Source organism: Mchenga conophoros, linkage group LG11 (assembly GCF_057382185.1).
Source record: "Mchenga conophoros isolate Kocher_MC1m ecotype Shallow Benthic linkage group LG11, M_conophoros_male_GT1.1, whole genome shotgun sequence".
Lineage (NCBI taxonomy): Eukaryota > Metazoa > Chordata > Actinopteri > Cichliformes > Cichlidae > Mchenga > Mchenga conophoros.
Window position 1 is genome coordinate 19654297 of NC_140536.1, and position 54006 is coordinate 19708302.

The following is a 54006-nucleotide window of genomic DNA, read 5'->3' on the forward strand; positions in this document are numbered from 1 at the left end:
GAGATGAGGAAGTGAAACCTGAGATTAAAAAGTCAGCAGAGATCATTGTGCAGAGAAGACTGATAAACAGCAAATACACTGAGGTAAAAAATGTGTAAAATATATTCAAAATATATTTAAAACTCTTAATGAACACTGTTTCCAATTGTCTTTCACTGTTGATAAAAGTAGGAGCTGACTCAGTGCTGGGAAATGAAAAAAAAAGGCTGGATGATTAAAGATCGTTATGCATTCATTATGCACTGTGAAATAAGTGAGCATGTGACATCCTTTAGAGACATTTCTGGACATTTACTTCATATGCTGCATGTTTGTCTGTGCAGGGAGAAACTGAATGTGCCAAGGATCAAATCAAGATGTTGGTTCTGATCTGGTCAGCTGTACTTTTCTCTGTGACGGGCAGTGATGCTGACACAGGTTTGTATCCTCTTTACAATTTTATAATTCTGCATATAATAAATAATCTTCCAACATTTGAATGTAACACTGTTTTTTTGGACATACGTCCAGGTTATAAATATTTCTTCTTATCTGTTGACTCGTGGTGTCATTTAAAAAAAAGTTGTGCACACACAGCAAATGCTAATGCATATACTATTATATATTGTACATATGTTTATTAGTCTCAGATTTAGCCATTCTTATATTTTGCTTGTTTTACGTCATTGTATTTTTGCACAACTCTGCTGCTTGTGAAGGTCGCACACAAGAATTTCACTCGCATGTACTGTACCAGTGTACCTGCACATGTGATGTGACAATAAAAGTGATGTGATGTGATGTAATGTAAAAAACAAACAAACTTGCAAAGAGATTGCAAACAAAACATAAAGAAACAGCAAAGGCCAATGCAGTCTCAAGAAACAAATTCATCTTTGCTTGCCTAAAACTAAAGTCTGTTTATTTTATCTCCTCCTTTACATTTGCAGGTGATTCAGAAATGAGAAATCCACAGTGTGACAGAGAATACTGCATCACTCTTAATGTGAGAAAGCTGACAGCAGAGGCTGGACTCTATGTTGTGATCCCGTGTTCTTTCAAGACTGCTGAAGGCTTTGAAACCCAACATATAGTGTGGTATAAATGTGAAGCATCAGAAGCAGGATGTGATCGTCCTGTCATGATATTTCACACCAACAAAAGCACTGATGTTCAACCTGAGTTTGAAGGACGAGTGTCACTTATCGAGCATGTCATTCAGAACAACTGCAGCATCATCATCAATAATCTCAAAGAGTCTGATTCTGGATCATATCACCTCAGAGTTATTGGTGAAGTGAATAGGAAGACAGATGCATTTACATTTATTCCTAAAGTTAATGTCTCTGTTAAAGGTATGAAAAGCTAGATCAAAAACAATCATGTAGGAAATTGAAATGTAGTTCAACATGCTTGTGTTTTATTGTATCTGTGAAACATTTTGCACATTTGCTGACCCTTGTATGCAGCTTATAAGAAGTGCAACAATTCCCGATAAACATCTACTTAAATTTCTGGAGTTTTTTTCCTCTTTTAATTCAAGTTCATTTGATTCCACTAATGTACTGTGTTCCCACCAGGTCTTAAACAAAAACCCACAGTAATGATTCCCACACTGACAGAGGGACAGCAGGCCACTCTGACCTGCACTGCTCCTGGTCTCTGCTCTGGATCTGTTCCTGAAATCACCTGGACATGGAGAGGAGCAGGAGGGACTGAATCTTACATTGCAAGGAACAGTACTGATTACAAGACAGAGAATCTGACAGCTTTCACACAGAGTCATGTCTCAACTTTGACCTTTAATGCTTTGGCTAAACACCACAACACCAGTATCACTTGCAAGATCAGCTTTACAGATAAAACAACTACAGAAGGGAGTTCAACTTTGACTGTGAACTGTGAGTATTTCTAAATCTAAATATTTCTATCTAAAATATTCAGAATGCTATTGAATGTTATAGTGCTTTTGAAGAAAAGTCAGGAAGTTATATGGAATGTGTCCTTTGTCACATAGACGTGAAGAAAATTAAAATCACTAAGGATACAAGTGTGAAGGAGGGTGAAGCTCTGAATCTGACCTGCAGTGTAGAAAGTTTTCCCCCATCTCTGATCATCTGGTCTAAACATAGTTCCAACACGAGCCTGCACAATGACACTGGATCAGCAACTCTCTCCATGCTGAATATGACAACGAAAGATTCTGGCCAGTACATCTGTACAGCTAAATATATGAACAATATAGTCAACAATACAGACACCAAAGTCAATGTAACAGTCATATGTAAGTACAAACCTTGTTTTTAATGTATTCATTATTATTATTATTGTTATTATTATTATTATAAATGTTATTATTAATATTAATGACAACTGAAAGATGAGTTTAGCATTAGAGCCCCAAGAAGGGTCCTTTTTTTTGTTGGGTCTGTGTTTCCACAGGCCCTGCTAGTTTAGAGACTTATTCATCATGAAGAACACAAGACAAAACAGAACATCTTCAACCGGTCTTTAACTTGCTAACAAGGGAAGCCTTGGTCTCATCACCTGTCTCTAGCCCAAATCCTTCAAAGAGCAGCTCTCCTCGCAGCTATTTATTGACATGACAGTTACAATACACATCACAGCACAAGCACCTCCCACCGTAACCCCCCCCAATGGTTCTAAGACAAGGCACTATGTGTGTGTGTGTGTGTGTATGTTTGTGTGCGTGTGTGTGTGACTTCCTGATCACAACATCCTTGGTCATAAGGAGAGTAATCTCCCCCACACCCAATATATGGTTCACTTCCTGTATTGGTTCACCATGCACAACACAGTAAATTACTTTAGTAAATAAATTACTAAAATGTGTTTTACAGATAAAAGGAAGCCTCAGATCATTGGAAATACAACCGTTAAACTGGGAGATGTTCTGAATCTGACCTGCAGTGTCGAAAGCTTCCCTCCAGCTCTTATAGTCTGGAGAAGTACCAACACAAACCTTCTGACTAAAACTGATCTGCACAATGACACTGGATCAGCTACACTTGTCATTCAGAATGTGACAGCAGAACATTCTGGACAGTACATCTGTGCAACCAAACATCTGCACACAACTGTGACTTCATATGTCAACGTGACTGTGACATGTAAGTAGACGGCACTGATCTTAAATCTGAATGTCATCCTTACGCTAAAATCAATGCTTCACTTGTTTAATGATCCTAAACATGCGCTTACAGGGTTTTCAAAAATAGTGAATGGCTCTGGATGTGTGCTTCAGTCAGAGGTTTTGACCTGTGTGTGTATCAGTGAAGGGTTTCCTTTACCTACTGTCAAATGGCCATTTCTGAAGAACAGCACTGATTACTCTGTCTTTACCACTGTGTCAAACCACACAGTAAACAGCACAGTCAGTTTAACTGTGAAAAACAATGGCAGCACTACTTTAGAATGTGTCAGCAACAATGGAATGGGGGAAGCAGAAGAAAGTCTCACAATCCAAAAAAACTTGCCAGACAATAATAGTAAGTATTTCCAACCAAACATTTTTGAACACCAATTTAACCTCTTAGGACCACACTTGTTAATGCAATCTTTGTAAAAAGACAATCTTCAAACACACATTTGCAGTATGCATTTTAAGCAACATGGAACCAACTTTATTCCTTTTTAAATTCACTTCAATTCACAGTTTTTAGGCTGGAATACCTGAACGTCATCATTGTCTTGTTCACTGGGACAGTTCTTGCAACAATCATTTGCTTTTTAGCTAAAAATTGCTACAGGTAAGGCTACAGGTGTCTAATTATTATTAGGTTTTCTCTGTAGAGGAATTTGAACATGAATTTGTCTCTCTATCTTTTTCTTCAGAAAAAAACAGAACATTCAAAAATTGAGAACTTCAGATGAGATTTTGGAGATGGAGACACATCAAAATAAACTGGTATTAATTCATCAGACATTTTTTGATTTACTTGTCAAAATAGGAGTTTCTGCACAAATTTTGATGTCTTTGAAGCATCCATAGTTTACTTGTTTACATTTTACTGAAAGTTCCCACATAAAGGTTCTGCAAGAAAGTGGTTCAGATTAAGATTAGCCTTAATAACAAGATTATTTTGATTTTGTATACAGTGGTGTGAAAAAGTGGTTGCCCCAGTTTCCTATTTTATTTGTATGTTTGTCAGAGTTAAACATTTCAGATCATAAAATAACTTTAGATATTAGACAAAGAAAAAAAGTCAACACAAAAGGCAGTTTAGTTAGGCCGCTCCTAAGTCTTCAGTTTGTTTTTCCTAAGCCATTCAGAGGTGGACTTGCTGGTGTGTTTTGGATCACTGGCAAAATAGTTTTTTCCCCCCTTTATGCTCATTTACTCAACACTGGTTTTCACCTTGGAACTCTCTCATGGATGCCATTTTTGCCCAGTCTCTTGTTTATGGTTGCATCACTGAACTTAACTGAGGCAAGTGAGGCCTGCAGTTCTTTGGATATTGTTCTGGGGTCTTTAATGACCTCTTGGATGAGTTTTCACAATTTAGTTTTTAGGGCAATTTGTCATGGTCCTGGGTCGTGCGACCCGGTGTTTTGTGTTTAGTCTATTTTGATGTTTATTGATTGTTTAGGTTCATTAAGGTAGTCCAGCCATTTGTATATATCACCCTTGCATTACGTCTCCCTTGCCCTTCGTGTGTTTATGTCTGTGCGTCTTGTACTGTCAAGTTCATGCTGTCAGTATTGTCACCTCCCCCTGTACTACGTCTCCCCGGTTCATGTCTCATGTTTCCTGTTTTACTTTGAAGGCCTGCATTCACTGTCAGTGTATTCAGTTTCACTCCTCCTGTCCTGTCGTTAAGTTCATGTGTGTCAGCTGCGTTTCCATGTGTGGCCACTTCCCCTGATCATCCCTCATGTGTATTTAGTCTCTGTGTTTCTTACAGTCTGTGTCGCGTCGTCTGTGTTCCCACCCTCCGTGTTTCCATGCCCGGTCTGTTGTATTCTAAGTCATAGCCTTACCTTAGTTCATTCCCAGTTTAGGTTTCTGTTTAGTTATTGCTTTTGTGCTGCCCTTATTCTTGTTTGTTTCTCTTGTGTTACCAGCCACAATAAAAGGCTCGCCTTCTGTTAAAGCTCACTTCCGTCTGCTCACTTGTGTACGCACCTGGGTCCATTACACGCATTCTCCACTCGGTCCGTCACAGCGGACCGTGACACAATTTTGGTCAGCCGGCCACTCCAGATCACCACTATTCCATGTTTTTGCCATTTGTGGATAATGCCTCTCACTGAGGTTTGCATGGATTCCCACAGATTTAGAAATGTCTTTATAACCTTTTCCAGACTGACACATCTCAATTACATTGTTTCTTAACTGTTGCTGAATTTCCCTGTATTGCAATATAAGGCCTACTCAACTTTGCCATGCAGGTCCTATTTACAGTAAGTAATTTCTTGATTGAAAATGGGTGTGGCAGTAATCAGGCCAGAAATTGAACTCAAAAGATGAGATACACCACCATAACTTTTTCATAAATGGCCATGTAGCTTTGGATTTTTTCCCTCTTAATAATGTATACTGTCATTTAGAAAATACATTTTGTGTTCAGTTGTGTTATCTTTGTCTAATATTTAAATTTGTTTGATTATCTGAAACATTTAATTGTAACAAACACTTTTTCACACCACTGTGTGCACTTTAAAGTGGATATGAAACACCACATGTATAAAGGTTAATTTAAATCATGGAATCCTGCTCTCAAAAACTGACATAGATGTGACACTGTCTTCGAAGCTGGACTTTTTTAAAAGTTAAAGATAATAGAACTTGTTTAGCACAATCTTGTGTTTTGGTCAGTAGCCTTACATTAGTTTATGTTAACTAACTAATAACAAAAGAATAACATTGTGGAAAGTAATGACTCTAAAACTAAAAAGTTGTTTAAGGGGGTCATCTTTATACTGTCCCTGGCTGCAACAATGAATTTTATCATAAGAAACCAAGGATCCAATGTCCACTTTCACTGTCTCTCTTTAGCAGTAATTGGAATTGAAGTGTAAATCTATGCAATATTAATTTCATGCATAAAGGGACACCATGAGTTTTAGCTGAGAGCATGTAGTGTTTCAAATCCTTGTCATGTCTTCTTTAACAGTTTTTTTTTAAGTACATTGTAAGCGATTGCAATAAATTAAGCTTCAGTTCTTTCATCAAGCTGATTGTCAGGGCATAAAAAGAAAAATAACCTAGAATGAAAGAATGTAAATGTACAAGACAAGATGAGTCTCTTTTCCTTTGTCTTTAACAGGTATATAATGGTCAAGCATTACAAGACAATCAGACCCTGAGCTCAAACAGTGGGCCAAAGGAAGTGGAGTATGCCAATATTAATTTTTCCCTGCTGAAAAGAAACAGTGACTGGGAGGCAGCAAGGAAGCAAGAGAGCACAAAGACAGACTATGCTGAAATTAAGAAAGTGGTCGAAGAACAATGGGGAGATGATGCTGGGGAGGAAGGAGACATATTGGAGGGACAAGAGAAGAATGTGATAATGGAGCTGAAACAATGTGAACCAGAAAGGGTAGAAGGGCGAGATGAGACAGTGAATGAAATGTGAAGGATATAACCAATAGAATTTGAGTAATGTTTTGTTATGGAGTTAATTAAAAACATTATTAAGCTATCAGAGTGTCCATTTAGGAGCCCAAGACCACCTCAGTGATTAATGCTCTCAGACTGGTTTTTGATGCTTTGATTGAGAAGGATAAATATATTGGCATATCGGTCATCAAAAATATAGTTCTTAAAGCCAATTGTAGTTCCCATTTTGAGCAAATATTAATCAACTGAATTTTTAAGGAAAGGGACAGGTCAGCCTCTCGCTCTCTCAACTGTTTATCACATTCTAATAATATTAACTATTTGAATTGAGCAAAAAAGAGACAGTATAGATTAAAAGGCATTTAGAATAATGAGTGGGAAGACAAAGACAATATGTTAAAGCTAATATATATTAAAGCTAAGTTTAAATGTCTTTCTTGAAACAATCAAAACTTACCAGAAAAATATAAGCTACCTATTGCATTTTTAATGATATATGCTTAACTTCATTGTTTTTACTCTTTGAGGGGAAATTCTTTTTTCCCCTCTGGCCATTTTTTACACACACTAGTTGCAGACAGAGTAAGCCACATGGCCACCAAGTAAACATCAAAAGTAGTAATATACCTGTAGCTTTTTTTGCCCCCCCCCCACCCCGAGGGCATTCCCCCCCCCCCCCCCCCCCCCCACCCCTCACCCCCTCAGTGCTGATTATTCAAACCCTGTTTAAAATGTGACACATATGTTGTCCGAAAACATTTCCTCTAAATTTGCAAAGTTACTGATTTAGAAAATATATATTTTCGAATTTTTAGTTGCATGTCAAACATATGATAGACTCTTGAGCATATTTGTATAGCTAAATTCACAATGGTATAACCGTGCTAAATAAAAGAGGCCCAAGCACCAATGCACTCTAATCCACTCCGCTAAACTGTATGTTGATAAGTACATGAAGCGTACCTCTACCTCTACAGCTGAAAACAGTTTGTATCCGCACTCTGAGGGTCTGCTGAATTGTTTTTAATATGGCACTTTTTGACGAACAGCAGATGATGAAATCCTCTTTATTGTAGAAACTGTCCCTAAGCTATTGTTGCTCATACTTACTGAGGTCCCTAGCTACTTCCTTACTATGTCAGTAAACTTTTTTGAAAAGGAAGCTGTTATAGATTTAAAGAAACATCTTAATTGAAGCAAAGGCAAAAAAAAAAACTGGAATGAATTTTATGTGACTGTTCATATTAAAGCCAACAAGTGAAAATCCAAAAACGGCTCCAATCCTTTGTATTAATGATCTCCCCCTCTCTCTCTCTCTCTCTCTCTCTCTCTGTGTGTGTGTGTGTGTGTGTGTGTGTGTGTGTGTGTTGTGTCTATGCATTGTATGTGTGTGAGAGGTGCTGACGTGTTGGGGTAGGGTGAGTGTGTGTGTGTTCTGTAGTGTGGTCGCGAAACAGTTTGCTAGTCTGCTAGTCCTGATTTGGATGCACCTGTCGTGTCTACCTGAGGGCAGCAAGTACAACAGGTGGGCTGCAGGATGGGTGGAGTCTCTTGTGATCTCCTCAGCTCTGAGGCAGTGGGATGTATAGATGTGAAACAGGGGAGGGGGCAGTCGATCTTCTACGCTGTGTTGACCACTGTGGAGTCTCTTCTGTTGAGTCTGGGTACAGCGTGTTTGTGAACCATGCCTAAGTAAATTAATCAATGGTATTTTATCAGCTTTATCAGCTCCCTTTTATCTCAGGGCACACTAAAGCAGATTGATCAGTATATTTGGTGCAGCCTCCTCCATATATATGAGCTCAGAACAGGCTGTGCAGGTGATCTGGGAAACTTTTGCATACAAAGATGTATTAATAAGTTTTCCTGAAAAGGCTTGGTATAAAATGTTTACATTTACATTTTTGAAGTATATGCTTCTGAACAGCAGTTGAGCAATGTGATAAAACTACTTGAAGCTGACCACAAAGACAGAGGAAGTACATTAGAGGTACTTAAGAAAGAGGAAGTGTTAGTTGAAAGCAGAGACACTCTATAACAAGACACAAGGATGCCCACACAAACATGCATCAACACGGAAACACTGAGAGAGAAGCAGAGGACAGAGACACTAGGGAACCTAATAAACAAGAATCTAAACAGGGAATAGAAGAAACTCAAAACCGACTAACTTCGAACTACTAATGAACCTAGGTATGAAAAGCTATTCCAAGGACAATCATGTCGAAAAAAAGATATTCAGTCATGTACAATAACATATTTAGTATTTTTATGGTCTTAATGGAGTATTCATTCTATAAGGGGATTGTTGACTCCTAGAAGTCGGTCATCTTGGATACTTTTGTTTTTTCAATAGGAAGAGGGCCATGTGACACATCAAACTCATTGGTAATGTCACAAGAAAAACAATGGTGTGCTTGAAGAAAAAGACTAAATTTTTTATGACATATATAATGTTGGTGATCACAATCCTCTGGGTACAGCTATGTAGACTCACACATACAACAAACTGCTGCACTGATCTTATTTTAAATGGTTAAAAATAATTTTCACAAATACAAGTGCAGAGCAGTGCATTGCTAAAACAATATTAAAATGAGCTACGTGGCAATACTAAGAGCAGCAGAGATGGTGCAGAATATAAATAAATACATAAGAAGCCTAAATATGCAGAAGTGTTTGCAGAGAGGCAGCAAACACTGAGAATGAGAGAGGGGACGTTTATTTTAAATTCTTAAGTTCTTTAATGCACTCAATCTGTCTCAAGGAACTTTTTTTTAACTGAGTACATAAGAAAGCACTTATATAGCAATAAAATGATGTTGTATCGGTGGTATGATGTTGAAGTAATGTAAATGCTGCCAAAATCTTCATCTTGGACTCCATCCACAAACATCTGGAGCTCCCTGACTCCTCCGCCAGACTTCTGTTTGCTGATTTCTCATCAGCGTTCAACACTCTGCAGCCTCATATCCTGGCCACTAAACTTTCCACCCGATTTCACCTGGATGATCAGCTATTCCTGTGGATACTGGACTTTTTCACCAACAGGACTCAGAAAGTTGGGGTCAACAAGTCTCTTTCCGGTCTCTTTTCCACCTCCACTGGCTCCCCCCAGGGCTGTGTGCTCTCCCCCCTGCTCTTCATCCTCTACACCGATGACTGCAGATCCACACAGCCCAACTGTCACCTGGTTGAATATGCTGACAAAACATTTCTCCTGTCACTGCTGTCAGGCCCCTCACAACACCACAGGCCCACTCTTCAGGAGTTTGTAAAGTGTTGTGACAGCTCCAGACTTGAATTGAACATAGGCAAAACCAAAGAGATGGTGGTGACCTTCTCCAGTAGGCCGAGGGATCTGGCTGCTTCAGTCACCGCCACCATCCACGGGAAGCCAGTGGAGGTATTGAGGAGTACAAATACCTGGGAGCCATCTTCAACAACCTCCTGAAATTCTCTGCCAACAGGCTATACCTCCTTAGGAAACTCAACTCCTTTGGAGTCAGCACACCCATCATGATGACTTTTTACTATGCCTTCCTGGAAAGCATCATGACCTTCTCCATCACCTGCTGGTTCCACTCCCTCAGCCTTCAGAACAGGAACAGACTGCAGCACACTCCATCAGTGTGCTCTAAAATCATTGGACTGCCTGTCAGAACTCTGGCACAGGTTTTCAGCCAACAGGCCCTTAGACAGGCAGCCAAAATCATCAACGACCCCTCTCACATTCTTCACCCAGGATCTCAATGGCTCCCCTCTGCAGGAAATGCGGCTGTTACACCCCGGCCTAGGCAACCGGAGTGCAACACGAAAAAAAGTAATGCGGCTGCATTTCCTGCAGGACTGAGAGAGGGAGAGCCACCTTTGTCCTCAAAGCCACTCTGCTTTTTAACTCCAGCCGATAAAAACATTTCCCACACCAGAAACATAAACTACATTCTTCTTACACTACTGACACTTTATTCACTTTTAGTCACTTGCGGTTATTTATTCACCTTCAGTCACTTTAATTTTAAAACTGTGTAATTTTAAAACTGTATATTCTGTATATTCTGTGTATTTATTATTTCACTTCTATTGCTTGTTCTTATTGTCCTTATCTTCCACGTATGCTGCTCGGCTGTTTGTTAATTGCCCCTTGGAGATAAATAAAGTCTTCTGATCCCGATTCTGATTCTGATATGAAAATATAAAACTTGTTGGAGCATCATTATTGGAATGTTAAAATAAGATAACATTATGTTTTAATAAACAATGTTATAATTATATATAGCATACAGAGGAACTTGAACGTCAGTCTGTAAAGTTGAGTGGTTTACTGAGAAACTTCCTGAAATCATTTTGCAAGAAGGAGGAAGAAAAAGAAAAGAGCGATGAGGATGAAAAACTTCAGTTTAGAGAGTCACCAGTCATCAGTGAGAAGAGAAGTTTTGAAGAACAAAGTAAAACAGGTAAAAATAAAATTGAATGTGGCTCAAAAAATCTTTTTAAAAGAAGAAATGTAAAGACTTTTTCACATCTGTAGCAGTGATGGTGAGTAAGACCATTATTTATTAATCAAATATTATAAGGCTGTCCTCTTATTTGGCAGTTAATATACATTTATATAATATTATATATATTATACATCTTTCTTTTGATGTGTGATGTGAACTGTTGGCTTTTTCTTTATTGCATTTTTTGTTTTGGTTTCTTTTTTGCTTCATCTGCTGGATAAGTTATTCTGTGGAGGGAGAGACTGAACGTCTCGAGCAACGAACATGTTTGTTCTCATCTGGTCGGCTCTGTTTGTCTCTGTGAAAGGAAGCATTGCTGACACAGGTTTGTATCTTGTCCTTTACTGTAATTCTGCTATATTTGTATTTGATATTTGCATGTAACACTCTTTTTCTGAAATGTATCCAGATGATAAGAATTTTTTATTATCAACAGTTCATCATAAATTTGTGCCTTTACTATGATCTATTGGCTCGTGTGCCATTTTAATTTAATGTTTTGTTAAACATGTCCTGAGATATTGTTGATGCACATCCAGGGAGATTCCATAGCCTGGATATAATAAGCTGTGAAATGAGAACATTATAGTAGTTGTGGAGTACAGCACAAACAAGCAGCCCGTGTAAAAGATAAAAGTTACTTCAATATCTTTAATTAGACATCATGTTTATTGTTGTAAAGTAAATATTCTTTATCACTATATTTATCTTTCCCTTTGCATTAACAGGTGCCTCTGCCTTGGTGCAAGAACACTGTGCCAAAGGATACTGTATTAATCTCACTGAGCGAGATCTAACGGCAGAGGCTGGACTCTGTGTTGTGGTCCCGTGTTCTTTTACTACTGGTGTTGGCTTTACACCCAAACATATAGTTTGGTACAAATGTGAAGCATCTCAACACAGGTGCAGTGAACCTGACATAATATTTCACAGCAACAACAACACTGAGAAAAAAGCTCAGGCTGAGTTTGAAGGACGAGTCTCACGTTTGGAGCCTGATGTGACTCAAAAAAACTGCAGCATCATCATTAATAATCTGAAAGAGTCTGATTCTGGATCATATCAGTTCAGAGTTACTGGTGTACTGAATGGAAAACAAGATGGATTCACATTCATTCCAAGAGTAACTGTCTCAGTTAAAGGTGAAAAAAGCTATTTCAAGGACAATCACGTTGAAAAAGAAGATATTTGTTCATGTACAATAACATATTTAGTATTTTTAAGGCCTTAATGAAGTATTCATTATTTTGGGGAATTGTTGACCTCTATGGTAGCTGGTAGGAACTGCAGCAGTTCCTGTTAAAACTTATGATTGCCATTAACCATTTTCATTAAATATCTTATTTGAAAAAACAGATTGATTTACTAGATGAACTTCAGATAGTTGATGTGTTTCTATAAATGCAATTTATTTTCATTAGGTCTTAATCTGAAGCCCACAGTAATGATTCCCACACTGACAGAGGGACAGCAGGCCACACTCACCTGCACTGCTCCTGGTCTCTGCTCTGGATCTGTTCCTGAAATCACCTGGACATGGAGAGGAGCAGGAGGGACTGAATCTTACATTACAGGAAACAGCACTAATTTCAAGACTGAGAATCTGGTGGATTTCACACAAAGACACATCTCAACTTTGACCTTTATCTGAACACCACAACACCAGTATCACTTGCAAGATCAACTTCACATGTGGAAAAACTACAGAGGAGACTTTGACTGTAAATGTGAACTGTGGGTACTTCATAACCTATTGTTATTGTTTATATCTATTTATTTATTTGAAATCTATTGGATGATCAGTAGAGTCTGAAAAGGAAACAACATGATTGTAAAATGTATATTTTTATCTAACAGATAAGAAAGAAATTACAATCAGTGGCGTTACAACCGTTAAGGAGGGAGATGTTCTTAATCTGACCTGCAGTGTTGAAAGTTTCCCTCCATCCGTGATTGTGTGGTCTAAACTCGGTTCTGACACAAACCTGCACAATGACACTGGATCAGCTACACTTGTCATCTCTAATGCAACAGCAGAACATTCTGGACAGTACATCTGTGCAGTTACATATATGAACAATTCCCTGAAGAAGGATATCAGTGTCACAGTGATATGTAAGTACACAATTTTTTTGCTTTTAAGCAGAACATTTTTAGCAGTGGCCACATCTTTTATATATTGATGTAGAGTAAAACTTTATTCAGAAAGAGGAACACTGTAGACTGCACTATACGGGGGAAGTGAGAGGAAATGTATTAAGAGCCTTTTGAAACCTATTATGATAATGTACGGTGACCAAATTGTAATTTGCATTTTAATGACATTTGTGGCATTTTACACTTTGCATTTATTAAACTCGCGTTGTTATCATTCTTATCTTTCTTTTTTTTTGTGTTGAATTATTACATGTCGGTGTAACTTGCCCTCTCCTTAAATATACCACTGAAATCACTGAAATGTATTTTACAGATAACAGGGCTGCTCAGATCATTGGGAATACAACTGTTAGGGAGGGAGATGTTCTGAATCTGACCTGCAGTGTTGACAGTTTTCCTCCATCTGTGATTGTGTGGTCTAAACTTGGTTCTGACACAAAGCTGCACAATGGCACTGGATCAGCTACACTTGTCGTCCATAATGTAACATCAGAACATTCAGGGCAGTACATCTGTACAGTAAAACATCTGGACACAACTCCAACTTCATATGTTGATGTAACTGTGACTTGTAAGTAGATGGCATGTATTTTTAACCTGAAGTTCATTAACATTATAGCTTGCAGCGTGTCCTGTTTTATGATTCTGACTACATGTTTACAGGGCATACAAAGATACAGAATGGCTCAGGATGTGTGCTTCAGTCTGAGGGTTTGACCTGTGTGTGCGTCAGTGAAGGCTTTCCTTTACCTAACATCACATGGCCTCTGTTGAATCACCACACTGAGTACTCTGTCATTACTAGTGTATCAAACCACACAGTCAACAGCACTGTCAGTCTCACAGTAAAAAACCATGGCAACAGCACTGTTGAATGTGTGAGTAACAATGGAAATGGAGAAGTAAGAGAGAACCTGCTGGTCAATAACAACTTGTCCAAAAAAGATGGTAAGTTTTGTTTGGTTGTTGCTGTTGTTTTAAATTAAAACCCTTACTGTAACATTTTTAACCACTTGACATTTTTACTACCATTTTTGGACCCATGTAATCTATGACCTATGTAATTAAGACAATCATTAGACTAGCCATTAGGTGTGCTGTATATAATTCAATGGCAAATGTGAGTTAACAGGTTTTATCATGTTGGTTTCTTTGATTGCAGAGCCGTCATCGGGTCTTAGGTGGCGATTTCTGGAAATTATCATTGCATTTTTGATTGGTGCAGTTCTTTCATCAGGTGTTTGCTTTTTGGCCAAAAAGTGTTACAGGTACAGAATTATTTTTGTAGTTATTACTAAGGTTTCTCTGTAGATTCAATTTAACATTAATTTCAACATTGTTTCTGTAAATATGCCCTTTTCTACAGGAAAGAAATGACGAGTTCTGGACATTTGAATGACACTTTTGTGATGCTGACACGTCCAGATGATCCACTGGTATTTATGTTGATTCATCTTTTTTGATATAACTCTTCAAATAGTTTAAATGAGTTTCAGCACAAATATCTCACATACATATGGTGGAAGTCTCATTGCTGCTGGTAATCCAGTGTCGCCACCTTTATTCTGCTAGGCGGTGTTTAACACAGCCTGGCAATTCTCAGGTGTACTCCAGCGCAATGCAGTAAGGGACAGATGGAGAGAGAAACCATGCAAATAGGATGGTTTGATTTAAAATATGAGACATCTCAACTTTCTGTCACAGTAAAACTTTGATCTTTAATATTCATGATAAAACAAACATATAATAAAATAAATACACAAATACACAAATGGAAACCAGAATTAAAGTAATGCAAAGTTCCTTTCTTGTGTAAAGCAAATTTTCAGGCCACCCAATGAGAACTCAAACCCTTTGAAGAATGAAAGACTATATACAAGATAAATCGATAGTATTCACAATGTTTGGCTGCCTGTAGCTGATAAATGACTGAAACTATTTACTTTGTGCCTAACAGATATATGATGCTCAAGCATTACAAAACAACCAGACCCTGAACTCAAACAGTGGGACAAACGAAGTGAAATATGCCACCATTGATCTTTCCCTGTTAAAAACACACAGCGGCAGAAAGGCTGCAAGGATGCGAGAAAGCACAAAGACGGAGTACGCTGAAATCAAGAGGATAATAAAAAAAGAACAAGAAGATGATGGTGGAGACGACGGTAAAATGTTGGAGGGGGAGATGAAACGTTGTGAAACAGAAAAGAAGGACGAGGATGATGAGGCAGTGTACTCCACTGTGAATGACATAACAGATGATATTTGAGGAATTCTTTTGTATAGTTGCTAAGGATAAATATTGATCTCTTCAGATGTAATGGATGGATGGATGGATGGATGGATGGATGGATTTCCATTTTGTGTTGGAATAACTAAGTGTAGGACAATTTTCTCTATACTGTAAACTTCACAAATATTAACAAATCAAATCTTACAGAATGTTAGCTTTGAATATCGTGCTCTGCAGTAGTTTAAGGATTACAAATATTAGAAAAATGTTATGGTTTAGCAAATTTTAGATACCTATACTGCTTTACTATAAAATCTTGGCCAGTGACATTTAGTAGTAGCAGTAAATATAGTGGCTTATCTTTTTCTTGACTCTATTCTTGATGTATTTTGCAGATTTTTAACGGTTTAAGTTTCCATTTGGCAGATGGCCAACACTGCCATTGTCTGGTTAAATATATTTGAAAGTGTGTAGCCAAAGTGTGCCAAATGACCTTTGGAATTTTCTTTTTGTGCTTTCACAAAATGCTCTTTTACACGATGTATTGTGTTTTGTATTCCTCCAGAGTAAATGCATTTCTTTCCTCTTTTGCATAAGATCATTTATTTTCTTTTTCAGTTTTTATCCGGCACCATCATCAGGTTGACCGAATCATTTGTTCTATACCAATAATCCATTTAAACTTTTGATATAACTAGCTTCAGTAGTTCTAATGCTAGTGACAAAAGTCCCCAAACAATCCCAGAATATTGATCAATAAAAATGACATTTTTTTCTATTATTTACTTGGCTTAAAACCTCTTGAGAACAATAGAGTTCAACACTAAATATGTTTTATTGCCACCCCCCACAGGGCGCCTGGGACCCTGATAAGGATTAGTGTAAGAGAATGGATGGATGAATGAATATGTGTATTTTAAGCTTTTTTATGAACATTTTGAAAAATAATGACTAGCTGCTTTTAATAAATCCATTAAGTTGATAAAATGTTATATTTAGGAAGTATCATTCATTTCTAATAAATATGACTCAGTCAAAACAGTCTGGCTCAGCTTAAATCTTAGACTGCTTGAGCTCCACAGCTGTTTCACCTTGTCAATATTCAGTTTTTCACAAATGATATAATTTAATATTCAGATTACTGCTATGTATATGTATGCATATATGTATATAGAGTATCCCATAAAAATGGGTTCCTGTTCAGTTATTGCATGCTCTTGTTTTCGTTTATGTTTGTGTAAGATATCAGCTGCACACATGTGGGAAGGAGAATTCAGTCTAGTTCAGCTGCCAACTATTTGGAGTTGAGAGTAGTTGACTGGTGTAGATTTTGGCCCTTCTCTGTTAAAGGGAGAGAAAGGATGAATTTGGAAGAGAAAGCAGGAAAGTGAGCGGCTGCATGACACGGTTGCAGCTGGTCGCAACAGCTGACTCCAGTGACAGATAGGGATATTTTAAAGGAAAATGGATATAACATGGCCCGAATGGTTTTGCTTTTATAATAATTCAATTTGACCAAAAGAAGGATTCAGTTTAATTAGGATTATTGTGGATTTGTTTTGATACAACAGGATAGGAACCTGTTAGTTTGCTGGACCTGTATATTATGGAAGTTTAAGGAGGAAAGCTTACTCTGTAATTAGGAGTTGGCCAACCAGATAACATTCTTCAAGACCTAGAGAGGAAGAGCTTGAGAGTTAAATTCCAAGGATCTGATGTAGAAACACAATCCCTACTAATGCAAGACCTATTAACGTGGGGGGAAAGTCTTTCTCTGGAAGATGCAAGAACTACACCTTTAGGCATTTGTCTGCTTCGAAAGAAAAATAAACCTTGTGATGGAATAAACGTGATGAATTTCTATTGGTTCTCTATTGGTCACTGTTAGAACTTCTTCCTTTCTTGTACTGTGGCCGTTTTGTTCTGAGACCCACTTCTTAACACCATATTTGCAGTTTCAGCATGCAAGTTTATAGTACTGATGAGTAAAACATCAATTTGAACCATCAAGTTCTTCAGGATTGTTACAAACAAGAAATCACTTCCAAAAAAAAAAAAACCAAACAAGAAATGCTCTACTAAATAGATACTTAAGTACCTGATGGACACAGATACACAGATCAATTGGTGTTTGAACTGATCCACACTTCAGACATATGCCAGCTGTTAGTTTTTGTACAGCACTGCGGGTCTGATCCAGAAAGCCTTCAGTCTCTTAATAACTGTTACTAGATATTAACAGTAACCAGTATTGATGATGATGATGATGATGATGCTTTTTTCTATTACATACTTAGTTTAAACTAACTTAATAACTAAACACAGAGACAGATAAGCTGCTATCACCTTTTAAGGAAGAAAACAACAAAACTCAGGTGTTGGTCAGTAAACTGAAAAGTAAGTACAAAAGGATTAGTCATGAAAGACACACTCCTCTCCACAGAGCAGGAGCAATCAATCACCATACACACAGCTCACTAGCTACAAACCACCAAGGCTCTCTGGCACTAGAGCTCACCTTTCTCTGGCCTTAAAAGTACTTCTAACTGCTGATGGGAGTCAGCTGTACAAAAAAGATGGGACCTAAGGCAGGAGAGATGGCAGGACACACCCACACAAGGGCAATCTGGATGCCCTGCTAGGGCCATAACAAGAACAATAACGCTCAAGACTAAATGTTTTATTGCTCCCGCCCAAGTAAGGGGTATGAGAATGGATTGATGGATGAATGAATGTGTGGTATTTATGAACATTTTGAAAAATAATAACTACCTGCTTTTAACAAATGTCAATGGAAAATCGTATTTAGTAGTCAGTATAATCTTTTAGTGATATAAGTTTGCATATGGTAGAATACTGCATGTAGTCATTTGTATTAGGAAATATTTAACCATAGATGCTTAGAGGTGTATAATCAATTGTGTAGTGATAGGTTGTGTGATCTTTAACAGGCTGCAAAGGCTTGGTGTGTATTCCACACTAGAATGCACACCCACATCCTGGGAGCACGAGAGAGGTCGTACCGTGTCTTATTGTTTTATGGTAGGATTAACGTAGCTACTGTACGTCTGTTCTAGTCTAAGTGCTTTAACTGCTTGACTTCCTCACCGTGTTATCTAGGGTGAACCATCTAGGGTGAGGGGGGGGTCTACCCTCTTCCTGACCAAGGATGTTTGCCTTTGTGCTTTTATGTATATGACCCTTTGATCAGCAGTACCACACACACACACACACACACACACACACACACACCCAATGAAGTATAAAATAAAGACCGGGGCAGTTTCTCAGCGCGAGTCTCTGAGACTGCCCTTGCTAGCAAGAACTTCTGTGTGTTTCTTTTCTCTGAGTCTTTACTGAAGAAGTGTTTTAGAATATTTTCCTTAACAACAAATCAATTAAGTTGTTGAAATTTGATATCTGGGAAGTATCATTCATTTCTAATACATATGACTCAGTGTTTAAGCTCAAAACAGTCTGTCTCAGCTCAAATCATAGAATTTTGTGAAGGCAGGCATCAAATTCAGAAGAAAGTCAGTAAGCCAATCTTAATGTGAAAAAGACTGAAAAAATTTTTTTTATGACATATATAATGTTGGTGATCACAATCCTCTGGGTACAGCTATGTAGACTCACACATACAACAAACTGCTGCACTGATCTTATTTTAAATGGTTAAAAATAATTTTCACAAATACATGTGCAGAGCAGTGCATTGCTATAACAATATTAAAATGAGTTACATAGCAATACTAAGACCAGCTGAGATGGTGCGAAAATATAAATGGATACATAAGAAGCTTAAATATGCAGAAGTGTTTGCAGAGAGGCAGCAAACACTTCTGCATATTTGTACATGAAATATGACTAAATATGCAGAAATAGGGGGAATGAGAGAGGGGAAGTTTATTTTAAATTCTTAAGTTCTTTAATGCACTCAATCTGTCTCAAGGAACTTTTTTTAATGAGTACATAAGAAAACATTTAAATAGCAATAAAATGATGTTGTATTGGTGGTATGATGTTGAAGTAATGTAATGATAAGCTCAATGTCATATACAAGTTATGTTTTCACTCTAATCTTGTGCGGACTTTAGCTCACAGAGATAAGGGCCATGTGGTGAATGATGATGATTTGATGCTATATGAATATATAGAACTTGTTGGAGCACCATTACTGCAATCTTAAAATCTCAAGATAGCATTATGTTTTAAAAAGGTAAATTATTTAATATACAATGTTATAATTATATATAGCATACAGAGGAACTTGAATGTCAGTCTGTAAAGTTGAGTGGTTTACTGAGAAACTTCCTGAAATCATTTTGCAAGAAGGAGGAAGAAAAAGAAGAGCGATGAGGATGAAAAACTTCAGTTTAGAGAGTCACCAGTCATCAGTGAGAAGAGAAGTTTTGAAGAACAAAGCAAAACAGGTAAAAATAAATTTTAATGAGTTAAAAAAAAGTCTTTTTAAAAGAAGAATTGTAAAGACTTTTTCACACCTGTAGCAGTGATGGTGAATAAGACCATTATTTATTAATCAAATATTATGAGTGACCTAATGCTGTAAATGGTAAATGGCCTGTATTTGTATAGCGCTTTACTAGTCCCTAAGGACCCCAAAGCGCTTTACACATCCAGTCATCCACCCATTCACATACTGGTGATGCTGTCCTCTTATTTGGCAGTTAATATACATTTATATAATATTATATATATATTACATCTTTTATTGAGCTGTGTGATGTGAACTGTTGGCTTTTTCTTTATTTTATTTTTTGTTTTGATTTCTTTTTTGCTTCATCTGCTGGATAAGTTATTCTGTGGAGGGAGAGACTGAACGTCTCGAGCATCGAACATGTTTGTTCTCATCTGGTCGGCTCTGTTTGTCTCTGTAAAAGGAAGCATTGCTGACACAGGTTTGTATCTTCTCCTTTACAGTAATTCTGCTATATTTCTATTTGATTTTTTTTATATATTTGTATGTAACACTCTTTTTCTGAAATTTGTCCAGATAATAAGAATTTATCATAAATTTGTGCCTTTGCTATCATCTGTTGGCTTGTGTGCCATTTTAATTTAATGTTTTGTTAAACGTGTCCTGAGATATTGTTAATCAACATCCAGGAATATATTATTGCCTGGATATAATAGCCTATTAAATGTGAAAAAGTAGTTGTGTAGGCTACAGCACAAACAAGAAGATTGTGAAAACATAAAAGTTCCTGTGGTATCTTTAATTATTGTTGTAAACTAAATATTCTTTATCACTATATGTATCTTTCCCTTTGCATTAACAGGTGCTTCAGCCTGGGGACGACAACACTGTGATAGAGATTACTGTGTTACTCTGAGTGAGCGAGAACTAACAGCAGAGGCTGGACTCTGTGTTGTGATCCCGTGTTCTTTCACTACTGCTGATGAGTTTACACCCAAACATACAGTTTGGTACAAATGTGAAACATCTCAACACAGTTGCAGTGATGATGAAATAATATTTCACAGCAACAAAAACACAGACAAAAAAGCTCAGTCTGGGTTTGAAGGACGAGTCTCACGTTTGGAGCCTGATGTGACTCAAAAGAACTGCAGCATCATCATTAATGAGCTGAAAGAGTCTGATTCTGGATCATATCAGCTCAGAGTTACTGGTGTACTGAATGGAAAACAAGATGGATTCACATTCATTCCAAGAGTAACTGTCTCTGTTAAAGGTGAAAAAAGCTATTTCAAGGACAATCATGTTGAAAAAGAAGATATTTGTTCATGTACAATAACATATTTAGTATTTTTAAGGCCTTAATGAAGTATTCATTATTTTGGGGAATTGTTGACCTCTATGGTAGCTGGTAGGAACTGCAGCAGTTTCTGTTAAGACTTGTGATTGCCATTAACCATTTTCATTAAATATCTTATTTGAAAAAACAGATTGACGTACTTGATGAACTTCAGGTAGTTGATGTGTTTCTATAAATGCAATTTATTTCCATTAGGTATTAAGCTGAAGCCCAGAGTAATGATTCCCACACTGACAGAGGGACAGCAGGCCACACTGACCTGCACTGCTCCTGGTCTCTGCTCTGGATCTGTTCCTGAAATCACCTGGACATGGAGAGGAGCAGGAGGGACTGAATCTTACATTAAAGGAAACAGCACTAATTTCAAGACTGAGAATCTGGCGGCTTTCACACAAAGACACATCTCAACTTTGACCTTTAACGCTTCATCTGAACACCACAACACCAGTATCACTTGCAAGATCAACTTCACATGTGGAAAAACTACAGAGGAGACTTTGACAGTAAATGTGAAATGTGAGTACTTCGTAACTTATTGTCATTGTTTATATACAGTGTTGGGGAGTAACGGAATACATGTACCGCCGTTACGTATTTAAAATACAAAATATGAGTAACTGTATTCCGTTACAGTTACCATTTAAAAAGGTGGTATTCAGAATACAGTTACTTTGTTGAAATAAATGGATTACACTGCGGTACTTTCCTGTTTCATTTTGTCGCGGGTCAGGACTGTTTGGGTTTTGTTTGACAGCTACGTTCTGTTGTTCCAGGCGGCAGCGTTACGGTTGCCATGGTTACAGGGCAACGCTCTCTCACTCTCTCTCTGCGACTGTGTGTTTCCTGGGTGAGAGAGCGCCTTTCCGTTGTTGTTGTTGTTGTGCTAAGCTAACAGGCAGAATGCTACAAGCATAGCTCTAAAGAATGTAGCATCATGGGCAGTGTAGTCCGTGTTGCAGGGAGAATGGACTGCCATACACGTTATGTGTCTGTGAGCGCGAGGAGGGAGAAAAAGGGGAGTGGAAAGGTACGAGTTGTCATCGAGGAAAAACGGGAGCTGGAAGCATGTAAATATAATAATAACCACTTCAGCCAAGAAGAGTGCCTGACGAGCCCAGTTGTAAGTAAGCTATTAAGACTCGACTGTACACCGTGTTCGTGTTTTCCTCCGAAAACAATAAGTTCCGTTGGAGCAGCCTTTCAACGCGTCTCTCTGTCTCTCGCAAGAAAAGTTGACCCACACAACAAAGTAAAGCTATTTTTCGGCTACGAGCCGACAGGGACCCCGCCGTATTAGTCAGAGGTTCCTTTACTACAGTTCGGAGTCGCGGACCTTCAGTAATAGTAATAAATCACACAGCAATAGTACATTCACGTTGTTGTAAAAAGCATGATAATATATTAGGTAATCCAAAGTATTCAGAATACATTACTGTCATTGAGTAACGTAACGGAATACGTTACAGAATACATTTTGGGGCATGTATTCTGTATTCTGTAATGGAATACATTTTAAAAGTAACCTTCCCAACACTGTTTATATATATATTTTTTTAAATCTATTGGATGATCAGTAGAGTCTGAAAAGGAAACAACATGATTGTAAAATGTATATTTTTATCTTACAGACATGAAAGAAATTATAATCATTGGGAATTCAACTCTTAGGGAGGGAGATGTTCTGAATTTGACCTGCAGTGTTGAAAGTTTCCCTCCATCTGTGATTGTGTGGTCCAATCTTGGTTCTAACACAAAGCTGCACAAAGACACTGGATCAGCTACACTTGTCTTCCATAATGTGACACCAGAACATTCAGGGCAGTACATCTGTACAGTAAAACATCTGGACACAACTCCAACTTCATATGTTGATGTAACTGTGACTTGTAAGTAGATGGCATTTTAACCTGAAATTCATATTAACATTATAGCTTGCAGCATCTCCTGTTTTATGATTCTGACTACATGTTTACAGGGCATACAAAGATACAGAATGGCTCAGGATGTGTGCTTAAGTCTGATGGTTTGACCTGTGTGTGCATCAGTGAAGGCTTTCCTTTACCTAACATCAAATGTTGAATCACCACACTGAGTACTCTGTCATTACCAACGTATTAAATCACACAGACAACAGTACTATCAGTGTAACTGTAAAAAACCATGGCAAGAGCGCTGTTAAATGTGTTAGCAACAATGGAAATGGAGAAGAAAGAGAAAACCTGCTAGTCCATAAAAACCTGTCTAAAAAACATGGTTTGTGCTTTTCATCTAAACACTTTCCACTTTAACATTTTCAGATTTTTTTAGTCCTGTATTTTTAACACAACCTCTGTATTTGCATGTACTACTTATAATTCAGAAACCACGGAAACTTTTTTATTTTTCCTTTCTATTTTATTTCTCTCGAGTGCAGAGCAACTGTCTAGTTTCAGGCTGGAATTCCTGAAAGTCATTAAAAGTCATCATCACAGTCATCATTGGTCAGAAATTGCTATAGGTGCAGCATTAACTTTAGTAATTATTATCAGGTTTTCTCTGTAGATAAATTTTAATATATATTTGTAAACATGTTCTGTAAAAATTACCTTTTCTCCAGAAAAAAAAGAGCTCCAGAAATTTGAATTAGAGTTTGGAAATAGATTTTTGTTTGTTTGCATTTCTTGTTGACTCTTTTTTTTTTTCAATAGAATTGATCGTTTTTAATATCGATTTTTACCAAATGGTTTAAATATAACTTAATGGTTTACTTGTATGTTATGTAAATAGAACTACAGTAGATAATACAGCTGCAATTAAAAAAAAACAACCTGGTTTTTATTCCAGAAAAGGAAAATATTGTATCAAACAACAAAAAAAGTGCATTTCAGATTTTTTTTTTTATCTTGACTGCATCTGCACTTTAACTGCAGCAGCAGAAAAGTCTCACATTCAGGACAATGGTGATTGTATCACGCGTTGCAAAATCATTTGTACTTTCAAAATCAAAAAACAAAAAATAGCCCAAACAAAGGAAATATTTGCAATAAACATTTCTGAATCAGCATTTCTCAACAACATTCTACAGACTATGTATCAGTCAACGTGACGAAATATGTGCAGTATGTTCACAACTGTATACATGTAGAGCAGAGGTTGGCAACCAGCAACTCACTGGACACATGTGGCTGTTTAGCCTCTCAGCTGTGGCTCCTGGAAGCGCTAAAATTACAAAAAAAAGCTAAAGTTACATCTGTCATCTGTCTGTGCCCCCACAGCATTTTAGCCCCCACATGTGTGTGTGTGTGTACATATATAAGATACATAAAATATGTGTGTGCATGTGCTCTCTTCTGTCTTACAGCAGCTTGTGTGAAACACTGTGGTTCTTACAGTACAGTTCTTCCCTGGATTGTTGCTGGTGTATCTCTCACTTTGAATGTCTTCTGCATAACCTACATATGGTTCCTTTGGTATGTTTCTCCACATGTATTTTTATGTTTTTTTGACTCTTTGAATGCAGTCAAGACTTTTAGATGATAATGGGCTTCTGTTTCTTCTTATTAAAGGAATTCAAGAAAAAAAGTGAACCTACATCAGGAGGAAAGAACCTACATGTCACTGCAAAAAGCAGATGTATCATCAGATTATGATGTTATTGCACACCATATAAACTGAAAAGTCAGGTTTCAGATAGCTGTGTGATTGTAATGGCAGCCTGTAGTCAATACTTTGGTGATGTACTTAATTTAGTTTCATTGTCTTTATTAAAGCAGATACTTTGGTATTACAAATTTTAATTTAAATTAGCTATTAAATTAAAGCTTAATATTTGTTAATTTTTTACATTGCATTGTAAATAAATGAGATTGTTTTATATGTAACAAATTACACTTTCTATTTCAATTTATACATAGAGTTTAATGAAATTGTTCACCTGTCTACAGCTGCAAATTGAGTGGTTTTTTTTGTTCTTTTCTTTTATCTTTGTAAGTTCAGCAGGTTGTAGCTAACAAGGCTACAATTATTCTACCTCTTTATGGATCAGATCAATTCATTGGCTCTCTGGGGTCAGTCAGTTATAGCACAGTTTTTCTACTGTTCCTCTTTGCCATTGTTGTGGAGGAAGTGTTAGTTGAAAGCAGAGACACTCTATCAAGACACAAGGATGCCCACACAAACACGCATCAACACGGACACACTGAGAGTGAAGCAGAAGACAGAGACACAAGGACATATAATAAACAAGAAACTAAACAAGGAATAGAAGAAACTCAAAACGGACTAACTTTAAAGTAATTAATAACCTAAAACCTAAACCATTATTCAAAATATCAGTAAAACACATGAAACTCAAAAAAAGTTGGATCAAAAGGATCCAGAGCCACGGCACATATCATCACCCATGAACTAACTTCACAGCTGGTCAGAGGTTTCTGTGCTGATTTTTGAGTCAGAATAAGTTGTTTGGCCTTGGTAGAGAAGGTTTGGCAAGTTATTCATAGACACAATCTATACACTCAACTCTGCTGCTTAGCCTACAAATGTTTGGGGAAATATAGTCAGAAAGCCTGTTTATAAGATTTACTGCCAAGGATTGTTGCAACAAAGAAAACATCAACCAAACACAAATTTCCTCATTTTTTGTGCAACGTACCCAAATTTATGTGGCTGATAAACACAAATACACAGCTCAGTTAACAGTTACCATAACCCAGTACCTGTCATGGTCCTGGGTCGTTGACCCAGCGTTTTGTGATCATTTTCCTCTGTTCTAGTTATTCTGTGCCCTCCCCCTTGTGTCCGGTTGGGTTCTAGATTTCCTGTTTTGTTCTGAAAGTCTGTGTCTGTTGTCATTGTGTTCAGCTTGTCTCCTCCGGTCCTCATGTGTATTGGATTCAGCTGTTCTTCCCTCCTGTGTGTGATTACCCGATTACCTTAATGTGTGTATATTTAGTGGGTGTCGGTCTGTGTTCATTGTCGGCTCGTCTGCGTTCATCTGCGTCCTATGGTGTTCCTGTTCCTTAGTCTGCGTCTCTCTGCTCTGCTCTCCGTTTCGTTAAGATTTACAGGTTTGCTCTTTAGTTTCTCCCAGTTTAGGTTTCCGTTTGTAATTACTCACGCTTCGTTGCCTGTTTCTGCCACTGCCACCTTGCAAATAAACATCACTCGAAACATCAGTCACTGCCGCATTTTGGGTCCTCCTTTTCCTCCACACCACACGGCTCAACCTGCCAGCCGTGACAGTACCACCTGTAAAATTAGCTTAACTTGTGAAACAAATGAAGAAAAAATGTATGTGAACTGTGACTGCTTTTACTATTTAATATTTTTTTCTATCTTGATTAGAGATGGCACGATACCACTTTTTTATGTCCGATACCGATATCATAAATTTGGATATCTGCCGATATGAATCCGATATAGTGTTTTTTAATCAACAAAACTGTTTTTTAAAATATCTTGCTGCATTTTGCAAGTCTGCAAGTTCATACTCAAGTTTAAAACAACAACTACACTAAAGCTATTCTGTTATACCTGTATACAAAAAAAATATTTCATAGTTCAGCAATACTGATCAATCTAATAAACTTAGACCTACACCATCCTCCCTATTCTGGTATTTTAAAGAGTACTTAGCGTAAATATTAAGCAACCTAACTAATAGGGTTCCAACTCCCAGCAACAACAAAATTAAATAAATAAAAAATAGGGAACCACCCCTCACGCTCCACCTCATGATGCTTAATCGACGTAATCAACCTTAATTTGATGCAGTGTGAAAAAAAATGCACAGAAATCAATTATTTTTCAAGAAATATTAAATAGATTCAACATCTTTCTTCAACAAAATTGCAGACTGCACAGATGGTACCTTCCCAAAGTAAAAAGTACTATAGCTTACTAGGGTATATATATTAGACTTAATAGTCACTATGTACAGTAATTGACTTCTATTCATTTTACATCAAATTAAAACTTTGGGTGTCAGATAATTATTTATTAAAAGCTAGACATTTTAAATGAGAATAAGAAAGAAAAGTATGTCTTTGTGCCCCCTTTTCCCAGTTAATGCCCTATCGGCCCCCCTGGCTAAACTTTGCTAGATCCGCCCCTGCACAGTTACCAGCCGTCAGCTACGTAGAAAAAGATCCTGGTGTAGAAATTAATATTAAATAAATTCTAACAACAGCTTATCAAGCTTAAACGTGCTGCTGTTGTTCAGCCGCTGGTTTGCTCTTTCTGGCGCAAAGTGGACCAAAAACAAACGAGAGACAGACTCGCGACAGAAAAGCCGATCAGCTGATTTAAGCAGTTTCACATTGAAGTAGCAGCCGGAGAGCGAGAGGCAGTTGCTTGTTAAGCTTAACGTGGGAATGCTTTGCAAACATTCAGAGATGGACTTACACACTTGCTTTACTTCTCTCGGGGATAACTTTGTCGGAGATGAAATGCCAGGTTGCTAGCGAAGCTCCACATGCTATCCAGACCACGACAGGTCCTGCATGCCACAGCTGCTCTATCACGTGATGCATACGTTCTGAGGTGAGTTACGGCGTGTTGCAAGTTTTGTGAGGTGCTTTCGTGATATTTAATGGATCGGATTACATTTTTTATTTTTCTCCGATATCCGATCCAGTAATTTAGGTCAGTATCGGACCGATACCAATACGTAATATCGGATCGGTCCATCTCTAATCTTGATGAAAAAATGAGGAAGTTATGTGATTGTCAGTTTGTCCCTTTTTTCTCTCATAGGTCTGCTCATAGACATAAAGCTCACTGGCATTATAAGTCTGAGGAAGGGTGAGACTCTGACCTGCTCTGTTAAAAGTTTTCCTCCATCTCAGATTGTGTGGTCTAAACTTAGTTATAACCAAGGGCGTAGATTTGGCATGCACGGAAGGGACATATCCCCACCAATATCCTGTGATTATTGAATTGTCCCCACCAATAATTTGATCTCTTCGAGTAAAAAAAACAAAACCGATTGAAAGGAAAAAAAACGATCTGTCAAAATTTTATTCACCTAGCGGTGCAGAAAGAGTTAAATTACGTTCTCTACTGGAGTCCTACCTCATGTAACAAATATGGCCAATGTGATTGGCTGTGCCTTTCGGGGAGCTCTGTTTAGTTTTAGTAGCGGCAAGCCTGCGCTGCGAGGACCCGCAAGGAGGAGAGGACGATGGCAGCAAAAAGGAAGAACCTGGAAGAAACCTATAAGTCACTTAAAGTCAAGTTCACTCATAAAATGTGTCCGTCATAATAACATTACAGGCTATGCTAGGCCGTGCCAACTCTCCTGATTTTTCCGGGATAATCCAGTGCCCCTCCCAAACATCTTCCAGAGCCACGATTCTCCCCAATTTCTCCTGATTTTCCACCTGGACAACAAAATTGAAAAACCATATCCAAGATTGGCCCAGCCAATTCCAGTTTCCAACAATGGCTACTACTACTGCAGGTACTTAGTTTTAATATTACTCTTATCACTCTTTCTGGGTCGCAAAATAAACTTTTAACATATTTTCAGGTGAGAATGTAGCTGTGTAAACTTCAAATATATGAGGTGACGAGAACAGCAAACTCCGGGCACATTGTTTTCAAACCCTCGCGGTCTTTCGCTACTCGGGTTAGACATGATATATAAGTCACTTTGATAACCTAAAAATGTTATTGTTTCGCTTTTACAGTGTTTTATTTGTTCGTAAGTAAATCGGTTTGGCTGAGATTAAAGTTATTAGATTAGATTAAATGTAACTTTATTAATCCCTCAGGAGGGTTCCTCCGGGGTTTTCACACAGCTGAATAAACGTCAAACAGAAAACTGATTAAACAGAAGTGTGAGATGGTCAAGAATTTACGCCAGCTTCCGGTTATATTTTAGATATCCAGCATGTCCTGGGTCTGCCCCGGGGCCTCCTCCCAGTGGAACACCTCACCCAGGAAGCATCTTTGTTAGATGCCTGAACCACCTCAACTGGCTACTTTTCGATGAGGAGGAGAAGTGGCTCTACTGTGAGCCCCTCCCGGATGGCCGTACTTCTCACCCTATCTTTAAGGGAGAGGCTAGCTACCCTTTGGACGAAGCCCATTTCTGTCGCTTGTATCCGTTCTTTTGGTCACTACTCACAGCTCCTGACCATAGGTGAAGGTAGTGACGTAGATCGACTGGTAAATCAAGAGTGGTACAGAGTCCACATCACTGCAGCTGCGGCAACCAATCCATCTGTCAATCTCCCGCTCCCTTCTCCCGTCACCCGTGAACAAGATCCCGAGACACTTAAATTCAGTGGTTCCCAATGTGCGGGGTGCACCCCCTGAAGGAAGGGGGGGGAGGGGGTGCAGAGCCATTGCAGGGGGTTGTGGTATAAATTTATGTTGTTCTTTTCTTAAAATACCAGTACCACGTGAGAACAAGAAATATATAATTTTCTGTTGTACCCCTCACATTACATACATAATACCTTTCACAAACCTAAAGCATCACTCATTTCACGTCTATTTGTGCTTAATGGAGTCAGAGTAAACTGGATCCACACTCGGTGCCCAGCGAATGCTCGCAACGCAGGGGGAACAAATTTTGTTTGGTTATACCTACCTTACCACAATACTGATCCTGCCACAATTTGCTCCCCCGGTTCAAATCACAGACAGACACTATTCCACAGGAGCTTGTTCCTGATCTGGAGTGGGGACTCCATCCTTTTCCGGCTGATGACCATGGCCTCCGATTTAAAGGTGCTGATTCTCATTCCCACCCCTTCACACTTGGCTGTGAACCATTCCAGAGTAAGTTGGAGGCCATGAGATTCTGAGATCACGCAAGTGAAATCCTTTCATCACTTGGCTATGCCTAGAAATCCGATACATAAAAATTATGAACAGAATCGGTGACAAAGGGCAGCCCTGGCAGAGCCCATCACCCAACAGCTGAGCCATGAGCTTCCCAAATACAAGCAGTATATTAAATGCCCGACCAGAGAGGAGAGGACATTAGACCACTGTTACAGCACGATCAGCGGGGCCTATCGTGCGGTGCCCCGCGCTTCACTCGGACTTTCTGACCACGTCATGATCCATCTAATCCCCGCGTACAGACAGAGGCTGAAGCTCTCCAAACCTGTCGTGAGGACCAAAAAACTGTGGAGCAACGAGGCTGTGGAGGAGCTTCGCACGTGTTTGGAGTCTACAGACTGGGACACAATGAAGGCTGCTTCTAACAGCTTGGACGAGTTTACGGACACTGTCACCTCCTATATCCACTTCTGTGAGGACAGCATTGTGCCATCACGCACCAGGGTGAGTTATAACAATGACAAACCCTGGTTTACTCCTAAACTCAAAAAGCTGTGGCTGGAAAAGAGAAAGGCGTTCAGAAGCGGAGACAGGGACTGCTACAGAGAGGCCAAGTACAGGTTCACTAAAGAAGTGGACATTGCTAAACACCAGCACTCTGAGAAGATGCAGCAGCAGATCTCAGAGAATGACTCGGCCTCTGTGTGGAAAGGTTTTAGGAATATCACCAACTACAAGCCTAAAACCCCCCACTCCACTGATGACTTGCTCTTGGCCAACACCCTCAACGACTTTTACTGCCGTTTTGACTTGCCATCAGGCAGCCTTCACACCTCCAACGGCCCCAGCAATAGAGACACTTTGGACACTCATTCCCCCACCTCTCCCCCCTCCACAGAGCCATCACCACCTTCAAACACTTCACCTACAACACCCCCCTCCTCACCCCACACAAAAGAGGATTTCACACCACCTCCTCCCACCACAACTCTTCATATTCATGAAGCAGATGTGAGGAAGCAGTTTAGGAGTCTGAATGCTCGAAAAGCTCCCGGCCCAGACGGTGTGTCTCCTGCCACCCTCAGACACTGTGCAAACGAGCTGGCCCCAGTGTTTTCTGGCATTTTCAACTCCTCACTGCAGGCATGTCATGTGCCTGCCTGCTTCAAGTCCTCTACCATAATCCCTGTCCCCAAGAAACCTAGGATCACTGGACTAAATGACTACAGACCCGTGGCTCTGACATCTGTGGTCATGAAGTCATTTGAGCGCCTGGTTCTCTCCTATCTCACATCACCTCTGTGGACTCATTCCGCTTCCTGGGTACCACCATCACCCAGGACCTGAAGTGGGAGCCCACCATCACCTCCGTCATTAAGAAAGCCCAGCAGAGGATGTACTTAATTTATCAGCTCCCTTTTATCTCAGGGGATAGTACAGCAGATTGATCAGCATATTTGGTGCAGCCTCCTCCATTTATTTGAGCTCAGAACAAGGCTGTTCGTGAGAAACATTTTCATACAGTATTAAGAAGTATTAATAAGTGTACCTGAAAGAGTTGGTATAAAATGTTTACATTTAAGTATAAGCTTCTGACCTGCAGTTGAGCACTGTGAGAAAACTACTTCACACTGATCACAAAGACAGAGTACAGTAGAGGTTCATAAGAAAGAGGAAGTGTCAGTTGAAAGCAGAGAAATTCTGTATCATTGTAAAGAAAAAAAAACACATTTTAATGATTATATTAAATATTACATTTAAAATATAAACTTAAATCTTTACAGGAAAACATTTTTCTGCTTCCAACAAAATGATCAGTGTTTTAAACACACATCGTCCTTTTATTTTAACTTTAGCTCAAAGCTAATTGTGGTTTATCACCTTTTATTATATTTGGCATTTGCAGAGAGGCTGCAACACTTCTGCATATGTGGACATGAAATATGCAGAAGTGAATATTCTTAAGCTCTTTAATGCATTCAATGTTTTAATTCAATCATTTAATCTTTTACACTGAGTAAATAAGAAAGTACTTTGATAGCAATATAATCACGCTGTATGGGTTGTATAAAGCTCAGGTAATATAAAAATAAGCTATGTCCTATACGAGTCTTTTTTTTCCACTCTAATATTGAATTGAATATTGATTTATTGATTTGCATTCAAATATCTCCGTGAATATAGAATAAAGATCTACCACAAAGCACGAAAGCAAAGACAAGGCTAATCAAAAGGTATCGGCTGAAGCATTTTCTTATTACGCATATTGAGGTTGTAAAGTGCCTTGAGGTGAATGGTGATGACTTGATGCTATATGAATATATAAAACTTGTTTGAGCATCATTACTGGAATATCAAATCTCAAGATAATACAGTGGGTTTAAAAAAAAAAGGTAAATTATGTAATAAACAATGAACATTTTATAATTATACCAGAGGAACAAGAATGTGAGTCTTTAAAGTTGAGTGGTTTACTGACAGACTTCCTTGTTGCAAGAATGAGGAAGAAAAAGAGAAGAGAGGCGACGATGAAAAACTTTAGTCAGCAAACATCAGTGAGAAGAGAAGCTTGAAGAACAAAGCAAAGCAGGTAAAAAAAAGGTTTAAAGTCTTTCTATCTTTTTAAAAAAAGAAATGTAAAGACTTTTTCACATATGTAGAAGCGCTGGTGAATAAGACCATTATTTATTAATTAAATTGTATGACTGACCCAATGCTGTCCTCTTATTTGGCAGTTAATATAAATTTATTTATTATTACAAGTAATTATTATTGTATTATATTATTGTATTGGTGCTATTGCTGCACTGTGATTATAATTTTTATTTTTTAAACAATATCTAGAAACAGATGTCACAAAGGTCTTTTTCATAAAGAATGCTGGAGTATTGGTATATTTGTGTCACAGTTTGTAAAGGACACATTGCTTTGTCTCAAAGCTAAGCACGCAACATCTTTTATTGAGCTGTGATTTGAATTGTTGACTTTTTCTTTCTTTGTTTTGATTTCTGCATGTTTGCTTCATCTGCTGGATAAGTTATCCTGTGGAGGGAGAGACTGAACGTCTCGAGCATTGAAAATGTTTCTTCTCATCTGGTCGGCTGTTTGTCTCTGTAAAAGGAAGCATTGCTGACACGGGTTTGTATCTTGTGTAACGGAGCGGAAAGGCTGATTTTATTTCCACAGTATCGTTTTGTGTTTTTAAAAGGAAGGAGACCTTCCTAAAAACGGGCAGAGCAGTGGAGCCGCCAAGGGAAACACACAATTTAAACTGTATAATTAAAATTATAATTTATTATATTTAAATAGTTAAAAATGTAAGATAAATTAAAACAACCTTGGCCAAGGGATAACACAATAAAAATCAATAAAACACAACATTAAAAGTCCAGTGGAATCCACCACAGCATAAAAGTCCCAGGGAGTTAAGAAATCCAGCGAAGTAAAAGGGAAACCCAGCGGAGTCCTCTCCTTCCTTTCCGCATTCGCGTCTTGATATGCTAGAGAAAGGGAGGAGCGGCAGTCACTATTCTTCTGGCAGTTTTTATTCAATAAAAGGGGATAAGTCAAAGACTTACCCCGGGTGGGCAGAGCTCTCAACTCCGCCCGCCGCTTCTTAAAAACTGCAAAGCCACACAGCCGTCCCGTGCCTTCCGCTGGTGCTGTCTCCGCTCTCCCCGCTGGTACTGTCACTCTCTGCACTGGTGCCCTCTGCGCTGGTGCCCTGTGCGCTGGTACTGTCCGGCCTCTTAACGCCCAGCTCCACCAGCCCCTTCGGCTTACAGGCGCCGCCGCCGCCTGGCACCACTTACTCCTGGCCGTCATTCTAGCCTCTCGGTCGAACTCCTTCCTTTGGTCTGCCAGGCCCTCTTATTGGCCTCTCTGGGATCTCTCGCAGGTGTGAACAGTTTATTATCAGGTAGGGGCGGAGTCTTTCCAGGACAGGTGTTCAATTTAAATAAGATAAAAACATGCAATAAAGCTCATACAAACAAACCCAATATACAATATTAAAATATTAAAACAGATAAAACATTGCAAAACATGCACAATAAAACTCTAAATAACTTGTCCCGTTTCACCCCGTGACACTTGTCCTTTACTGTAATTCTGCTATATTTGTGATGATAATAAGAATTTTTTATTACCCACAGTTCATCATAAACTTGTGCCTTTACTATCATCTATTGGCTTGTGTGCCATTTTAATTTAATGTTTTGAACATTATAGTAGTTGTGGAGTACAGCACAAACAAGCAGCCCGTGTAAAAGATAAAAGTTATTTCAGTGTCTCTAATTAGACATGTTTATTGTAAAGTAAATATTCTTTATCACTATATTTATCTTTCCCTTTGCATTAACAGGTGCCTCAGCCTGGGCACAACAACACTGTTACGACAAAGGATACTGTATTAATCTCACTGGGCGGGAACTAACAGCAGAAGCTGGACTCTGTGTTGTGATCCCGTGTTCTTTCACTACTGCTGATGAGTTTACACCCAAACATATAGTTTGGTACAAATGTGAAGCATCTCAAAAATTTTGCAGTGATGCTGACATAATATTTCACAGCAACAAAAACACAGACAAAAAAGCTCAGTCTGGGTTTGAAGGACGAGTCTCACGTTTGGAGCCTGATGTGAGTCAGAACAACTGCAGCATCATCATTAATGATCTGAAAGAGTCTGATTTTGGATCATATCAGTTCAGAGTTACTGGTGAACTGAATGGACAACAAGGTGGATTCACATTCATTCCAAGAGTAACTGTCTCTGTTAAAGGTATGAAAATCTATTCCAAGGACAATCATGTAGAAAAAAAACATTCAGTCATTTACAATAGCATATTTTGTATTTTATGGTCTTAATGAAGTATACATTCTTTTGGGGAATTGTTGACCTCTATGGTAGCTGGTAGGAAATGTAGCAGTTCCTGATAAAACCTGTGCTTCCTATTAACCATTTTCATTTAATATTTTAATATTTGAGCCCAGATTAATGTGATAGATCAGACCTTCCCAAAGTGTGGGGCCCGCCCCCTAGGAGGGGCACAGAGCCATTGCAGGGGGGGGGCTTGGCATGAAAAGGGGAAAAAAAACAAAACAACGCTTGGACACTGCTAGCACGGGGCGCATGCACAAATGCAAAGCAGGAGATGAAGCATAGCTGAATATGCTTCCAAACCAACTTCATTCTAAGCCAAAGACTAGAAAATATGGTGAAGCAAGTGCCAAGGTAGGTCTCCCCTGCAAAATTGGTTTTCCCTTCGTCTGGAGCATCGCTGGGCTCTTCAAATCATGGACAAACAGCGTCCCACATTCTTGATTTTTAGTTCACAAACACATCTTGTGATGACTAACTACTCCTGACATTTTGGAGATGTTAGCTCTTTATACAGTAAAGTTACAGTGGGATAAAAATAACATCAGGCTGATCCTGCCACGATTTGTTCCCCCTGTCTAAATCACGGACAAACAGGATCCTACAGCTGTTTATGTTTTTAAACCCATTTTGCACAAAGAGACATTTTTTGAAAAATGTATTGACAGCAATGTTGAATATTATTACACAGGAAAAAAACAACTACATGTAAAATAATCACACCATGAGCCTCTGCCTTTCTAAATGGAGGGACAGTAACTGCGTGTGTAAATGTAAGCGTGTAAAACCTGAAGATAGAGACAAAATACTGTTAATCTGACTATCTGCCAGTCTGCAATTCATCTCATGTAAACAATAACGTGGCGCACAGCTGACGTGAAAAAAGGCACATACCTTTGACGCTGAGTGACGAACTATGTATTCCTCGTCCACACGTAAACGCAAAAACTCAGTTTTAAAAAATCTCCGTTTTCGGTGATTCGAAACGCCGTTTACGTGTGGACGAAACAGCTGCGTTTTCAAAAATACCCGTGTAGGTGCGGACATAGCATAAAAGAGTTAGTAGTTTATTTCCTTACTACCTGCAGATTACTTGTATTTGCTTAATTGTTTGCTAAATGTTTGAGGTGTGAAATAAACCGCAATTGAGCAAAATATGGGTGCGAACATTTTTCTTGTAAAACAAAGGGGGGCCCAGCGAAAAAAGTTTGGAAACCACTGTGATAGATTAACCTCAGGTAGTTAATTTGGTTTCATTAATTCAGTTTATTTCCACCAGTTCTTAATCAGAAGCCCACAGTAATGATTCCCACACTGACTGAGGGACAGCAGGCCACACTGACCTGCACTGCTCCTGGTCTCTGCTCTGGATCTGTTCCTGAAATCACCTGGACATGGAGAGGAGCAGGAGGGACTGAATCTTACATTACAGGAAACAGCGTGGATTTTAAGACTGAGAATCTGACTGATGCAACACAGAGACACATCTCAACTTTAACCTTTAATCCTTCAGCTGAACAACACAACACCACTGTTACCTGTAAAATCCACTTCACATGTGAAACAACTACAGAGGAGGCTTCAACTTTGAAAGTAAACTGTGAGTTCTTTTACAGTCTCATTGTTTTTGTTTTTTAAATCTACTGAAGTTTACAGCTCCATGCAAGCTTTTGCAAGAAAGTCAGAAGTTAAGGAAAGTACATGATTATGTACTTTATATTTTTTGTCTCACAGATATGAAGGAAGTTGAAGTCACTGGGGTGACAAGTGTGAGGGAGGGAAATGTTCTGAATCTGACCTGCAGTGTTGAAAGTTTCCCGCCAGCTCGTATTGTGTGGAAAAAAGTTCCTCCCAACACAAACCTTCAGACTGAAAACACTGACCTGCACAATGATACTGGATCTGCTACACTTGTCAGCCCGAATGTGACAGCAGAAAATTCTGGGCAGTACATCTGTATGGCAAAACATCTGGACAAAACACTGACTTCCTATGTCAATGTGACTCTGACATGTAAGTGGATGATATGAATATTGAATCTGAAGTTCATATTTGCATGAAAATGACATGTTACATGTTTATAGGGCATACAAAGATACAGGATGGCTCTGTATGTGTGCTTCAGCCAGAGGTTTTGACCTGTGTGTGTATTAGTGATGGGTCGTTCGCGAACGAAATGGCTCTTAGAGCCGACTCTTTGAAGTGAACGAGGTTTTTTTTTTCTTTCTCTCACCCTCTCTCTCGCCCTTTTTTTCCCCGCTAAACTCTGCATGCGCGGCCTGTACTTTGCGCTGGGCAGAGGGGGGAGGGGCGTTAGTTACACTCGCAGTAGCACAGGAACAGAGCCAGAGGGAAAGAGAGCAAGGGACAACAACGTCACATTAGAAAGGTATAGTAATCATCCACTATTTTCAGTTGCAGATGATAAAGGATTCAGAAATCATGCAGGCCCATATGAGAAAATGTGCATCTTCTTTTTGTTTTAATATTTTAATTTATATTTAATTGTGTTGTGTTTTGCAGTCTTTTGTGTTGTTTCACGTTAAATTTGTTTAAAAGGAAAAAATTGAAAATTTAAATAGTTAAAAGTTTAAAATGTAAATAGTTGTTTTTTGTATTATATGATTTATTTATTACATTTTATGTGGAGTGAATAAATAAAATATATTTATGGTGGCCCTTAGAGACAAAGCATGTACAAACGCCAAAACACGTAAAAACTCAGAAACACGTACAAACTCAGAAGCACGTACAAACTCAGAATCATGTACAAAAGACAACAGAAGTGCTCCAGAATGCTAGGCGCAGTGTTGAGCTTTTGTTACCTAGTGGCTACACAAGCCAGGAAGTATCAACAACTGGATTTGGTGTGTGGTAGTAACACGTAAATGAACTTTTTTTTTTAAGTATTTGAATAAATATGAGTGCTTGTCTATAAATACACAAACAATACACACATGCTTTCAATTGTGTAATTTAAGTGATCTGGGTAGCTCTGTTTTGGAAGTTCAGTTAATGCTTGAAATGTGTTTTTGAGTTTGTACGTGCTTTTTGGAGTTTGTATATGCTTTAGAGTTTGTACGTGCTTTGTCTCTAGGGGCCATATATAAACATATATAAATAAAACCACTTTTTTTTACATTAGTAATTCCTTTTCTGCATAATTTTATATTATTGTTAATGATAAATTAATTAAAGCAACAAAACAACCTGAAGAGCCGGTTGGGAGCCGAAAGAGCCGGATCTCTAAAAAGAGCCGGAAATCCCATCACTAGTGTGTATCAGTGAAGGGTTTCCTTTACCTAACATCAAATGGCTGCTCCTAGAAAACCACACTCAGTATACTATCATTACTATTGTTTCAAACAACACAGTCAACAGCACTGTCAGTCTCACTGTAAAAAACCATGGCAACAGCACTGTTGGATTTCTTAGCAACATTGGGCATGTAGAAGAAAGAGAGAATCTAATTTCAGTACTGGATTTTTAATACGATCTCTGGTTTGCATGTGCTACACATAATTCAAAACAACATAAACAACAGCACTTTGTCCTTTCCATATCATTTCCCTCAAGTGCAGAGCAATTATCTAGTTTTATTTTAGGATTCCTGAAAGTCTTCATTGCCTTTTTGACTGGGTTTTTTTTTTCAGTAATCGTGCACTGTTTGGTCAAAAATTGCTACAGGTACAACAGTAACTTTAATAATTATTATTAGGTTTTGTGTGAAGATAGATTTTTACATATATTTGTAAACATATTCTATAAAACCTGAAATTTCTCCATGAAAAAAAGACCTCCAGAAATTCTGATGAGTCTTTGGATATGGATTTTTGTTTGTTTGTTTGGATACTAATAGACTTGGATGACTAATTACCACAATCTTTTTTTGTTTTCTATAGACCTTATAGTTTTTTAATATTGATCTCTACCAAATGGTTGAGATATCACTTAATGGTTTACTTATACGTTATGTAAATACAAGTACAGTAGATAATACAGTTGCAATAAATGAAATAAAATACCAAATTATATTGAAATTAATAACAAAAAAACTATCCAGAGCATTTATTTCTGCCACTGGAGCTCATTTATTTCTAGTAGTATGCCACAGAACATCATTCCAGCAAAGGAAAATATTGTATCAAACAACAAAATAGTGCATTTCTAATTTTTTAACATTATATGCATCTCTGTTAAACTTCAGCAGCAGAAAAGTCTCACATTCAGGACAATAGTGATTGTATCACGTGCTGCAAAATCATTTGTACTTTCAAAAACAAAAACAAACAAACATCCAAAACAAAAATTTGAGTAAAGCATTAAACATTTCTCGGCACCCTTCTACACACTAAGTATCAGTCACCGGACACATGTGGCTGTTAAGCCACTCAGCTGTGGCTCCTGGAAACACTCAAATAAAAAAAACAAATAAAAAAAAAAACGTGTGTGTGTTTACATATATAAATATGTGTTTGCATGTGCTCTCTTCTGTCTTACAGCAGCTCGTGTGAAACATTGTGGTTCTTACAGTGCAGTTCTTCCCTGGATTGTTGCTGGTGTATCTCTCACTTTGAATGTCTTCTGCATAACCTACATATGGTTCCTTTGGTATGTTTCTCCACATGTATTTTTATGTTTTTTTGACTCTTTGAATGCAGTCAAGACTTTTAGATGATAATGGGCTTCTGTTTCTTCTTATTAAAGGACTTCAAGAAAAAAGGTGAACCTACATCAGGAGGAGAGAACCGACATGTCACTGCAAAAAGCAGATGTGTCACCAGATTATGATGTTATTGCACACCATATAAACTAAAAAGTCAGGTTTCAGATAGCTGTGTGATTGTAATGGCAGCCTGTAGTCAATACTTTGGTGATGTACTTAATTTAGTTTCATTGTCTTTATTAAAGCAGATACTTTGGTATTACAAATTTTATTTTAAATTAGCTATTAAATTAAAGCTTAATATTTGTTAATTTTTTACATTCCATTGTAAATAAATGAGATTGTTTTATATGTAACAAATTACACTTTCTATTTCAATTTATACATAGAGTTTAATAAAATTGTTCACCTGTCTACAGCTGCAAATTGAGCTTTTTTGTTCTTTTCTTTTATCTTTGTAAGTTCAGCAGGTTGTAGCTAACAAGGCTACAATTATTCTACCTCTTTATGGATCAAATCAGTTCACTAGCTCTCTGGGGGTCAGTCAGTTATAGCACAGTTTTTCTACTGTTCCTCTTTGCCATTGTTGTAAAATGTGGCATGGTGGAATAACTGACAGAATCTCCCATGAAACATTAGGTGAGGAATATTTTCCTGTTCAATTATTGGACACTTTTGTTTGCGTTTGTGTAAGATATAAGCCACAGTGGCAGTGGAGATTTCAGTAGTCCAGCTGCCAGCTATTTTGAGTTGATTACTGGGAATAGTTGATTGGTGTAGCTTGTGGCCCTTCTCTATAAAAGGGAGAAAAAAAGAGGAGTGTGGAAGAGAAAGCAGGAAGGAGAGAGGTAGTACTAGTGATGGGTAGATGAGGCCTTGTGAAGCGTCTCAGCACATTCCCCAAACTGTATCGATACTGAGTCGACACAGTGTTGCTGTTTTGCTCCATACTGTCACCTGCTGGACCTTAAATATCATTGCAGGCAACTTACTTGAGACTCACAACAGGCACTGATTCAATGACCTAGTCATACTTGTATACACTGTAAGGTATTGTACTTTCCATGGAATCATTTTATATTTTTTACATTGCAAATATTATAGACATCTTTGAAATATATTGTGAATGACGTTAAGTGAAAATTAAAATGAAGGTATTGTGAATGTAACATTACCCATTTAAATGTATTTTACGGTGGCCCCTAGAGACAAAGCACATACAAACTCCAAAACACATGCAAACTCCAAAACACTTGCAAACTCCAAAGCACATGCAAACTCCAAAACACTTGCAAATTCCAAAACACAATGGAAGTGCTCCAGGACGCTAGGGGCAGTGTTGAGCTTTTGTTACCTAGTAACTACACAAGCCAGGAAGTACCAATGACCGGATTTGGGGTCTGCAGCCTTAAAGGCCGCATTTTAAGGCCAATTACATCACAGCAACACGATGAAGGCTGTCCCAATTCAAAGGCTGCTCGAAATGTGGCCCTCAAATGCGTCCTTAATTGTAGCCTTCATGGCCCAATATATCCCAGACTTCATAGCGCTGTGGTGGTGTGGATAATTTTGCCGAAAAAAAACGGTGGAAGTGGAGCGGACGAAGAGTAAACTTTCAGAAGTAAGTACTGGATATTATGTCACTTATTTATGCGCAAATGTTTTTATAATGAAGAACATTAAAACATTACTGTTGGCCACATGTCGGGAAAGTTATGTGACATTAGCGATGTCTGTACTTTCAGCGTTAACTTGGTTTTAAAGCCTTTACTTTAAAATATATATATAGTCGACCTTAATCTTACAGAGAATGTGATGATTTTGTGGATAATTAAAGTCAGTCATATATCCCCAAACACAACAAGCTGAAAGTCAGTGATGCTGCTCGGTTTGCAGTCCTGAATATCACGGCACAAGCAGGATTCACTGCACTGTTAATGTTAGCTATGTTATATTGCTGCCTCTGTTCGGTGGTGTCGAGCCAAACGGACTTTAACGTGTGTTTGAACGAGCTGACGGTTCACTCGTTAAGCTGAAAGAAAGATGCTTTAATCACAGGAGCCACACATGTGTCCACTGCACCATCTGGGAACTCTTCTTGTTTCGTAATAACACAAACACTAAATCCTCCTGTTTGTAGTAGTGTATACACCTGAGACTGTCACCTGTCTGTCTGTTGTTAAGATTCAATATTGAGGAAGGGTACAAGAGGTGATCGAAGAATAACCACACCGATCCGGCCGGGTGAAGTCAAACGATGATTTTAATGAATACACGCGTGGGAAGACAACTCTGTACGCAGACAGGAAGTAGTCTTCGACTTAATCAAAGCATGAACAGATATTTTATAGCATCAGGGTTTGTTTACTGACGCCCCTTCATACGTCACAGACACATTTTATACATAGATCAGATCAACATCATCATGACTTTTCACCCAGAAAATCATCTCCTATTTTCATGGCTTGGTACTTTCCGTTCTTATCTTAAAATGAATTGTTCCTCTTTCTTGCCGAGACAACAAGGAACGGTTCCTCTTTTACCGAGACAATTTTGCAGTTACAGCCAAACATAACTAACCTCTCCTCTAAATAAATCTAATTTAAAGTGTGTGTGTGTGTGTGTGTGTTGACCTCACATGCTCTTTGTGTCACCTCTTCACCTACTGTCTGTGTCTCGTCCTCAAATGCTCTTTCTCAATTCACCTGTTGCACTTCTGACCTTTTACCAGACCAGAAGCTCACTGAGACTATGTGTATGTCTTCTACTAAATAAATGTTTTAACCAAGAACCTCTACTAAAACCTTAATATAAAATGATCTGATATATAAGTGTTTTGTAAGCATGTATTGCAATTCCTTCAGTGGCTCCAAGTCACTTGCACAATAGATTGTCCGAACATCGCGCCGAACAAAGCTTCCGACCCCCAATTAATTGACCGAGCTCCAACTCTTTAATAAGCACAGATATGCATTGTGTATAAAATAGTCATAACTGCTTAAGGCCTTCTTAAAGCTATCTGTTACATTGTTAAAGCCTCGTCTTAGCCTGCGGCTCAAAATAACTTCCTGCTTCTTTCTGCATACAACTTCCTGTCAGCCTGCAACTCAGTCTTTCTGAAAGAGACACTGTTTAAACCTTGGAATGCAATATCCATGCTGCAGATTATATTATTAATGCAATGGTAATGATGACAATTATTTAACTATAGCAGTAAAATAATTTCCCTCCTCGACACTCCCCCTTTTGACCTCTGGAACACCAGAGGTCACAATACATTGTGTCCTCACGCAGACCCTTCTCTGGTGGTCTCGAACCTCGAGATCTCCAGGATCCTCGCCCCTCCTGTGGTCGCCGAGATCTTCTGCAAAGGAAACAAAACACCTTTCCTGCATCTCCCTAACTTATCCTATCTGGGACTCTTTAATCAAAAGCCTGATCCTAATTATCTTCTTAACTTATTGACTTGTATTTATGTATACTCTTCAACGTTACTCATCACTTTAAAATTCTTTTAAGCGCTGGTTTCACGTCCAGTTGCTCGCTCTACTTTCCCTTATCTGATCATCAACATCCTGTGCACAAGTTGTCGCTGCTGCAAGTTAATCTACTCCAAAAGAAAACAACCACTTTAATCAATTAAGTTTAAGCATATAAGCAATTACTCCTGTATACATTTCCTCATAGCTAAATGCTGCCTTGAAACAACTCCTATGTGTTAACTTCATTTAACCTCACATTTTCCTATGTTATAACCCATTTTGGTATAGCCTTTCTATTTCATTTTGCTCCTTTTAATGTAACAATACCTTCTAATTCTAATGTATCAGACTTAACCAAAACATATGCTTTCCTTCCTCTTTGGTCCTTCTTTAAGTTTAGTTAAAAGCTAAATGAATTTAAGGCCTTTTGCCTGGAATCAATACTGTCATGTGTGTTTCTTAACTCTGTGTCTGTAAGCGTGTGCAATCCTTCATGAACTCATATTATCCTCACAGTAGATTGGCTAATCATAGCGCTAGCCAAAGGCTCGTGACCCTCCAGAGACAAATTTGAGCCACAACTCCTTTAAAAGCACAAAATGCAATATGTATAAAAATCATTTCTATTTATAAGCTCCCCCTTTTATCCTAAAAATACCTCCTATATAATATCTGTATGTGTAAGCCTACATTATAACCACTTCTTCTAAAGATCAAAAATCAAAGCTGTTCTACCCCTTCAACCCTCACTAATTTATGAGCTCTCGTCTCTCTTTGTGTTTATTCCATGTTTCCCCTCGGTCTCCCTGCGTCTCTTGTGGTTTGTGTTATTAGCTTACCCAGTTTAGGTTTCCGGTTTCTTGTTTTTCCACCAGTGCTGTTTTGTGCCCACCGTTGTAAATAAATATTCACCTGGACCAGAGCTGCCGCCTTTTGGGTCCTTTTCTACAACTCCACACGGCTTGCCTCGCAAACCGTGACAAGTTCACTTTTAATCCTTTAACCTTAACTTAAAAATACCAGTTTCAGTTTTACCATATCCAAATGATCAAAAACCCAAAAGGTCCTAAAATGATCCTAAATTATTAAACAATTAAATTATTAAACCCTAAACCCCCCTTTATCTTGATACATTTCATGTGTCAAGATACTATACAAAACTTAAAAATGCTCAGTTTTCCCCACTCATGATCCAATCTATGTCATAAAATAAACTTAAAACAGAACAGTTATCAGTCATGTGTTTCTACAATTAATGGTAACTGAGTTACATCAAAAAATATTTCCCCTTTAGCATTTGGCATTCTCCCAACAATATACTATAATCCCATAATCTAACCCCAGTCAACAAAACAAAAATTTTTCTGGTAAAAGCAAATTGTTTGTCCACGTTTATTCACCCTCACATTCACTCACACATTCACTCACATGCAGTCACACCATATATTTGCTGATAGTGGAGCTTCCCGCACGATCAGATACTCCACCCTCAGCAAAATGAGCTCAGTCATTTTTTATTTTCCATAGGAAAATATTTCTTTATGCTTTTGGACTGGATTGACTCGCATAAAATCCTTTTTACAGGGACTTACGACCTTGATCAGTCCCCACAGGTAGCTTTCCCCTCAGCCAATTGTAATCTGGAAAGCCGCCTTATATTTGCTCTTCCCGAGAACTTTCAGCGCCGTTATTCACTGTTGCCGGCCTGCTTAAAACAGAAATGAAAAAAAAATAGAGCTGATTGTTAGCTCATAAAAACAAAACAAAATCACCTGACAGGTTTTCTTTAAGTGCACTGTTACAAAATAATGGGCCCAATTTTAGACATGTCCATGTTTCCTAAAACTCCCTCTATTTAAAACAAAAATAACAACAACAACCTACCTGACAGAATCAACCCATCACCACAACAACCTTAAACACACAAATCTTGCCACCACATAATTTCACCTCCTCAATACACCAAAAGTCTCATTAAACCCACTCAATTTGCACACAATAATCACCCCCTTATGCTCTACAACATACTTCAATTCAGCATAAAACCCCCTTACAACAACATATCACTAAACTATAAATTTCCTACCCCAATCTGCACTTCTCGTCTCTGCTATGCTTCCTCTTCCTGAAAGTCACAGTCACACACACACTCCAGCTAATTTGCATACTGAGTCATCTCTCAAGAAGCTGTAACAACAGAAACATATGTTTAAACATTCCCAACTCATTAAATCATTTTATTTCTTCCAACAGTGATCACTAGTGTTGATCAGTCAGTACGAGAGCACTCCTAAGTCACTCTTTTTAAAACTACTTTAATCCCTTTTTTGTTTTCATAACTCCCTTTGTCATATGGCTTATTCTATTCCTCAATTACAAACTCAAATGTATTTTATTAAACATTCACACCCTTGTATCATTCATACAAAATAGCAAGCTGTTCTTCATTGCCTATGTTTGTGTTCTTAGCCAGGTTTAATCAGTGTCTATGCATTAAACTCCATGAGCTTGTCTTGTCTTTTAATGCATTTTCTGTTTGTGTGTGTGAATTTGCATATGGTGCTTTTACAGTGTGTCAGACTCCTTCATAATTTTGCCTTTAACCAGTCAATTTTCTCCTCCCCAAATTTACTAACCCAAATTCTGATTTCCTACCTTAAATAGCAGCATTCCTTGTCCTCAGCCAGAAGGTAGGGCTCCACTTGCCACTTTCCACCTCCACCCTAGCCCAGCGGCCTTACCCGTCAGGACCCGTCTTCTTACTGAAGCCGAGAGTAATCGTGACTGTGCCTGCCTTAGGTTGTCCCAGGGTTTCGAGGTGGGATCTTACCCGTCATGGGCTATCCAGCCTTCCATACTCGCCTGATACGGGGCCCAAGTGGGCAGGGGAGGGAACACACTGGCTCTGGGAATTAAAGGAATGTAAGCTGCTTCCTTCATTGCATCTTATGTTAAACTATCTTACTTCTGACTCCTTCCTAGAATAATTTCTCATATGGCACTTTGTGTATGTGTGTTTTCTGTTCATTAATGTAATTGTCAGTTATTTTCTCTCCCGGTCAGGGAACCACATTATTTTCTCTCTTCATTTTACCTTCTTTTGTTTGTTTGTGACGTTCTACTTTAGTTCTACTAAACCTTGATGTAAAAACAATACTCCCTTATTTCACGCACACACTCTGCCTTTTGCCTACACACACACTTCTCTCTCAGACTTCCTCTGTTCACACATCACCTTATATGGGCATGCAAACTTCCTGTCACCCACACCATTTCCTGTTACACACACACCGCACGCAGCTGCTCAGAGCAGCTCAAGCTGCTTTGCTGTTTCTCCAGGCTAATCAAACTTATTTTGTATTTACAATCTACAAACCCTCTGTAATTCTACTAACTTTTGACCTAAAATGTAGCATCATTCACACAATGATTTCATAATCCTCTCACACACACCTTTTAAATAAACTAAACTCTTATAACATCACTCATGCCTCTCTCAAATTAAAAACACTTTCAAAGTTTAAAACGTCCTACTTTACATCACCCAAGAAATACCTCTCACACCTTTATTCATCATGTCAAAGCTTCTAGTCACCGCATTCACACTTAAACTGTGACTAGAGTTAAGGAATATAACTCAACACACTTTCCTAAGAGTATTTTAGACATGCTTGTCATAATCAAAAAGAGCAAGTAAAAAACAAACAAACAAAAAATTGAAACCTCCATTAATTCTCACCGCACACACAAGAAATTGAAAAAATAAAACACACCAGCAACTATTGCTGGAGAGAAGTTACTACTGAAAGTAATATGTTAATCTTAAGTATACACAGTGCACTCAATATATTTATATATCTACATCCAACTTCAGTCAATTACTATACATCCACTACGGCAACTCAAAACTTTATTTATAGTCCTCTAATAAACATAAATGGCATTTGAAACACACACTCAACCCTGTTTGCAGCAGTATTTGTAAAACCAACTGTGGCTTAAACAGTTCACTGCTTACTCATTTGCATTTTCACTCACACACACACCTCCAAAAATAGCAGCAGGCAGTCAGTGCATTACTGACTCGACACACAGAGATCTCTCACACCAAATTTTATTATTCTATATTACAACGACGTCTTATATTTACAACTACTGTCAGATCTGTCAGCTTTAGCGCCTAACCAATTTCGACAAATTTAAAATAACCGCCCACCAATTAACCAGTATCAAGACTTTAACTGTTTCTGGCCTCATTTCTAAAATCCCTAACTCAATTTAAAAGCGTCAACCAACCCAAACTTTGCCTGAAGCTCTATTTTTGGCATTTCACAGCCAAGGCTTACCTCGAAGTGTTAAGTTAAAGTTACACGCCCGAAGACCAACTTCTCCTGTCCAAAAAAGCGCAGATACCGTTGCAAACGGTAAGGAGACTCTAACTCCTAGCTTAATTCCGGGATGCCCTGTACCCCACAGCTAAACCACACTGAACTAACCCTCTTCGCCGAGAGGTCAATGTCGCGCGTCCACGACAAGGAGGGAGCGTAACCTCCGGGCTCTGCGCTTCCTAGCAGACTCGAACTGCCGTTCTAGAATAATTTATAATATTTTGAAACAACAATCAACACCCGAAACAAGTGTATAACTGAAGTAGGTGCAACCTAGTGGTCAAATGGAGACTCCAACTCACAAAATGACCGCTCAGGTCCACTCTTATGACCAAATTTGGACTCTAACCAACACAATAACCAATTCCCTACCAAACTACTTGAGACTCTAACTCAATTTCTTTGGGACTTCAACCCAATATTTAAACTTTTTCCTGGCAGACTCAAACTGCTTTAGCAGACTTTACTGCGTTCATTTCTTCTTAACAGAACTCTAACTGTTTCAACTCATGAAATTCTCATCAAAATCAAAACAGACACCCACCAGTAACTTCAGTGAGTAGACTTAAATTTTATCATATCCAATTTGGCACACTTTGGAAATAATTCAACAGGTAGTGCCTTACCTTTTGGATAAGCCGGCTTATGCCCACTCACTTAGACCACTGGAACTCATGTCTGCCCGTCAGACCACCCAAGACCACCAAATTTCTCCATCTAAACCTCCAACTCACCCTCCTCAATAACCGGACGAAGCCCCCAAATGTTAAGATTCAATATTGAGGAAGGGTACAAGAGGTGATCGAAGAATAACCACACCGATCCGGCCGGGTGAAGTCAAACGATGATTTTAATGAATACACGCGTGGGAAGACAACTCTGTACGCAGACAGGAAGTAGTCTTCGACTTAATCAAAGCATGAACAGATATTTTATAGCATCAGGGTTTGTTTACTGACGCCCCTTCATACGTCACAGACACATTTTATACATAGATCAGATCAACATCATCATGACTTTTCACCCAGAAAATCATCTCCTATTTTCATGGCTTGGTACTTTCCGTTCTTATCTTAAAATGAATTGTTCCTCTTTCTTGCCGAGACAACAAGGAACGGTTCCTCTTTTACCGAGACAATTTTGCAGTTACAGCCAAACATAACTAACCTCTCCTCTAAATAAATCTAATTTAAAGTGTGTGTGTGTGTGTGTGTGTTGACCTCACATGCTCTTTGTGTCACCTCTTCACCTACTGTCTGTGTCTCGTCCTCAAATGCTCTTTCTCAATTCACCTGTTGCACTTCTGACCTTTTACCAGACCAGAAGCTCACTGAGACTATGTGTATGTCTTCTACTAAATAAATGTTTTAACCAAGAACCTCTACTAAAACCTTAATATAAAATGATCTGATATATAAGTGTTTTGTAAGCATGTATTGCAATTCCTTCAGTGGCTCCAAGTCACTTGCACAATAGATTGTCCGAACATCGCGCCGAACAAAGCTTCCGACCCCCAATTAATTGACCGAGCTCCAACTCTTTAATAAGCACAGATATGCATTGTGTATAAAATAGTCATAACTGCTTAAGGCCTTCTTAAAGCTATCTGTTACATTGTTAAAGCCTCGTCTTAGCCTGCGGCTCAAAATAACTTCCTGCTTCTTTCTGCATACAACTTCCTGTCAGCCTGCAACTCAGTCTTTCTGAAAGAGACACTGTTTAAACCTTGGAATGCAATATCCATGCTGCAGATTATATTATTAATGCAATGGTAATGATGACAATTATTTAACTATAGCAGTAAAATAATTTCCCTCCTCGACACTGTCCTGCACTCTCTCTGTTTCTTTCTCTCTGTGTAATAAAAGTATGAACATTCATTTATAAGTCACACTTGTGTTTGAATCCTGCAGCTTATCACACATTTGATTTCCATGTGTGACAACTGCAAGTGTCCAGAGTGAGGACAGACTGAGGGACCCACTGCTGCACATCATCTGTGAGGCTTTGCACCCCTGATGATCCACCAGGACAAACTCAGCAGTGTGTGAGGAAGAGCCAGCAGCAGCTGACAGATGGAGAGAATAGACAGACTGTTCCCTGTTTGTGAAGGACTGCTAGGAAAGTTTAACATAACTGTCTGTCCTGAATCAGTCTTATTAGGTAATGTTCAAATAATTTTATCCTCCCAGTGTTTTCAGTGTGGGAGAAAGTACTCAGGGCCTTCAAGTTACACACTATGAAAGGCAGCAACAAGTTTAATATTCAGAAACCTAAAGTATGTATCAGCAGCAGAATGGAGCTAAAAATAAATGTTTGTTTCAGTTCTATGAAGCTTTGAGTATTTTGGATTAGTAGTACTGCTGTGTTTGTTGCATCATATTGCTGTAATTGTTTATATGCTTTATATATTCTGAGGTAAGTTGATCTATAGTGTTACATCATATTCTATCAGGATGTTATGTGTTTGTATACTTTCTGCCCAGTTTGACCCATTTAGCAGAAGTCAGCCTGTTTAAGGCTCTGATATCTATTCTGTATGACTTAAAGCAGTTATGACATGGTCTGATTTTCTCACCCAATAAGGGAATATTTCATATATCAGTCTACTCTTCATTTGATCAGAAACAGTTTTCACAGCTTGTACGTTTTCTTTTTATAAATATATGTAAGCAATGAGCCAAATTTAGTAATGCCAACATACTGAAGGAACAACATTTGTCTCTTATATATGATACACCTATATATGCACTGTCAAAGATACTTGTCTTTGAGTGAAGATTTAAGGTGTTAAGACATATAAATAACTGCAACTTGAATCTGTACTGAAGCTCAGTATTTGACACAGAGTGCATGTTCAGTGCTGTAATAGCTAATAATGATTAATATAATAACTATAATATTGGCCATATTATATTTACATTACCAAAGTGATATGACTTTAGTCTCATGAACAACATCAGCTAATTCTTATTTACTAACTAATCTTGAAATAACTGTTCAGTACAGAAATGAAGCCCAAAAATCATGTTTTACTGTCCTGTGGTCTCAGCCTCAGGTACTTATCAAATCACACAAAGCTCTTGTAGAAATAAACAAACAAATGAACAAAATATGTTCTCCTTCATTTCTGTCAAACCAAGTTGTATGACACGTTTCCAGCGGTTAGTATCACGGTTGCTAGGTAACCTGGGAAGCGCGACAGAGACTAGACCGTCCCATACAGACAAACTTGCCATTTATTTTGCAAATTGAGCTCAACACTGCCCCTAGCGTCCTGGAGCACTTCCGTTGTGTTTTGGAATTTGCATGTGTTTTGGGGTTTGCATGTGTTTTGGAATTTGCATGTGTTTTGGAGTTTGCAAGTGTTTTGGAGTTTGCAAGTGTTTTGGAGTTTGTACGTGTTTTTTAGTTTGCAAGTGTTTTGGAGTTTGTACGTGCTTTGTCTCTAGGGGCCACCGTAGTATTTGACTCAGAGTTTATTATAAATTTCTATTCCGAAAAATAAGTTTATCCAATGTTTTTGCATTCAGTCCATTGCGTTTTTGACACCATTTCCTCAGCTTTGGAAAACACACGCTCACAGGGCACAGATGAAGCTGGGGTACACAAAAACTGTAAAGGCAGGTGGAAAAGGTTCGGATAAGATGTCTTCCTATTCCCCCTGTACGTTAAAGGATCCTCTGATCTTGGAATGTTTCTCTCCAACACTCTCCACAATACTAAGGGATTGTCTTTTATAAAAAAAATAAAATAAAATTCAGGACTGCCTGGTCAAAAACAGTCTTCCTAGATGCTTGATTTCAAAATAATAAAACATATATTAATGAAAAAAAATGATGACAATGCTGCTCAATATCTATATAGGCCTAGCTGTGTTCATTCTCTGTGTGTTTGTCTCCTCATTTTCATGTTTGGCTCTGTAATGCCTAAACATTGAGGAGGTGCTTTTGTTTGTGTAAGAAAGCGCCGCAGAACAGATGCGACATTTAACCTGCATAAAATGTAATAAATACTTTACACTGCAGGTCACATTGCTGTTTTTCCTATTCTGATAGATTACACTGAAACAAAGACAGACAAACAGTTACCTTATTTGCAGTTAAAAGATTGAAATGATCCCACGCAGCAGAAGCTTTTCTTTTTCTTTTGGGCTCCATTTTTTTATGGAGAGATATGTATTATCTGTTTCTTTGCGAGAGTAATTTTGTTTTTGTTGTTTTGGTGGCGACACATTCCGTTGACAGATGCAGATGTGGTACCTTTTAAACACAGTTTAGAGCGTTGGCAATGAGCGATACAGCAGCTGTATCGATCACGTGACTTTTTCTTAAAGCGACACACGCACCGATACAGGTTTCGCTCTGTGAGCTTGATACATGTGCCGGTGCGTCAGTGTTGCTGGACCCATCACTAGGTGGTACAACACAGTTGCATCTGGTTGCAGCTGCAGACTCCAGTGAGAGAAAGGAATATTTTAAAGGAAAATAGATTTAACATCGTCTAAATGGCTTTGCTTTCGTAATAATTACATTTTGCCAGAAGGAGTATTCATTTTAATTAGGATTTATGTGGATTTGTTTTGATAGTACAGAATAGGAACTTGTTAGTTTGCTGGATGTGTGTATTATGGAAGTTTAAGGAGGAAAGCTTACTCTGTAATTCGGAGTTAACCAACCAGATGACACTATTCAAGACCTAGAGAGGAAGAGTTTGAGAGATGAAATTCCAGGATCTGGTGTGGACACACACTCTATACTAATGCAAGACCTATTAAGGTGGGTGAAAATGTCATGTGAAGGCTGTGTGCAGGGAGGAATGGTGGTAAGGAGGACGCAAAGTGCAAACTAATTGAGGCAAAATGTGAAATTAAAACCAGCTTTAATGCTGAACTAAAAAGGAACAACACTGAAAGTTACAAAATAAACTCACATAGGCAGACAGAACACACATTACAAGATGAGGGTAAATCGCAACACAAACAAACGAAAACACGGGGCTTAAATACACAGAGGAGCAATCAGGGAATGGGAGACAGGAGGGAAACAGCTGGGGCGCATCAGGGCTGACGAGACAAAGGAAGCAAAACCAGACATGCTAACATGAGACACGGACTTTCAAAACAAAACAGGAAACACAGACTGAACTTACAGACAGACTCACAAGCAGACACTGCAACAGAGTAGTGATGGGATTTCCGGCTCTTTTTAGAGAACTGGCTCTTTCGGCTCAGCTCACTAAAAAGAGTCGGCTCTTTCGGCTCCCAACCGGCTCTTCAGGTTGTTTTGTTGCTTTAATTAATTTATTATTAACAACAATGTAAAATTATGCACAAAAGGAATTATTAATGTAAAAAAATAAACCGTGGTTTTCTTTATATATATTTACATACGGTGGCCCCTAGAGACAAAGCACGTACAAACTCCAAAGCACATTTCTAGCGTTAACTGAACTTCCCTGAGTATTTTTTTAAGTAACAATGTTACTTAAATTTTATAGGAAGGGAAACGTCTGTGTGTGCCTTGCCAAACACAGCCACAGCATTGAAGCACAGTTGGACAAAATATGTGACTTACAATCATTTTGCCAACATGAAAGCCGGTGGCAAGCTGTTTCTCTGAACTACTTGGTGGTTCAAAGAAACAGCTAAACACACACAACTGTCTATTCAACACTTTTTTCTCTTTCAGCTTAAAAGAGGATGTGAAAACACCCTTTGTCTTGACCATTAAATTTACTGTACATGTTGCTAGTTTTAGTTATTTTTGGCTTATTGAATATTGATATTAAAATAAAACGGTAACATAGACATTGTGAGATTTCCTTTTAAATACAACTTATTTTGATGCACGTAAAAATATTACTTATGTGAACTCTGCAATATGAAGGCGTGTATGAAACTTTGAAATCTGCTAAAGCCCCAAGAATGTCAAAGTATGTGATGTGTGCCAGGCAGGATGAAGAACCCAAAAGCAAGACACATACACAAAGGAATAAACTCAAAACGGCAGCTTTATTGCTGTAGAAAAACTTGAAAATAAAATACAAGAAAACTAAACTAGAAACTCAAAACATGTAGCGCAAACTAGAAAACCAGGAAACAGAGAACCAGAACATTACCAGGAGCATGGAAGAAAAACACAGCACCGTGAGGGGACAACGCAACAAAGAGCAAAGGACGACACATTAAATACACAAAGGAGGGAAAGAAAAACAGGAGGGAAACATGTTTCTTATGTTTATTGAATTTACACACCACTGTTGCTTGTGAAGCTTTCACTCACATGTGCTGTACCAGTGTGCCAGTAATGTGATTTCAGATCATTTGTGGCCTACAGTCGGGTAGTTGCCTTTGGATTTGTTGCTACTTCTGTTTTGAATGTATACATACAGTGAGACATTAAATGCAAGGGACAGCAAAAGATCAGCAAAGTACACAAAAAAGAAACTTTATGCCACAGCCAAAACTTGCAGCCACGACTGTGCATGTACCACACACTGTCAGTAACATGAGGTTTCTTCACCAGTTCCAATTCCTTAATTTTTACCAGCTTCGAGTTATCA

At 38.4% G+C, this 54006-nt stretch overlaps 1 protein-coding gene, 1 long non-coding RNA gene and 1 pseudogene across 2 annotated transcripts; 2 read left to right on the forward strand and 1 right to left on the reverse strand.

The window, feature by feature from the left end:
- The first annotated feature begins 332 nt into the window (after positions 1–332).
- LOC146563946 (sialic acid-binding Ig-like lectin 10) lies at positions 333–6578 on the forward strand. Its single transcript, XM_085290197.1, has 9 exons — positions 333–417; positions 930–1334; positions 1560–1880; positions 1997–2263; positions 2841–3110; positions 3204–3488; positions 3656–3749; positions 3835–3907; positions 6270–6578. The coding sequence occupies exons 1-9, from the start codon at positions 357–359 to the stop codon at positions 6576–6578; spliced, it is 2085 nt and encodes a 694-aa protein (XP_085146323.1). The 5' UTR covers positions 333–356.
- Positions 6579–8099: 1521 nt separating this feature from the next.
- Positions 8100–38396, forward strand: LOC146563947 (uncharacterized; annotated as a pseudogene).
- LOC146563948 (uncharacterized) lies at positions 33304–34106 on the reverse strand. Its single transcript, XR_014894385.1, has 2 exons — positions 33606–34106; positions 33304–33527 (listed from the first exon to the last, which is right to left on the reverse strand). It is a non-coding gene; the product is annotated as an uncharacterized LOC146563948 (long non-coding RNA).
- Positions 38397–54006: the final 15610 nt, after the last annotated feature.

Coding starts and splice junctions, on each gene's coding strand:
- LOC146563946 (XM_085290197.1), top strand. CDS start 357: ATGTTGGTTCTGATCTGGTCAGCTGTACTTTTCTCTGTGACGGGCAGT. Junction 2,264..2,840: donor AGTCAATGTAACAGTCATAT/GTAAGTACAAAC, acceptor TGTGTTTTACAG/ATAAAAGGAAGCCTCAGATC. Junction 3,489..3,655: donor AAACTTGCCAGACAATAATA/GTAAGTATTTCC, acceptor TTCAATTCACAG/TTTTTAGGCTGGAATACCTG.